The 72,089-nt window shown below is 45.0% G+C and overlaps 1 long non-coding RNA gene across 4 annotated transcripts; it reads right to left on the bottom strand.

The window, feature by feature from the left end:
• Nucleotides 1-40,685: 40,685 nt before the first annotated feature.
• Nucleotides 40,686-55,848, bottom strand: LOC143839554 (uncharacterized). Of its 4 annotated transcripts, none has more exons than XR_013231766.1 (5): nucleotides 55,629-55,848; nucleotides 45,811-45,940; nucleotides 43,861-44,059; nucleotides 42,357-42,530; nucleotides 40,686-41,200 (listed from the first exon to the last, which is right to left on the bottom strand). It is a non-coding gene; the product is annotated as an uncharacterized LOC143839554 (long non-coding RNA). The 4 variants fall into 4 exon arrangements; XR_013231790.1 differs by having other exon boundaries at nucleotides 43,893-44,059; XR_013231803.1 differs by having other exon boundaries at nucleotides 43,936-44,059; nucleotides 55,629-55,846.
• Between the last annotated feature and the right edge of the window lie 16,241 nt (nucleotides 55,849-72,089).

Here is a 72,089-nt window from a genome sequence, read left to right as displayed (position 1 = left end):
CATATGTTTAATTAGCATGCCAGATAGCCTTCCCAGTGTCATGTTTAAATCAAAATTCCCTGAGAGTCAAATATCTACAATACAGATGTTAAAACCTGTTTGACCCTCAGATTTCTAAAATAGTTTTGCTCATGTTTGGAACATCTACTGTTTTTCTGATTCAGGTCAGATCATGAATAGTCAATATCTGACAGCACATTGCTAGCTTTCATGGATCATCATTTAGACCTCTTAAGAACAAGAACTTGGCTATATTGTGTTATTTTTAAAATCAGAAATATAAAGCCCAGTAATACTTGGCTTTTCCCGGTATAACCTCAACCATTCTGATACATGTTTTTTGAAAGCTATAATTTTTCTGTCATACTCAGGTAAAGATAATTTTACAATTTAAAAAGTTGTACTAACTAAGAGCATTTTTGATGTGGAAACACATCTACTGGAATGCTCCCTGAAACAGAAATGGACACGATGTCCATTTGTCTCACACCTCCCGTGACAGACAGATAGGTGATGGGGAAATAGGGGGTGCACCAGTAGATGGAAAGGATGGCAGGCGGTGGAGGCAGTAGCTGGCCTGGTGCTGAGCCCCACTTGCTCTGCTGCCACTGCCCCTGCACCAGGGTCTACCCGAGGCCAACAGCCCCAAAGGAGGCAGCCATGGGGCAGGCTGCTGAGGCAGCAGCAGTCAAGGACCAAAGAATACACCTGACAATGATGCAAATGGGGCTCAGTGCCATGCCTGGCCAACTGCCACACCCATTCCTCACTATGGCCATCTTGAAGCAAGAGGGAAGGAGGGACAATGGAGGGGGAAATGGGGGGAAGCTGTCACTGTGTTTGTATATGTAAGTGTGTCTGTGTGTCTGAGAGAGATACAGAGAGGAGGGGAAGGAGCTAAAAATACAAACTCTGTTAAATTCTTAACTTGTCTTGCTGACAGCTTCACTTCCCGGAAAGTAGAGAGGGGAACCAGGGGCTCTGCTATTTTAGATTTGATTCTCATCAATAGGGAAGAACTGGTAGATGAGGTGGAAGTAGTGGGCACACTTGGTAGTAGTGACCATGTGATTTTGGAATTTTCAATCATGGGAAAGAGAAAACCTTTACGTAGTCAGACATATAGACTGGACTTCATGAAAGCAAATTTTAACAGCCTTAAAGGTATGTTGGGTAGAGTCCCATGGTCAGAAAGACTTAAAGAGATGGGATCCCAAGAGGGCTGGGAGTTTCTTAAAAATGAAATACAGAAGGCTCAGTCACAAACAATTCCCTTGAGAAGAAAAGATGGAAGGAGCCTAAGGAAGCCAAAGTGGCTCCCATAAGCAGATTTGAGGAATAAAAAAGAGTCATTTAGGAAATGGAAGGCCTTATTACCAAGGATGAGTATAAACAAATAACCAGTTATTGTAGGGAGAGTGTTAGAAAAGCTAAAGCTCAATATGAGCTTAGGCTAACAAGAAATGCTAAATATAACAAAAAAGTCTTTAGTTATATTTCAAGCAAGTAAAACAGAGGGACACCACAGAATCACTGTAAGGACAAGAAAGTGAAATTATAACAGATGATGAAGAGATCTGCTTAACTCCTATTTCTCCTCAGTCTTCTTCTAGTGAGGGAAATCGTGCTAAATGCGGCAAAAACATAACACAACAGGAGGGATGGGAATGGTGGCCTAGGATGACTGTGGGGGCAGTCCATAAACACCTAGTTTCTTTAAATGAAACAAAGTCTTCTGGGCCAGATGAATTGCATCCAAAGTTACGAAAAGAACTTGCAGATGTAATCTCTGAACCTCTGTCCATTATTTATGACACTTCTTGGAGAACAGGTGATGTGCCAGATGATTTGAGGAGGGCAAATGTTGTCCCCGTCTTCAAGAAAGGGAAAAAGGAGGATCTGGGTAACTATCGACCCGTCAGCTTGGCATCTGTAGCTAGCAACATTTTGGAACATATCATCAAATGGCCGGTCTTTGAGCAGCTGGAACAGAGAGCTGTGATTTCTAAGACTCAGCATGAGTTTTGCAAGACCAAGTCATGTCAGACCAACCTTCTCTGTTTTTTGAGAAAGTAACTACCTGGCAGGAACAGGGGAATGCTGTGGACATAGTTTATCTGGATTTCAGTAAAGCTTTTGATAAGATTCCACATGATATTCTTGTTGACAAGCTGGTAAAATGCGATATGGAACCTAATTCTGTCAGGTATATCGATAACTGGTTGACTGATCATACCCAAATGGTACTTGTTAATGATTTAGCATCCTCTTGGAGAAGACTGATAAGTGGATTGCCCCAGGGATCTGTCTTGGGGCCTATGTTGTTCAACATATGTATACATGATTTTGATGAGCATGTCCAAAGGAGGGCAACAACGATGGTGAGAGGTTTGGAGACCAAGACGCATGAAGAAAGGTTGGGGGAGCTTGGTCTGTTTAGCCTGGAGAGGAGACGACTGGATCTGATAGCCATCTTCAAGTATTTAAAAGGGTGCCATATAGAGGATGGAGCAGACTTGTTCTCTCTTGCCCCGGGGGGACAGACCAGATCCAATTGGATGAAATTAATTCAAACATCTGTCTAAACATCTGGAAGAAGCTCCTGACATAGCAGTTTCTCAGTGGAACAGGCTTCCTCTGGAGGTGGTGGGTTCTCCATCTTTGGAAATTTTTAAACAGAGGCTGGATAGCCATCTGAGGGAGAGGCTGATTCTGTGAAGATTCAAGGGGATGGCAGGTTACAGTGGATGAGCGATTGGGTTTTGAGCGTCTTGCATAGTGCAGGGGGTTGGAGTAGATGACCCATGAGATCCCTTCCAACTCTATTATTCTATGATTAAGAAGGAGGTGGGGAAGTAAGAAGGAAAGAAGGAGAAGGGAGGGAGAAGTGGAGGGGTCTTTGCATGCATTCATGTCAGTGTTTTTGTGTGTCTGACAGAAAGACAGCAGGAAGGGGGAAGGAAGCAAGGAGGAGATAGGGGAAGCCTTCAGGCCAGGATGAAGGAGTGGGGGCATGAAATGGGAACCCTGTTGCAGGTATGTGTTTCCACATAACCTGAAATTATCAGATTTTCACTATTTTTGTTATTTATTTATGTTTTTTGTTATTTAGCAAACTCATATCTCTGAGCACACCTCTATATGCATTCATCAGGTATACATTGTGGCTCACTAATGTAATGACAAGCCCATCAGTTTTGCAGCCCAAGCAGGTTAAACAAAAGGGAAGGGCAATTTTACTTTTCTAACCAGAGCAACTAGTTGTCATACTTATTACAGTTTAGAAACTGTACAACTGTACAGCTGACAGGCCTGCTTCATTTAGAACATGTATTGACAAGATAAAAATGAAGTTAAAAAAAAACACAGAGTATCTGGCATATTTGAAAGTATATGGTATATTCTGTTATATTATCTCCTGTGAGAAATTAAAGGAGGCACAGGCTGAATGGACCGCAAGCCATCACTGAACCAAGGGAAGCAATGAATTTATCCTTGTCACACTTTGTGGGCAGACACAAATAACCAAAGCCCCACAGCATGCCCACCATAGGCAGCAATCATGATTCACTTCAGTAACTGTTTGAAGAAAAATGTACAGGCTGAAAAAAAAAGATCACAACAGCTTTAAAAGCAAATAACCAAACATTGCCAGAAATATTTGAGATAAGCTAGTATTAGACTCTATAGCTGAAGCTATAAAAGGGTTAGTGTACTTTTTTTGTTTCCAATGATTCACTTTCTTGCAAAAAGTTCCTCCACCAGGGAAATGCTATGCTTTCATCGTTCTGCTGAGCAATCTGACAGCATGAATATAGAGACATGAAAAGAACTCCGCAGAAGCACAATAGACCCCCAAATTCACAGCATAAGTGCTTTCACCTCCTTCTCTTGAGCAGGACTGTTTTTAAAACTCAAAGTTCTCACCTTCCTTCAAGCTGTGGATGTGGCCAACGTGGCTGTAATGCCATCTTAGTGTTGGGTTTGATCCATGAGGCTGTTTCCAGAGATTTAAAAAAATAATTGAGAAACAATGAAGAAGATTAGGTGGGCTTGGCAGAGATTAAATATAACTACATGCTCATAATCTTCATTTAAAGCATACTTGAGCAAATGTTCCCTAGTTCGATTCTTTTTATACTTTGTTACATTTTGTCAATTGTATATGTATTTTGAACAGCATATGTATAACATACTAATGTTTACAATGTCAAATGCTATTTTATAGACAAATAGCACTGAAAATTGCATACATTTTATGGAGAAAATTTGTTATGAGGAAACAGAAAATGGCACTACAAACAAATTTTGTCTGTACAAGACCTGAAATAGAAAGTGGGGTTTTCAGGCTAAGCAACTGAAATGAGAAAGTAGAAATCACTCCTGCTTGTTGGAATGCTAAATGCTACTATAGCTTTCATTTAAAAAGTCTGACTACACATAGATGTTCATATACAGTTACAGTAGTTATATCAATTAGTCTGACCCAGTATGACATATTTTACATATCATATTGCATACTATATGAAGAATACTATAACTTTATTCTGAGCCTACATGGAACCAAGTAATGGCGTGACCTGCAGCTTATCCAATCCAAGGGGATCCCTCTAGAGGCCAGTCTGCACATATTGGATAAGGGCAGCCTTGCCATGACTGCTGACTGTTCCATTGCAGCCATAGGAGGCAGGAAGAAGAGTTGGTTCTTGTGTGCCACCCAAAGGAGTCTCAAAGTGGCTTACATTTGCCTTCCCTTTCCTCTCCCCACAATAGACACCCTGTCAGGTAGGTGAGGCTGAGAGAGCTTATATTACTGCTCAGTCAGAACAGCCTTATCAGTGCTGTGGCAAATCCAAGATCACCCAGCTGGTTGCATGTGGGGGAACGCGGAATCAAACCCACCTTGCCAGATTAGAAGTCTGAACTCCCAACCACTACACAAAGATGGCTCAGGGGCAGGAAGAGCATGAGACCAGCTGCACAAGGGTCCAATGTGGACAGGGGCAGACCAGGGACTGCATGTCCAGAACTCTATAGCTTTCCCTTAGCTCAGTGGTTCTCAACCTGGGGGTTGGGACCCCTTTGGGGGTCAAACGACCCTTTCACAGGGGTCATGGCAGGATGAACAGCTTGGCTGGGGGGGCATGCTACTGTTGCCGCACCTCCTGAAGGCGCCCGCCAATTTATATACAATTTATATACAATCATGAACAATGGATCTTCATGCCATTGGTCATTTTCAGTTTAATTTCTGTGAAAGAACACTTGCATAATTTTATGGTTGGGGGTCACCACAGCATGAGGAACTGTATTAAAGGGCCGTGGCATTAGGAAGGTTGAGAACCACGTAAGTTAAAATGTGTTAAGACAGATTCTGAATGCTTCCCACTGATTTTCTTCTCAGATTAATTTTTCCCTTAGGCCTCAACTACGATTACAAATCAAATCTCATCTATGATTACACATCAAGCAATGTATTTTAACTTTAGGAAGTTTGACTCAGGTTAAAGAATAGGAAGAGGGGGACATCTCATTTCCCCCTATATCCCCCTTCCCCCACTATTTTCTCTTTCTCTTCACTGGCACATACCATTAATAATCAATTGTAGTGTCATTGACAGCTTATTTGGATGAATATGATTAAAATGATCAGTCATACAATAGAGAAACCACACATCTAAGGTTCAGGCTACGGTTGCCAGCTCTGGGATGGGAAATGCCTGAAGACTTTGGGGGTAGAACCAGGAATGGGTGGGATTTGGGGCAGGGAGGGCCCTCAGTGGAATATAATGCTATGGAGTGCGCCCTCCAAAGCATTTAGGAACCCAAAGGTTGAGCTACAAAAATTATGTTTTAATTCTTACAATTTTTTACATAAAGTGCACTAATTCAACATATTAAAAACATAGTCCTCATAATTTAAAAACATCACATTTCTCACTATACATGGATTAGATTGTTATTGTTATTGTTATTATTATTAATTAGATTTATTTCCCGCCACTCCCCGTAGGCTCGTGGTGGGTCACAACAATCCTATCTCCATTAAAATACCCATTAAAAGACTTTAAAACAATCCCAACATGGTGGAAGTTCTTATTATTCCCACCCGTGCTATCAGAGCGGCAGGGAGGGTGGGGAGGAAATCTAACTTACTAGGTCCGGGGGGGGGGGGGAATGTTGGCACTCACTCGCTGACCCTGGCCTCAACCAAAAACCTGGTGGAAGAGCTCCATCTTGCAGGCCCTGCGGAAAGCTGGTAAATCCTGCAGGGCCTGCAGCTCACCTGGGAGCTCATTCCACCAGGTAGGGGCCTGGACCAAAAAGGCCCTGGCCCTGGTCGAGGCCAGGCGCGCTTCTCTAGGGCCAGGAACGATCAGGAGATTCTCCCCCGCTGAGCGTAAAGCTCTGCGGGGGATATAGAGCGGTAGGCGGTCCCTCAGGTATGTGGGTCCCTACCCACGTATAGCCTTAAAGGTCAAAACCAGAACCTTGAACCTGATCCGGGCAGCAATTGGCAACCAATGCAGCTGCCTCAGCACAGGCTGGATATGGGCCCTCCAAGGTGTAGCAGTGAGGACCCGAGCAGCTGCGTTTTGCACTAGCTGGAGTTTCTGGATCAGAGACAAGGGTAGGCAGGCGTAGAGCGAGGTACAGAAATCTATTCTGGAGGTGACTGTCGCATGGATCACTGTAGCCAAGTGGTCAGGGGACAGGTAGTCGGGCCTGTAGTCGGGCCTGGCGAAGATAGAAAACGCCTGACCCGTTACTCTCTTGACCTGAGCCTCCATAGTCAGGGATTCCTGGCCTGGGGCGCGATAGTAAGTTGTGCTCCTGCCAGGGTGGGTAAGCGTGCTGCCTGGTCCTGCCCTCTGCCTCCCAGCCACAGGACCTCTGTCTTGGAGGGGTTGAGTTTCAGGCAACTCTGCTCGAACCATTCAGTCACTGCTTCCAAACATCTAGCGAATGGTTCCGGGGGGGGGGGGAGTCTGGGCGGCCGTCCATGAGAAGATAGAGCTGGGTGTCATCAGCATATTGGTGGCAACCCAGCCCAAAACTCCGTACCAGTTGGGCCAGAGGGCGCATAAAGATATTGAATAACGTGGGGGAGAGGACTGTGCCCTGCTGTACCCCGCAGGGGAGTCCGTAGGGTCACAAGACTAACATAAAATAGACCAAAAGTGTTTTGACCCTGAGGAGTCTTCCTCAGTGGTCAAATTATTGTGAGGAATGCACTCATGTATAAAATCAAAAGTCTTGCTGGGTGGCAAAGAAAAATCTGTTAGGTGGTCACCTCTAGACTGGACTTCTAAAACTCGCTCTACACAGGCCTGCCCTTATCCTTGATCCAGAAAATGCAATTGGTCCAGAACTCAGTGGCCAGGATTCTCACCAATACACTGTGGAGATCTCACATGCAACAACTCAACTGACTTCCAACTGAATTCTGGATCAGGCTTAAGGTTTTGGTTCTTACTTTCAAGGCCATACATGGTCTGGGCCCAATGTAACTAAGAGACCGTCTCTCCGCTTATACCCCCAAAAGAGCATTATGTTCTGCCAATGCCAACTGGCTAGTGATCCCTGGTCCCACAGAAGCATGTCAGTTTTCAACGAGGGGCAGAACTTTTTCTGTCCTGGGTCCCACCTGGTGGAATGAGCTCCCTGAAGAGACCAGGGCCCTGTCCGAACTCCCAAAATTCCGCAGGGCCTGAAAAAGGGAGCTCCTCGACCAGGCATTTGCCTAAGACCATCAACAGGTCCCCCCCCTCAGACATCCCTCCATGGCCTGAACCAGTCTGTCCTCTCTGGAGGCCTTGGCTGAGTTCCGTTCCTGTTGTATTGTTTATGATCACTGAAATTGTGTTATTGGATTGTTGTTGTTGTTGTATCTGTTTACATTATGTATTAATTCGTTCCATGTATCCCCCATGTTGTATGTAAACCGCCCTGAGGCATATGGAAGGGTGGCATAAAAATTCAATAAATAAATAAATAAATAAATAATAAATAGGTGCTGCTCCAACTAGTCTTTCTGATGTAAAGGTATCTGATTTGGAGCCTCCCTTTTAAAATAGGCACTTCCAGAGGCCACCACTCTCTGCTTTTGCTCAGCTTTCTATCACCAGAAATGGAGAAGGGTGGGCAGGAGCGAGGGCGGGACAAAGCTGTCAAAATGATTGTGCATTTCCCCCTCCATACAGTCTTGACCCTGGTTGCTCACTGGTTGCTCACCAGGGTACTGGCATCCCTAGCTAAGGCTCAGGCCAAGTTAATCTGACTAGTATAGTGTGCTGCTGAAGTGAACTTTGAGTAAGAATTTCAGACTCTGTTGGTGTCATTGGGAGCATAATGTGGCTCTATGTTCCAACTCATTTCAAGTGGTTTTATTTGAGCTTGGTTCAACATGAGTTATGGGGCAATTTTTGACACTTTGATTGATTTCTGATAGGGGCTTCACTCATTGCCACTTCAAGCTCACTATAGTTTTCTGTGATCAGTTGAGATATCAGACTGGTTGGCCCTCAAGAATGGCAAGAATATTTGCCCAACCAGGTAATAAGGCATTACAGTATGCAGTAATTGATCTTTATAATTGTGTCTGGAATTTCTAAACTTCAAAGACCTAATATTCAGCAGACCCAGCCATTGAAATACATTCCATATTCTTTGTCATTCAAAAGCCACATTGGTTGTCTAATTAACCAAATTATTCTTGGTGAATGTTTCATTTCTAAGCAAATAATTCAGTCCCAAGGCTAATTGAACAGCAGTTCACCTTTTTTTTTGTCTTATTTTTCTGTTTGTTCATCTACCCTCTCATTGTTTCCCAAATCACAGAAAGGCAAAAAATGCTTGCCTCACAGTTCCTGTGAGTATACCAAATGGCTTTCAAGTAAAACACCCATTATTGCAAGTGGTAGTCTGTTGCAAAATGGGTTAGCAACTGTTAAGTCTCATGAGACAAAGAGATCTTTCATCTTAAAGCACACTGTGACACATTAGGTGACCATATCCTATGGCAAGGGACTAGTCAACCTTTGTAAGCACAAGGAGAGCAGGTAGCTCTGCTGAGAGATCAGTGAAATAAAGTCAAAGAAATCTTCAAGCAGTTCTAAAGCGCTTTGCTGATCAATGTAGCCACTTAAGGGAGGTCATGAAAGACTTGCTAGAAACAAAACAAATTGGCATTCCAACCACTGCATCATCAAGCAGAAATGTTCTTTTATTTTACTGCCTGTCATCATGGGATTTCTAGAATATAAAGCCTCTAAAGGAATATCTATCATACAGGTGACAATTTTTGTTTTAAAGTATTTCAGTAGTGACACAGTTTTCCTGTTTTACTACACCATATAAAGACATACACTTGACATCAAAATCTGCGTACCTTTCTTTGAATCGCTTTCTTTTGTCTTAATGATATTCATGGAGTGTACCCAATTGATTTAGCCATTACAAATGAGAAATAAATGGATGCAAGCTATTACTGAACAATGTGGACTGGGATTAAAGAAGCATGCTTCAATAAGCAAATGGTTTCTGATATGATACTTAGGTTTTAAGGAGGATCTCAGGAGAAAAATGCAGTTTTGTATTGCCTGAATTATGATGATCAAATGCAATTTGCAGCACAGGGTAGTAAGGCAAATGTGTTTGATCATTTCTACAGCATGAGGTAGAAAAAATTAATGATATTCTAACAGTTACAAGTTTTTATGAATTAATGCTCACATTGTGGAAGAGATAAGGTACAGCATACTTTCTAGACAGAAGCAAATAGTATCCATCCGGTTCTCTTATTCTGAAATTTCATAATCCACTTATTATTGGCTCAGCAGCTACAGCCATCCGCAGAGTTCTTCCACTCTATCCCCCAGGGGGTAGTGCTGGTAGGGATTCCCTCCTTCCCTCCCTCCAATGCAGGCAGAGTCGCCAAGGCCTAGAGAGGCTGCGGCAGGCCTTTTCAAGGCAGGGGGAGTGCTGGTGAGGCCTTCCCTGCTCCCCATATGCCAGTGAGGCTTGTCCCCCTTCCCTCCCAGGCCCTGGTTGCCAACTGGGCAACCTTCTGGAGGCCACCAACCATGATCTTAGGCCCCCCCTCCCTCCCAGCTCCTGCTCTCTGGCTGTCTTACCTCTCTCAGACAGTTGAGTAGAGGGGTCTGGCACTGGAGGGGGATGTGGCCAGGGATGGGACAGCTTACCTGATTCGTAGTTCATTGGATGGATGGCCAATCAAGTACACAATGAGTCCCAACTCCTCCCACTACCCTTGTTATAGATACGCTAAAAATGGAAAAGTTTGCTCTATGCAGGACACTCACAACCCTATCGCTTATCCACTGTAATATGCCACCCTCTTGAAGCATCACAGGATCTCTTATTTTATTATCCTGTATTATCTATTTTAATAGTTTATTTTGCATAGTTTATTCATGTCATGCTTTAAAAATGAATCCCAACGTTTTTGGGGAAAACCTTCTTCAACCCATCCCTCACTTCCACCCCTTAAGGTATCCCTAATTTTCTGTACCCCTAAATCTTCCTAGTGTCTTGAGATGCAGTGGAATGTGCAAATACTTAAACAAGTCGAAGTGACGAGGCAAGTGGGTAAGTTGGTTAAGAGTTCAGCGCAGAGGTCCTGCATGAAAAAAATAATATGCATCAGCATACAATTAAAATTATTGCAGACTACATAAGAAATTAACCAAGAATAGAAAAGATGCCTTAACCCAGAAGAGAAAAGATATCCTGAGCATGATGATCCCCAAAGAACAACACAGAACCATAAAATTGGAAGGGGTCCTACAGGCCATCTAGTCCAATCCCCATGATCAATTCAGGATCAGCTTGTGTATGGTTGCAGGAAATTTATGGTTATGAAGTGTCAGGAAATTTGATAAAGGATGCTCTGCAGCATAAACCCCTGTCTCTGTTCTCTTTCTGCAAACAAACAGTCACTTTCTGTACTTTCTTTCAAAAACGGATTTGAGTCTCTGATCTAGAGACAATTCATTGACATTTGTTGAACTTTGTTAATGTCTTTGTAGTTTGATTTATTGCCAATTTCCCCAACAGCTGACAGTAACTTGAAGCCAGCTCTGCATGATGATGATGTTCATGATTATCATCTTCATTTATAGCCTGCCTTTCTCACTGAGATTTAAATTGGATTACAAAATATGAATATCAATTTAATCAGACAGCAAAGATCTCTAATACACAAAGCAGTAGGACTAGGATTACAGAACTGGAAAGCAATGCAAACACTTTCTAAGGGAACAAAAACAGTCTAAGGCAAAACATACCTTAATGGAAAAAGGGGTTTACAAAGAGAGGATATTACAGAAGAAAAAAAGAGGAGGTAATGTTGTGCAACATACATTATTTGTCCCTCTTAATAAAACAGTAAGAAGGGTTGGGGTGGGCTGAGTCTTGGATCAAAACTCCTGGATTGGCCCCTTGGTCCTGGACTGACAAGTGGAGGGGCCAATTGGAAGGTGCTTCGCCCCTTCTGATTGGGCCCTTACCAGGAAAGACGAGAATTCCAGGGCAATCAGGAGACATGGCTGCCAGTCTGCTCCGGACCACCGCAGGGAGATGTGGTCAGTAGGGCTGCCAGGGGGAATGAGAACAGAGGGTTGGACAGGCTGCACCAGCCCTTTTTGCCCCAAGGCTGTCCTAACTGTCAAGTCCAACTGCAAATTGCCTCAGAACCCTGACAGAGCTGGCAGGAGGCTGCTGTGTGCTCCCTCCCCCTCTCTTCAGGCCTGCTATGAAGGAGCCTCTGATGGGCCCTGACTGAGGTGAGGGAGGTATTTCCAAGAGCAATGCAAGGGAGCCTGAAGGCATTCATTTTGAGGGTGGGGAACTTTCCCCTTCTGCCAAACAGTTGGCTGACAGGGAGGCCACAGAAAAGCCCCTTCTCACTTAAAATACTGCTTTGGGCGGGGGTTAGACACAGCCAAGCCATGTGTCTTTCTTCTTTGCAACTCTGCAGATTTGAGGCACAGTGTTATTCTGCAGACGAAACTGGATGCTGTTGCAGAGATTATTTTGTCTCCTGTTTCATCTGCACAACAACCACCTGTGTGGGAGGCCTTAAATGTTTCTTCTCTACCACAACCCTGTCCAAAGTAGCGCTTTCTGCCTGGGGAACTGTTATTTATATTTGGCAGGTGAGCTGTAATTCCCAGAGCTCTCCAGGCCCCACCTGGAGGTTGGCAACCCCTGGGTTGGAAATATTCCTGGAGGTTTGGAGGTGGGACTTCAAAATCGTACAATTCCTCAGAGTCCAGCATTCAAAGGAGCCATTTTTGCCTGCAGTTGGGAGGGAGTGGTGCAGGTGTGTCCCTCCTGGGCTATGCACTATGGCCGGCCCTTACCAGCAACTGTTTGTATTCTGGGGCACAGACAGGCAGACCAGCATCAGTCCTGTGAGTCTGGAAAGTGCAGGAATATCTAAATAAATATTTACAGACTGAAACGGTAAATAGTGAACAAGTAAATGGCTGGAGAGACATGGGAACTGAAATAACTTTTCAAACTTGGCCTGGCAAATTAAAAAAAAAACAGTATAAAAAACCTTACTAAGGTCAAGACTCCTCCTTCAAGGATTGCTGCCTTGTTGTGGGAAGGGGGCTTGGGTATGTTGGATTTTCATAGGGCAAACTTTAATAAACTCAGAGACATGATGAGGGTCATACCATGGACGAGAATGCTGGAAGGGAAGGGAGCATGTTATAGGTGGGCGCTACTCAAACAAGAGCTATTGCATGCTCAATCAATGACTATCCCAGAGATGAAAACACTGCAGGAGCTTTAAGAAGCCTATTTCGATGAACAGAGAACTTCAAGAGGAACTAAGAAAGAAAAGGGAAATGTTCAGGAAATGGAGGGAAGGACAGAGCTCTAAAGAAGAGTACTTACAGGTTACTAGGCACTGTAGATCAATCACCAGAAAGGCCAAAGCTGAGAGTGAGCTAAGATTGACCAGGGAAGCCCACTGTAACAAGAAAAGATTTTTCAGTTATGTGAGGACCAAACGTAAAGTAAAGCAGGCAATAGGCCCACTGTTGGGTGCGGATGGACAAACTCTAACGGAAGATGCAGAGAAAGCACAAAGGCTTAGTGCGTATTTTACAACTGTTTTTTCCCACAGGTGAAAGGGTTTAGGCACATCTGGAGATGGCAGTAGCCAAGAGATAGTGGCTGGGTGGCAGGTTGACATGGACAGAGAGGTTGTCGAGAGGCATTTAGCCACACTGGATGAGTCCAGATCCCTTGGACCGCATGAAATGCACCCGAGAGTGGCCAAAGAACTTTCCGGAGAACATGCAGAACTTGCAGAACCCTTGTCCATCATCTTCGGGACCTCTTTAATGTCCCAGAGGACTGGAAGATGTCCCGGAGGACTGGAAGAGAGCAAACATTATCCCGATCTTCAAAAAAGGGAGGAAGGATGACCCGGGAAACTACAGACCAGTGAGTCTGACCTTGTGGTGGGTAAGATAATGGAGCAGATATTAAAGGGAATGATCTGCAAACATCTGGAGGACAATTTGGTGATCCAAGGAAGTCACCATGGATTTGTCTCCAACAGGTCCTGTCAGACCAACCTGGTTTCCTTTTTTGACCAAGTAACAGGTTTGCTGGATTGTGGAAATTCGGTAGATGTTGTTTACTTGGATTTTAGTAAAGCTTTTGATAAGGTTCCCCATGATGTTCTGATAGATAAATTGAAGGACTGCAATCTGGATTTTCAGATCGTTAGGTGGATAGGGAATTGGTTAGAGAACCGCACTCAAAGAGTTGTTGTCAATGGTGTTTCATCAGACTGGAGAGAGGTGAGTAGCGGGGTACCTCAGGGCTCGGTGCTCGGTCCGGTACTTTTTAACATATTTAGTAATGATCTATATGAGTGGGTGGAGGGACTACTCATCAAGTTTGCAGATGACACCAAATTGGGAGGACTGGCAAATACTCCAGAAGATAGAGACAGAGTTCAACGAGATCTGAAAACCATGGAAAAATGGGCAAATGAGAACAAGATGCAATTTAATAAAGATAAGTGTAAAGTTCTGCATCTGGGTCATAAAAATGGAAAGCATGCCTACTGGATGGGGGATACGCTTCTAGGTAATACTATGTGTGAACGAGACCTTGGGGTACTTGTGGATTGTAAGCTAAACATGAGCAGGCACTGTGATGCAGCGGTAAAAAAGGCAAATGCCATTTTGGGCTGTATCAAAAGGAGCATCACATCAAAATCACAAGATGTCATAGTCCCATTGTATACGGTACTGGTCAGATAACACATGGAGTACTGTTCTGGAGGCCTCACTTCAAGAAGGACGTAGATAAAATTGAAAGGGTACAGAGGAATGCGACGAGGTTGATCTGGGGCCAAGGGACCAAGCCCTATGAAGATAGGTTGAGGGATTTGGGAATGTTCAGCTTGGAGAAAAGGAGGTTGAGAGGGGACATGATAGCCCTCTTTAAGTATTTGAAAGTTTGTCACTTGGAGGAGGGCAGGATGCTGTTCCCATTGGCTGCAGAGGAAAGGACACACAGTAATGAGTTTAAACTACAAGTACAACTATATAGGCTAGATATCAGGGGAAAAAATTTCACGGTCAGAGCAGTTCAGCAGTGGAATAGGCTGCCTAAGGAGGTGGTGAGCTCCCCCTCACTGGCAGTCTTCAAGCAAGGGTTGGATACACACTTTTCTTGGATGCTTTAGGATGCTTTCTGCTAATCCTGCATTGAGCAGGGGGTTGGACTAGATGGCCTGTATGGCCCCTTCCAACTCTATGATTCTGTGATTCTGTAGTAGCCTGCCTCTCACTAAATCTACATTTAAATTGGTACTGTAATTTCCTTTACAAATCTGGAGGCCTCCAATTTGGGTAACAGATTTCTGTGCCACCCCACAGGCCAATGTTGTATGCTGTTCTTTGGTCAAACCATAGTGTTCAGCAAATGTGAGACACGGTAACTTCCCTTCCAGGCCAGAATTGGTATAATTGCACCTGGGATGTTGATCACCTCCCCTCCCCCCCAAACTCCATTTCCCACTGGTTGTCTGCCAACCCTTTATGCATTCCAAAAAAGCATTTTGATACTCACAGTCATCTTGTTGTTGTTGTTATGTGCGAAGTCGTGTCCGACCCATCGCGACCCCATGGACAATGATCCTCCAGGCCTTCCTGTCCTCTACCATTCCCCGGAGTCCATTTAAGTTTGCACCTACTGCTTCAGTGACTCCATCCAGCCACCTCATTCTCTGTCCCCTTCTTCTTTTGCCCTCGATCGATCCCAGCATTAGGCTCTTCTCCAGGGAATCCTTGCTTCTCATGAGGTGGCCAAAGTATTTGAATTTCATCTTCATGATCTGGCCTTCTAAAGACCAGTCAGGGTTGATCTCCTCTAGGACTGACTGGTTTGTTCGCCTTGCAATCCAAGGGACTCGCAAGAGTCTTCTCCAGCACCAGAGTTCAAAAGCCTCAATTCTTTGACGCTCAGCCTTCCTTATGGTCCAACTCTCGCAGCCATACATTGCAACTGGGAATACCATAGCCTCGACTAAACGCACTTTTGTTGGCAGGGTGATGTCTCTGCTTTTTAGGATAATGTCTAGATTTGCCATAGCTTTCCTCCCCAGGAGCAAGCGTCTTTTAATTTCTTTGCTGCAGTCCCCATCTGCAGTGATCTTGGAGCCCAGGAAAATAAAATCTGTCACTATCTCCATTTCTTCCCCATCTATTTGCCAGGAATTGAGAGGGCCGGATGCCATGATCTTTGTTTTCTTGATGTTGAGTTTCAAGCCAACTTTTGCACTCTCCTCCTTCACCCGCATCAACAGGCTCTTTAGTTCCTCTTCACTTTCTGCCATTAGAGTGGTATCATCTGCATATCTGAGGTTGTTGATATTTCTCCCTGCAATCTTGATCCCAATTTGTGACTCCTCTAATCCCGCATTTCTCATGATGTGCTCTGCATACAAGTTAAATAGGCAAGGCGACAGTATACAGCCTTGCCGAACTCCTTTCTCAATTTTGAACCAGTCAGTGATTCCATGTTCAGTTCTCACTGTTGCTTCTTGACCTGCATATAAATTTCTCAAGAGACAAATAAGATGCTCTGGTATTCCCATCTCTTTAAGAACTTGCCACAATTTGTTGTGCTCCACACAATTAAAGGCTTTAGCATAGTCAATGAAGCAGGAGTAGACGTTCTTCTGGTACTCCCTAGCTTTCTCCATGATCCAGCGTATGTTGGCAATTTGATCTCTAGTTCCTCTGCCTCTTCGAAATCCTGCCTGTACTTCTGGAAGTTCTCGGTCCACATATTGCTGGAGCCTAGCTTGTAGGATTTTGAGCATAACTTTTCTAGCATGAGAAATGAGTGCAATGGTGCGGTAGTTTGAACATTCTTTGGCATTGCCCTTCTTTGGGATTGGAATGTAAACTGACCTTTTCCAATCCTGTGGCCATTGTTGAGTTTTCCAAATTTGCTGGCATATTGAGTGTAGCACTTTTACTGCATTGTCCTTTAAGATTTTGAATAGTTCAACTGGAATGCTGTCACCACCACTAGCTTTATTGTTGCTCAGACTTCCTAAGGCCCATTTGACTTCACATTCCAGGATGTCTGGCTCCAGGTCAGTAACTACCCCACTGTGGTCATCAGGGATGTTAAGCTCGCTCTTGTATAGTTGTTCTGTATAATTTTGCCACCTTTGTTTAATCTCTTCTGCTTCTGTGAGGTCCCTACCATTTTGGTCCCTTATCATACCCAATTTTGCATGAAACGTTCTCTTCATATCTCCAATTTTCTTGAAAAGATCTCTGGTCCTCCCCATTCTATTGTTTTCTTCTATTTGTTTGCACTGTTCATTTAAGAATCGAACAGTCTTGACTTCGAATGTTATAGTGTACAGAGCTATTTCCAATTAAAGCTTTCTTTCTATAGAAGTTAGTTTGTGAGTTTTGTCTGCGCTTGACAGTAAGTCAAGACTGTTCGATACTAGGACAGCAAGCAGTTATCAATACATTTCTCAGGGCCTGAGAAGAACTGGGCGATTTGGGAGAAGGAGGCGGCAGCCGTTAAGCTAGCCTTAGCCACTTGGAGGCATTGGCTGGAGGGGGCCACGCACCCATTCATAGTTTGAACAGATCACAAAAACTTGCAAGCGCTTAAGCAGCCCCGCTCCTTATCAGCCAAGCAAATGCTCTGGGTGGAGTTTTTCTCTGGCTTCCACTTCACCCTCAAGCATCTGCCGGGTAAAATGAATTTTCTGGCCGATGCACTTTTGCGCCTCCCCAGTATGAATGCAAACGAGACCGATTGGTTGACAGTGTTCACCCCCTCCCAACTGTGCCTGATGGTCATGACACATAGCAAAGCAAAAGGCGGTGAGCCTTACCCAGGGGGCTGGGTCCAAAAAGACCCCAGACTGGACCCTGAGTTTGAGCGCCTCTGCCCGTCGTTGGTGGAAAAGGAGGGGTTGTTTTTTTTAAGGAGGATCGGTTGTTTGTGCCCCTGGTTGCGCGCAAGGATGTGCTAAAACTTTGCCATCACTCTAAGCTAGCGGGGCACTTTGGCTTCATTAAGATTCTGCATCTTGTACGGAGGCACTATTGGTGGCCCTCCTTGCGGAGAGCTCTATGTGCAAGGCTGCCCAGTGTGCCTTACCGCCAAGCCCATGGGGGATAAAAAGAAGGGCCCCTTGCAACCTTTGCCAACCCCTTCCCACCCATGGAAGGATGTCATCATGGACTTCATTACTGATCTCCCGCTCAGCCAAGGAAAAAGCGTGATTTGGGTTGTGGTGGACGCTTTCTCTAAGCAAGCCCACTTTGTCCCCTGCACGGGCATGCTGTCCACCCTGAAGCTAGCTTCTTTGTTCATCACACACATATACCATCTGCACGGGATTCCAGGGAGGGTGCTCATGGATTGGGGGCCCCAGTTTGTTGCCAAGTTCTGGCGGGAGCTTTTGAGACTTCTGGGGGTGGAGCAGGTGCTCACCTCTGGTTACCATCCAGAAACCAATGGACAAACCAAGAGGGTGAACCAAATTCTGGAGCAGTATTTGCGTTGCTTCATAAATCACCAGCAGGACGATTGGGTCTCCCTCCTCCCCTTGGCGGAGTTTGCTTACAACAACGGGGTTCACGCATCCATTGGGGTGTCCCCATTTAAGGTGGTTTATGGGGCCAATTTGACTGCAGTGCCCACTTGGGACATTTCCTCCTCAGACGCTCCGGACATTCAGAAGTGGGCGGGGGAAATTTCCAAAGCTTGGCCCTCCATTGTGTCCTGCCTGAAAGAGGCTAAACACTCTTACAAAGTACAGGCAGACAAAAAGTGGGCCGCAGCTCCTGGGCAGTGGGGGATCTGGCCTACTTGTCTACTAAGAATCTCCGGTGTCAACAACCTTCACGCAAGCTTGGGGCAAAGTTTGTGGAGCCGTTTGTGATGAAACGCCTGATCAATGCCGTGACTGTAAAACTCTCTTTGTCTAAGACTTACCGAAATGTACATCCCGTTTTTCATTCCAGCCTGCTGAAATGTGCCCCATCCCCTGATGATTGGCACCGGCCTTCTGCTGTCCCTATTCCTGTGTTCTTGGACAAGGACATGCACTACGAAGTCAACAAAGTCCTGGACTCTCGCTGGCATAAGGGGAAGCTGCAATACCTAGTGGACTGGAAAGAATTCCCTATGGGGGACCGGGAGTGGGTGGAGGCTGGAAATATTCGGGCCCCGAAGCTGTTGCGTGAATTTCACAGGGAATTCCCGCTTTGCCCGTGGCCGAAGGACGCTGGGTGAGGGGAGGTTGTTTTTGGACCGGAGGAATGTCAGGATCATTCCCTGCTCTCTGCCATGCTTGAGTTTCCAGTGAACCTAAGAGACTCCATCTTGGAGTGCTGTGCCTTTACAGAAACGTTCCCATGTAACCTTTGCCTGTAGTTTTCCTTTGATCCCCCCCTCCTTTGATCCTTGCATTTTTACACTGCATAGTCTCCCCGCTGTGAAACAATGTTGCCCAGTTCCTGTAAACATCTGATCTGCTAGACCGAAGCGCCGGTCTGACCAAGGCCGTGCTAACTTCAACACCTTGGCAGGAATCCTGGGATGGCACCTGGGTGAGGGGTTTTCCTCCTCCCTTGGGAACGCTTTGGTTTAGGCAGGAGAAATGTATTGATAACTGCTTGCTGTCCTAGTATCGAACAGTCTTGACTTCGAATGTTATAGTGTACAGAGCTACTTCCAATAAAATATTTATTTCTATAGAAGTTTGTGAGTTTTGTCTGAGCTTGACAATGGGCAGAGAATCATGTCTAGGTAAGGGTATTTCCAGAAACATTATTTTTTCGTACTTTTATTAATGTGTGTGTATAACTATAACTATAGTTATAGTTATTATATATTATTTATATATATAATACCTGTTTTGAATTTTTAAAATTTCTTTTCATTTTCATCTGTAACCTTTTGGGTTTTTTCCCCAGCTGGATTATTCTTACTATTTATTTTAAAAATGTATTAGCAGCCTAAATACCCTGTTGAACCCATAAGCTTACAATATACATAAAATAACAGTAATAAAAAAGCACAATTTAAAACCTCAATTAAGTCTGCTAATAAATGTAAACTAAATTATTCAAATGCAGTCCTAAATAAAATGGTCTTCAACTGCCTGCGAAGGTTAAAAAGTGATAGGGGTGGACATTCCCAATTATTATCTCCCTAAACCATGTGTGAGAAAATGTGTGAAATTTCAGTAAAAAATTTCGGTGAGAAATTTCAGAGAGATTAAATTTTGAATTTTATATAAATGTAGTTTTAAGAATTCCTGGTTTCAGACTCCATTCTTGCACTTACAATTCTATAACATTATTTGTACATTAATATCATATTGCATGAGATATAGATGTATCAAAGTTTTAGTTTACATAGAAATAACAGCTCAGTTACTGAGATCTTTAGGTCTAAATCTATTATATTGTGTTTGTGACCCGTGGGGGAAGGGGATGTCACCTACTTATTAATATGACAATTGAAAAACATTTTGGATAATTTTGCATAAATGCTTGAAAGAAAGTTGAATATTAAATGTCACATTTTTAAAGGGTTCTGAATCTTTTTTCGTGTGTGTGCTGATGACGAAAACAAACTTCATAATACATACCTAGACATTTTGGGCTGTATCAACAGGGGCATCACATCAAAACTACAAGATGTCATAGTCCCATTGCATACGGCACTGGTCAGACCACACCTGGAGTACTGTGTGCAGAGGAGAGTGACGAATATGATCTGGGGCCAAGGGACCAAGCCCTATGAAGATAGGTTGAGGGCCTTGGGAATGTTCAGCCTGGAGAAAGGGAGGTTGAGAGGGGACATGATAGCCCTCTTTAAGTATTTGAAAGGTTGTCATTTGGAGGAGGGTAGGAAGCTGTTCCCGTTGGCTGCAGAGGAAAGGACATGCAGTAATGGGTTTAAACTACAAATATAACAATATAGGCTAGATATCAGGAAAAAAATTTCACAGTCAGAGTAGTTCAGCAGTGGAATAGGCTGCCCAAGGAGGTGGTGAGCTCCCCCTCACTGGCAGTCTTCAAGCAAAGGTTGGATACACACTTTTCTTAGATGCTTTAAGATGCTTTGGGCTGATCCTGCGTTGAGCAGGGGGTTGGACTAGATGGCCTGTATGGCCCCTTCCAACTCTATGATTCTATGATTCCATGAGTTGGGCTGGGGGCAGTGCCAATAGGACCAGCTTCACATCAGCAATTTCTGGGAGTGGGGGGGGGCATTTCTACAAGGACAACAGAACCACTGTGATGTACTAGAGCAGAACTCTATGCCACCTTAATACTGCCCTGTCGCACATTTTAGAACCAAGTCAACCCACCATTACTTGTCCAACAGCTGACGTGGACAGAAACAGAAACTCATCATGGGAAAATCCATATCACAGAACCAAAATTAATAAAAAGGAGAGCTGATGGTTGTTCTTTTTCAAATCCCTTTCATGCATAATCAGGTAGCATAAAAGCGAGGACAAAGCTTTGGCATGTTCACTTCTACTCAATACTACCTGATCTTGCTGGCTGAGAGTCCCTGGGCAATTTGTCTTAGACGTGGCTGAAAAGTATCTGAATCAGCATATTCAGATACTTTTTGGCTTATCAGAACAGAATTGCTGATTTAAGGAGGCCTTCACTGATGTGGGCTGGATTTGCTTTCACTTTTGTGTATCCATTTAATCATTGTCTTTATATTATACTTTTTGGATATAGTACTTTTTTTGGCAACATTTAAGTGCTCTTCTCATGCCACTGGATGACCTTCTAGTTACTAAAGTTTACATTTCAAACTGAGTTGTTTCTGAAAATCTGTCACAGCTGTGGTCTGAGAAAATTATTACTTTTGTTTTGTTAACAGTGAGGGCAAAACCAACATTCCCCTGCTCTGTATTTTTACTATTTATATTCTCCATGGATTTGAGAGGAAATATTTCAGTCATCATGTGAGCCATGCACCCGTTTCAATGAACATTTCTGTCACGTTCTGGTTTGCCACTTGACATCAAAGCTTCCTTTGCTGTAGGTGACAATCTGTCAGGATTTTTTTGTGTACTGTTCTGTCAGGTTTTCCCCGTTTTAAGTATCGAAGGTTAGGGCTAGGAGTATTTTGGATTTAATCTGAGTTTAATCACATGTTTAGGCAGGCAAGTGGTTTAGGCTTCCATATGCCATTTCAAAATACTCATGGGAAATAGACGTTTTGAAAGAACTGACACATCAAAATCTCTTTATATCTGCAAAGATATATATCAGGCAAAATATCTGAGATGTGGTGTTAGGTTTCAGCTCTTTGTCCTTACTTCTCTATATAGTTTGAATACTGTTCCAAATACATTTAAAAGAAATATGAGGCACTAATTGAAAAATAAGCATGAGGGCATTTCTGCACCCATTAAATGTAGTGAAATGCATACCTAATGTAGTCGTTGCATTCCAGCCCCTCCATATGACATCACCAACATCCAGCATCTGGGCAGTAACCTACTTGCTCCATCCTCCATTTTAAAGCACGAGTTGGGGAATCACATAAAGTGGATTCAACAACCTATTTAGTGCAAGCTACCAGAGTGCAACCAGCAGGCAACCAGCAGAGGGAAGATATGGAGGCTCAAATGCACTAAAGGAGCCTGCCTCATTCTGCCCTCGCATCTGCCTCCCTCTCCCTTGTTCCCAGAGATGGGAATTTCTTATTTTAAATGGCTAACTTACTGGAACAATGAATAGATGGACAAGCATGCAAGTGATGCCAGAAATAATAAAAGCATATGTGCAGGTCCATTCTTGGGAATGCTGACCTACATATACACAAAGTCTACCACATACAGGTATAACTCGCAGTGATATCTGCATAATTGGGAACTTGGAAAAAGTCAGGAGGGCATTGTGTATACACAAATAGATTCTACTCATTCATTCCAATGAATATGATAACTATATGATAACTATACTTTCTATATATAATTTTGAAGCCCATCTGTAATCTATCCCACCAGACAGCAAACAAAATGATTGCAATTTCAAACAGCATTCAGCCTTAATCCACTATGTTTGTTTACTATATTGATGGTCTTGCCAATCTGTCATGTTTCTTAAAAACAGTAAATAGGTATTTGGAAATCCAATTATTGATTTTACAGGACAATTCTAAACAGATTTATGCATTTCTAAATTCATTTAATTTAGCTTTTAAGCACATTTGTAGTGAAATTCCTTTCACCCCAGGATTAATGCTGAGGTTTGCAGGATAATTCTGGGTCTGGCACTCAGTATGCACTCTTTGGGCGATTCCGCTCGACTTAAATGTAGCCGAAGTCTTACCTTTTGTAAACGCTATTAATTTAACGTTCTGCATGACATCATAAACAAACTGCAAAACTCTCGGCAAACTCCAGCCATAATCTGAATTTTATTGCGCTTGGGGGGAAATCCAGAAAAGTGGATTCCCCCTGAAAAAAACACTATGCTTCTGAGCACAAGCCACAACACATCAGCGAAAGACATGTGCATTCTCAAAATAGCGATAGAAAGAATGTCCCTCCCTAGCTCTCACCCCCAAGCTTCTGGAGGTGCGATCACCATTTTTTCCCCTTAAATCAGCGAAAACAACGACTAAGCAAGGCTTCTTTGGCTGAAATCCCTCCACAGAAGTGCTTAACAGTAAAACAAAGCTCCCTTCTGCAATTGTCTTTAAAGTTTCCGAGCACAATACAGCCCCCTGTTCAACACTGCCCCTAATTTCGGCCACAAATCATGCCTATCGGGGGGGGGGGATTTTTTTTTAACTTGAAGAGCGTATAAACAATTAAGTGCCAGGTCCTACGCCAGTGAAAAAGGTGTTTCTGAGACAATGAATGAACAAATATTCGTTGCTACTGGTGTTTTGGGGTTTAAAAATAGTTTTTAAAGGGAAAGGGGCTTTTTGGGATCACGAACACAACAGTTCATTGGCTGTTCTGTTTGATTGATGGCCAGGGGCGGGAAGAAGCACGGAAAAATATTGCCTCCTTTGTTGTGATTCCGGTGAGACTGGAAACCTGTGGGGAATGAATAGACTGCCACTGGGACTTCAGTATTCCACTAGAATTGAAGGTATGCGGAATGACGAAATTCCACTATTAAATATAGAGTTTCTGCATACTGAAAACATTTAGCAACATTGGTCCTTGTGCGGAATGGCTCTAAGATTATAAGGGCGGTTTTGCTGGTCAGTAGGGGGAAAGATAAGCAGCCTGTTCCCCACTGCTCAGCTGTTTTGAACTGTCTGTGCAGTCCTTCTAAAGTTTAAAGGGATTGCACAAGGCAACTCTCCCCCCCCCCAAAAAAAAAAACAGGCTGTTTCCCCACTACTCTGCTGTTTTGGGGTTTTTTTTGTTTTTTGTTTTGTTTCTCTACAAACCTCCTTGATGGGGACTGCAGTTCCTTTCAACGTTTGCAGGGGCATAAACCAGTTCAGTTTGGTTTGTGGTTCAGCTATGAACTATGACGCCACACAAACCACAATTTTGATGTGGAACACATCGACTGGTATGGTCCCTGTAACAGAAATGACAATGGACGTGACATCCATTTTCCTGCCTCAGAAATCATACCAGTAGATGGCCTGCAGTGGCAGCACCAGAGCAGCGAGGCCCAGCACTGAGTCCCCCTTACTGCTCTGGGGCCATTGCCACAACCTGTCTTCTGAGGCTGGCTCCAGCCTCCAGACAGCAAGACCGGCATCAGAGCATGCTTGGTAGCTGCAGTGGCACCAGAGCAATGAGTAGGGTTCAGTGCTGGGTCTTGCTGCTCTGGCATTTCCCCAGTAGTCATCTGAGACCAGTCCCACCCTCCAAAGACTGGCCTCAGAAGGCAGGAGGTGAGCCAGCAGCTGTAGAGCAGTGAGGCCCAGCACTGAGCCTTGCTTGGTACTCTGCTGTTGTGCCATCATCACAGGCTGGACCTGCCTTCAGGAGAGCAGGACCTGCCTTGGAAGAGGGAACCACAGCCAGCAGCAGCAGAGCAGCTCTGAGCCTTGCTGGGTGCTCTGCCATGCCACCACTGGAGCCATGAAGGAGCCCTGCAGCTGCCAGCCATGGGCACAGGAAATTGAAAGGCTGATAAATAAATGCCTCAAAATCCCAAATGTTCTCTCTAAGATTTATTCCAATATAGAGTAATCAAAATGGTGTCCTAGGTAATAAACCTGTTTTTCAGGAGCTTCCTCAGTGATTACTCCTCGGTATATGGATGGTTTTTCACATTAATAATTATGTGATTTCCTTAGTTTCTTTGTTGGATCTTCGTGAGGAATCATTGGTTCTTCTTTTAGCCATGGGCTCAGGGCAACAGAACATGGCAGCCCTCTTGTTGAAAGAAATAAGGAGGAGGAAAGGAAGTGGAGGTGGGGGGGGGTGAGTCTGTGCATGCCTGAGAGGAAGCGGGGAAGGACCAGGAAGGAAAGGTAATGGGGAGAAGTACAAGGGGAGTGGGGGAAAGAAGTCTGTGTGTGCATATATGTGCATGGGTGAGTGACAGAGAGTGAGAGGGTGAGGACCATGGAGTCCGAGAGCAGGCATGTGTTCCACATGCCCTGTGATTGTTGGACTCTCACTAGCTAATTTCTGGTTCTTGCCCATCCCTACTAGTTTGCTATTACCTCCAAGGAAAAAAAATATGGCTATTAAAAATGCATATTCATAGAATCATAGAGTTGGAAGGGGCCATACAGGCCATCTAGTCCAACCCCCCTGCTCAACGCAAGATCAGCCCTAACCATACTAAAGCATCCAAGAAAAGTGTGTATCCAGCCTTTGCTTGAAGACTGCCAGTGAGGGGGAGTTCACCACCTCCTTAGGCAGCCTATTCCACTGCTGAACTACTCTGACTGTGAAAAAATTTTTCCCTGATATCTAGCCTATATAGTTGTACTTAAATTTTAAACCCATTACTGCGTGTCCTCTCCTCTGCATCCTGCCCTCCTCCAAGAAACAGCATCCTGCCCTCCTCCAAGTGACAACCTTTCAAATACTTAAAGAGGGCTATCATGTCCCCTCTCAACCTCCTTTTCTTCAGGCTGAACATTCCCAAGTCCCTCAACCTATCTTCATAGGGCTTGGTCCCTTGGTCCCAGATCATCTTCGTCGCTCTCCTCTGTACCCTTTCAATTTTATCGATGTCCTTCTTGAAGTGAGGCCTCCAGAACTGCACACAGTACTCCAGATGTGGTCTGACCAGTGCCGTATACAATGGGACTCTGACATCTTGTGATTTTGATGTGATGCCCCTGTTGATACAGCCCAAAATGGCATTCACCTTTTTTACCGCTGCATCACACTGCCTGCTCATGTTTAGTTTACAATCCACAAGTACTCCAAGGTCTCGTTCACACACAGTGTTACCTAGAAGCGTATTCCCCATCCAGTAGGCATGCTTTTCATTTTTCTGGCCCAGATGCAGAACTTATCTTTATTAAATTGCATCATGTTCTCATTTGCCCATTTTTCCATTGTGTTCAGATCTCGTTGAACTCTGTCTCTATCTTCCGGAGTATTTGCCAGTCCTCCCAATTTGGTGTCATCTGCAAACTTGATGAGTAGTCCCTCCACCCCCTCATCTAGATCATTACTAAATATGTTAAAAAGTCCCGGGCTGAGCACCGAGCCCTGCGGTACCCCGCTACTCACCTCCCTCCAGTCTGATGAAACACCATTGACAACAACTCTTTGAGTGCGGTTCTCTAACCAATTCCCTATCCACCTAACTATCTGAAAATCCAGATTGCAGTCCTTCAACTTATCCATCAGAACATCATGGGGAACCTTATCAAAAGCTTTACTAAAATCCAAGTAAACAACATCTACCGAATTTCCACGATCCAGCAAACCTGTTACTTGGTCAAAAAAGGAAACTAGGTTGGTCTGGCAAGACCTGTTGGAGACAAATCCATGCTGATGTCCTTGGATCACCTAATTGTCCTCCTGATGTTTGCAGATTGCTCCCTTTAATATCTGCTCCATTATCTTCCCCACAACAGAGGTCAGACTCACTGGTCTGTAGTTTCCCGGGTCATCCTTCCTCCCTTTTTTGAAGATCGGAATAACGTTTGCTCTCTTCCAGTCCTCCAGGACATCTCCAGTCCTTAAAGATGTCCCGAAGATAATGGACAAGGGCTGTGCAAGTTCTCCGGAAAGTTCTTTGAGCACTCTCGGGTGCATTTCATCCAGCCCAGGGGATTTGAACTCATCCAGTGCAGCTAAATTCCTCTCGACAACCTCTCTATCCATGTTAACCTGCCACCCAGTCACTATCTCTTGGCTACTGCCATCTCTAGATGTGCCTAAACCTTTGACCTATGGGAACAAACAGATGTAAAATAGGCACTAAGCCGTTCTGCTTTCTCTGCATCTTCCGTTAGAGTTTGTCCATCCACACCCAACAGTGGGTCTATTGCCTCCTTTACTTTACGTTTGCTCCTCACATAACTGAAAAATCTTTTCTTGTTACAATGGGCTTTCCTGGCCAATCTTAGCTCACTCTCAGTTTTGGCCTTTCTGATGATTGATCTACAGTGCCTAGCAACCTGTAGGTACTCTTCTTTAGAGCTCTGTCCTTCCCTCCATTTCCCTCCATTTCCCTTTTCTTTCTTAGTTCCTCTTGAAGTTCTCTGTTCATCCAAATAGGCTTCTTAGAGCTCCTGCAGTGTTTTCGTCTTTCTGGGATAGTCATTGATTGAGCATGCAATAGCTCTTGTTTGAGTAGCGCCCACCCTTCACACGCTCCCTTCCCTTCCAGCATTCTCGTCCATGGTATGACACTCATGTCTCTGAGTTTATTAAAGTTTGCCCTACGAAAATCCAACATCCGCGTCTGGCTACAAGCTTCCTTGGCTCCCCATCTCAAAAGGAATTCTATGAGGACATGGTCACTTCTCCCAAGGGTCCCCGCCTCCTTCACCTCATCCACCAACTCTTGCCTGTTGGTCATTATTAAGTCCAGTATGGCTGAACCTCTTGTGGGTTCATCTACCATTTGATAAATGAAATTGTCAGCCAGGCAGGTTAGAAAGTTCCATGATTGAGAGACGCTTCGCAGAGTTTGTTTCCCAGCACATATCTGGGAAACTGAAGTCACCCATGATGACAAGGTCCTGCCACTTGGATATTTTCTCAAGCTGCTCACAAAGTGCAGCATCCACATCCTCTCGTTGGTCAGGCGGTCGGTAGCAGACACCAACCACCACATTGTTTGTTTTCCCCTCACTTATTTTCACCCAGATGCTTTCCACTGTAGATATGCTCTCCTTCACTAGAATTTCCTGACAGGTAAGCCCTTTCCTCACATACAGTGCCACTCCTCCTCCTCTTCCATCTATTCTATTTTTTCTGAACAGTTCATATCCATCCACCATTACATTCCAGTCATGAGAATCATTCCACCAAGTTTCTTTGATGCCTACTTGATCATACCTTTCCATCAGCATGAGAAGTTCCAGCTCTTTCTTCTTATTGCCCATGCTTCGGGCGTTAGTATAAAGCCATCTGAATCCTTTTACTTTTGGTTCCCTATGAGCTGGCCTTGCCAGTTGGGCTGCCCCCAATCGTTCTCCTTCCTTACACTCCCTATGTTGATCGTCTCCTTCCCCTTGTGGCTTCAGTTTAAAGCTCTCCTGATGAATCTCCCCAGGTTCCTGCCAAACACATTCTTCCCCAGCTTCGATAAGTGCAGTCCATCAGTTATTAGCACAGTTGTAAAGCCAGGTGATCATTTTGTTAGAAGCTAGCAAGCAGATTGCTGTGAGATCAATGAACTGTAGTAGGAGGGAGTAAGGAAAGTTATGCTGATAGAATGGCTTTAATTAGCATAAATGTAATTGGGATCCATCAAATTATCTTTGATTCATTGCCTATATGTGAGACCTTCTGGGAATCACTGTTAGAGAAGAAATGTGGTATACAAATGCAATAATAAATATATAAATTTGACCTACCATTATGAAATTGGAAAGAACGTAAAAACAGTATTAGTTTCATTATTTACACAAAGAGATTAAGCTATAATCATGACCATGATTTTTTAAAAAGTAAAGCCTGGTTTTCTTTCAGTGAGTTTGTATTGTTTCACTTAGGGTAGTTTCTAGGTCTTTTCAAAGCATCTCCAAAAGAGAAAAATAAACTATTGGTTATGTTCCAGCATTCGTGCTCTAACTAGTAGGCTAAGAGACTGTAAAGTTTGTAATGTACAGTAGCGATCCCCAACCTGTGGGCGGAGGACCACATGTGGTCCATCGACTAATTGGAGGTGGGCCCCGAAGGACACCTCCCCCCCGGCCCTTTACAACACACTTCGGGTGTCATTGTCTCCATCACTCCCAGATGGGACTGTCTCGTTGCAGAGAAACAAGCTCAGGGTTCCCATTGATTTGTCATTGTCATGAGTTAAAATTTCCATGAAAATAAAATGTTCCTTATGTTCATTGTTGTGGCGTGTCTGTATCTTATTTTGAAGGGATGTTTAAACATTACCATAGCGATCAGAGAGCGTTAGGGCAGTGGTTGAGAGTAGAGGAGTAAACTACCCCCCCCACCGGGCCTCAGTAAAAGTGGTCCCGGTGAGTGGTCCCCGGTGTTGAGTTGTCCCCGGTGATAAAAAGGTTGGGGACCACTGATGTACAGCACAGATCACCATGAAGAGCTGGTATTTCAACATGTGCACAGTCTATATATTCATCAGGGAACTTTGGAAAACTTTTTCTTGAGATGTAATTCATTGCCTTACAGTATGCAGTCTTGTGAATAGATATCTCCAACTACATTCAGCAAAGTTAGAAAGCTGATTGAAACGATGAGTTATTCAACTCCAAGCAGGCAACACCATTCAAACTGCAATTGTTCACCCGCCTTTCAGAGTGCCAGCCTCAGCTGAAAAGTCATTGTACCAGAACACATCATAAAAGAAAACAACAATGTTGCAAAGGCATCCCAGTAGCCACATTCTGACATCTAAGCTTCCTTCCATGCCATTCAATTTCTTTGGGCAACCGATGGATAAACCAACTGAGCAATTTGAGTTGTTTCTCTTGCAAAAAATATATATTTGCCAGAGATTCAGTTAAATAATCTCTCCCCCACCCCACTTCCTGGGAAGTCATGTCATTTAAGTAACTCTTCTCACCTTGACTCTATTAGCTGTTTCGTCCAAAAGATCTCGGGTTTTAATCACAAATTTCCTGCTACATTCTAATCTAGAAAATTTAAATATGGTTCCTCATTGGTTCCTATGGCAGCACTTATTTCTGCGTCAATCATCTTATCAGTCATTATGGGACCCTTTTTGCATGACAACTTAACAATTGCTAAAGAATAGGTAAATTTGTTGACTGCTGATGGTAGACATCTCTTTCATTCATAATGTACACAGAGTGGTAGGGGGAAACAAACACATACTTATTACATATAGTAATGAGTAAAACTTTTCTTTCAGCTCTTGGAAGTTTATGCCCCCCCCAACAATTTAAATGTGGGCCAGACAGTCACAGCTATGGGGGTCGTTTGTACAACAGTATGCAAAGAGTTACCAACTAGCACTACTCAGCATTGTTGAATGGGAAAAGAGATCCAGTATTTTACCAGAGGGCATCAGATTTTTCTTCTCCACTTAGCAGCACTCAGCAGTGGTAGCTGGTAGTCCTCCAGCAAACCACAACATAACCTATTCACTTAGAGAAGCTGTTCGTATATTTAAAGAATTTATAGTTCTCTTTTCTCTTGCAATATGGCAAAGCAAATACATCATGTATAAAATATAAACATTCCACTGTACTATCAAAACTCAATGCTACAGCACACAATGAGTGCAGCCCAAGCTATGCATGCCAAATATAGGCATTCCTTACCAGTAATAAACCTTATAAAATCAAAACTGACTGCTCACCCACTACCTGATTTGCCCTCTTCTGGGAATGCCTCTCCCAGTCAGCCCTCAGCCAAGAAGGACTTAATAAGCTCTCCATTTCCAGATAAGCTCTGCCAGTTTCAGAAGTTTGCTGGGAGGAAGAGGAGGCAGCCTCAAAGCTGCCAGTAGGTTGCACTGGCCTCCTGGCCTCTTTCAGCTTAGAGGACATGGGGGGGGGGGAGCTGGGTCAGCCTCTGTGCACCTTCTGGAGGGGGGGGGGGCAGAAGGCCTATAAACAGCCCCCTGCTGGCCCTCTGGGATCCAGGGTGCCAAGAAAATGTCACTGCCCTGGGAATGTTTATACATGAGTAAATGATGGTCCTCATCCAGGAATGGCCTGCCCTTGTAGCTTAGCCCCAGCCTTCATCCTCCTTCATCCAGGAAGGGCTTAACAAGGAGTCAACTCTCTACTTCCAACTTCCTATCAGTTTCATAAGTTTGCTGGGTAGAAGAGGAGCCAGCCTCAAAGCATGTCCTGTTTCCAGTAAGTTGCCCTGGCTTCCTGGCCTATCATCTTGGAGGACATAGGTGTGGAGCTGGGGCAGCCTCTGTATGCCTTTTGAAGGTAGGGGGCTGCAAGAGGCCCAGAAATGCCCCCCTGCTAGCCCTCTGGGACCCAGGGAGCCCAGGAAAAGCCTATGCCCTGGAAATGTTTACTCATGAGTAAGTTATGTGAGGTTTGTGACTTGCAATCTAAGAAGAGAGGAATGCTTTGGGGGTGGCCATCCCATGCAATTACAGAAGGAACCATAATGCTGGTGTGGGTGGGACTGGGAAGATGTAGACTTTACATTTCCATATGGCTTTTACATTGGTTTTGCTGCAGTCTTTGACCAATGACTTGGAAGATGGGGAAACTGTAGAGTGGGCACAGAAGCACCATGAGGCCATGGGGATATGTGGAGAGAAGAAACACTGTTTCCCAGTAGCAATTTCCTGGTAGTACCTTCCCAGTAGTTGGGTTTTATACTGTTAGTGCTTTTGCATCATATATCCTTGCTGCTACTTCCTGGTGAGCTTCTCTGTTGTTTGCACTGTGGTTGCTCAATAAACAGTTTGTGAGTCCTGGTTAAGGTTGGGGACAGTTCTGGTAATGAGGGTGGGCTTGCTCCAGGACAATTATGATATAGAATTAAAGCAATAATTTTACTAGTGCACATCCCTATCCTTTAAGTCAAAAATCACCCATTACCTGTACATTATTATTGAAAAGCTTTAGTTTAAAAGTAAAATGTATTTGAATGACTAACTTCTGGTTCTTAACAATATATCATTAACATAATGACATTTAAGTTTTTGTACAGGTTTTGTACAGCAGAATAATACAATAAAAGAACAGTACAATATGAAGCCTATTAATTGGTGCTGTTAACAGTTGGTAGAAGGGATGCTTTAATACATTATTTAGAAATTAAGATCAATATAGCATAGTGACTGAACATTCAGTACTTACAAATGGGAACCACAAAAGACTTGCAGAGGGCATTTCATTTCCCCCTCCCCCACCAGTTTATATTTCCCTTCCCTGAAATCTCCCATAGTCTCTCCCCTTTTCTGGTTCCTTCTCTCTTTTTCACCCAAAGCTACATACCTATATCTGCTCTTTTGTGTTCAGCTCTCACCCAGCCCAGCCAGCCCAGCCCAGCCCACAACTTCTACCTAGGAAAACTGTGGCTCAGGTGTGTGATGGCTGCTGCTGGGGTGAGGCCCACTTATGGTAGGAAACTCACAAGGATATATAAGGGGGCACATCACTTTTGCCTTCATCTCTCTCCCCACATACTTTTCTCTTTTCCTTCTCCTGGCAACTCCTACATGACGTCATAAAAATCTAATCTCAGCTACTATCGCACATTCTTATGCTTCTCTACTCTAGGTAGCCTTTTCTGGCAATTAACAGCCCTACCACCACCTATATGCAATTGTGGAGGATATTCTCTTTCACTGTATTTGATGAAGTGTGCATGCACATTAAAGTGTATATAGCTTGAATAAAACTTGTTGCTTTTCAAGGTGTCACTAGACTCAAACTTTGTACCACACTTTATATAACATTCAAAATGTAAAAGAAATGAGGAAATGGAAGATCCCTAAAGCATTCACTTCCCTTTGAAAATAAGACTAGACTTTAGAACTTCAAAACCAGACAGAAATTCAGATGAGAATTCATTTCTTAAACTTTTAAATCAGATAAATAATTGAAAATATTAACATAAAACCATCTATTAGAAGACAGCATGACCATAAATCTTTAATCAGAAAACTACAGATCAGATTAATCAAATAAGACCTTTGAGGTAGCCAGAAAAAGACTAGAAAGTTATATTCTAGCAGGATTATGCATTGAGCAGAGCACTGGCTCCTTGCCATGGCATTTCCCTCTGCAGACCTGATGGAAGTCTATAGAGAAATTCATTCAGGGACTAACAGAGCTTGAAGCTGCATACAGGGCTTCTGGGCCATCTCCACAGAGATTATTAAACAGCTGTTGTGGGAAATCGAGCCAATGACAGTGATGCTTATGGCAAAAGACATGCTTTCGTAGAGGAGATTAGATGGGCTGTGATTAAGTAAATGGACAGTTACTCATGAAAATAACTCAAGCTGCCTATGAACAGGGATGTAACACAGCTTCATAGATCAGAACAGAGGTAGTCAACCTGTGGTCCTCCAGATATTCATGGACTACAATTCCCATGAGCATTTGCTGGCAGGGGCTCATGGGAAATGTAGTCCATCGACATCAGGAGGACCACAGGTTGACCACCCCTGGATCAGAAAACCTCACCCTCTTCATCACTAAGCAGTCTTTCATTCTCTCTAGTAATAAATATCAATAGGACCTTATCAACTGTAAAGGTTCTATACGTGACTGATTGCTGTGTTTTTGACTTTGGTCTTTAGATTTCACAGACTACTTAAGCATAGGAAAATCAACATTCTTGCATCAACTTGTCAGAGTTCAAAGCTCTTTGACTTGGTTAAATGTAGGGATGAGGAGAGCTCCACTATGATGGTGTTTGCCTGATAAACATACCATTTTCTACTGCCATGACTGATGTCAGACAAATTCTAGAGCTCTCTGCCTTGGCACTGCACACCCTGAGTAGTTGCTGAACAACTTTACAAGTGCCATGTGTTCTGGGGAGAAGATCAGATGAATCTCAGCTGATCAGGGGAATCAGATGAGAGCAGACTTCTGTTTTGATTCCTTCCCAGAAAACTTGGCTGCTCCCTAGAAAGTCTAAGATGCAGCAGTGCTTCTGGCAGTGAGCAGTCACTGAGCAGTTTAGAATACAATCTGAGAGAGGAACTTGATGCTGGAATTACTGCAAGTCTATCATGGGGTGTCACAGCATGGATCCCTTGTTGGAATGACTTTTAATATTTCCATAGGGACCCTAATTAGCTTTTATGATGCCCCCCCCCAGCCACTTCCCTCTCTCAGAGGCAAGATTTCCCTTTTTTTTTCTTTCCCTTTGGTGACTGGGCCATCTTAGTAATGTATTTTCCTCTTCACTGAAGAACTGTGGTTGGCCCACTCTGTCATAGTTAAGAATGTACAAACAAACAAAAAACCCACATGGTATTTTTTGGGTTCAGGTACACTGAACCCCTCCCCCCAAATTGGTATTTTCCAATATTCCTATATTATTATTATTATTATTATTATTATTATTATTATTATTATTAATTATTATTATTATTATTATTATTATTTCAATTTATTTCCTGCCACTCCTAAATGGCTCGTGGCAGGTTACAGTGTCTTAAAACCCTATTAAAACTCCCATTAAAAGACTTAAAAACCATCACAGCATGGCGGCACAATAATAAAATCCCCTTCATACCCCCTTCCTAAAAAGGGGGGGTGGAGGAGAAGGAGGTCAACGGTGTTCAAGAAGAAGCCCGGGGGAGAGCAGTCGATGTACCACTGCAGCCCCAGCCTAAACCATACACCTGGCGGAAGAGCTCCATTTTTCAGACCCTGCGGAACACTGAAAGGTCCCGCAGGGCCCACAGCTCTCTCGAGAGCTCGTTCCACCAGGTGGGGGCCAGGACCAAAAAGGTTCTGGCCCTGGTTGAGGCTAGGCGTGCTTCCCTAGGGCCGGGAACGACCAGAAGATTCTCACTCGTAGAGCGCAGAGTCCTGCAGGGGGCATAGGGCGGTAGGCGGTCCCTCAGGTATGTGGGTCCCAGCCCGCGTAAAGCCTTAAAGGTTAGAACCAAAACCTTGAACCGGATCCGGACGGCAATTGGTAACCAGTGCAGCTGCCTCAGCTCAGGCTGGATGTGGGCCCTCCAAGGTGTGCCGGTGAGGACCCTAGCAGCTCCCATTTGCACTAGATGGCGTTTCCGGATCAAGGACAAGGGTAGGCCCGCGTAGAGCGAGTTACAGAAATCTAATCTGGAGGTGACCGTTGCATGGATCACAGTGGCCAGGTGTTCGGGGGACTGGTAGCGTGCTAGTAGCCAAGCTTGGCGAAGATGGGAAAATCCCTGGCTGGCTACTTTCCTGACCTATGCCTCCCTAGTCAGGGAGGTATCAATGGTCACACCCAAGTTTCTGGCCTGGGACGCGATGGTAAGATGCGCCCTGCCAGGGTGGGTAAATGCGCTTCCTGTTCCTGCCCCCTACTTCCCAGCCACAGGACCTCCGTCTTGAAGGGGTTGAATTTCAGGTGACTCTGCTCAAACCATTCTGTCACCACTTACAAACATCTGGTGAATGGTTCCGGCGGAGAGTCCGGGTGGCTGTCCATGAGGAGATAGAGCTCAATACTAGTATGGTATTTGAATTCAGTAAATATTTATAAATCTTGATTTTTTTTGTGTGTGGAGGGGGTTCTATTAATGCCTATGGGGATAATTATAGTCAATGTTCCCCATAGGCTATAATAGAAACTTGGTGTGGGGATATCTGGGGCTTTGGGGGAGGCTGTTTTTTTTTTTAAGGTAGAACACCAGATTTACAGCATAGCTGTTGGTGCTTCTTCTCATGTCTCTAAGTTTGGAAAATATTAGACTAGGGGGTAGAATTCTATGGGCCTTGAAAGAAGGTGCTCCATCCTCCATTGTCTCCAATGAAAGAAAAAGAAAAGGCATTTAAACTTTAAAGAGAATGAAGTTTTCTTTAAAATTGAAATGCCTTTTGCAAGTGCTGGTGGTGATGTGAGAGAACTCTGAAGGTAATTAAAGGGTTTTCAGTCTTTAATTGCTTTCTCCAAGCTGAGAGTTCACAGTTGAAGTGACTGGGAGCCTTTTAAATACACTTCAATTGTAGCTATGCAGTGGACTTGAAAATCTGGAATATTTCTGAGATTGTTTTGGCTTGGCCATTTTGGATAGCTGAAAAATTGCAGCAGCAACAGCAAAAAATCTGGTTGAATGAATATCTCCAAAATACAGATAAGGTATTTTTGGATACTATTTAAATTCTGATTAGCTAAATCCATACCTCTAGTCATAGTATGATATTTTGGTTGTTGGCTCAGCCCAGGAACCGTAGGTAAGGATCAGGACTCCACTTTAACTTAAACAAATTAAATGACACTCAAGGTGTTTGGAAAATAAAATACTTTATTTAACATAGAGGGGAAAGGTCAGGTGAAATCAAGGGTGGAAAATTTATGAGGTAAAATCAGTACATGCACAGTCTTTAGTGCTTATGCTTCAGGCTAATGAGAGATGCAGTTGCTAAAGTCTTTAAGACTTTGGTTCCAGTGTTTTCTGACTCTTTTGGTTTCCAGAAGGCTGTTAAAGTCATTCTAGTACCCAAACCACTTCTCTTGAAACACCAATACTTTTCTTGAGTTTTTAACTGATTCTTAACACCTCCAAAGGTATTTCTAACCACATCAGACCAAGGATATCTGCACTATTATTAATATTATTATTATTATCCACCACTCCCAGACAACTGGCTTGTGACAAGTTACAATAAAATATCCCCAACAATAAAAACATAGAAACCCCAATCCTTAAAATATAGGGCATGAAAACAGATGGCAGAAATCCCATCCCCCAAACCCTCCCTAATCCCAGACTCCTGGAACTCCCTTTAAAATCTGTGCCTTGGGGAAAGTAAGTAGGGAGATGTTGGGGCTGTTCCGCATTCGTCCAAAATAGCACAATGGTTACTAATTGAAATCACTACAGTTTTGCCGTTATTCACAACGTCGTTGACAATCTGCAACACTCCTGAAACCGATCCGCAAAAAGCGCTTCGTTGTAGCGCTTTCAGGGAAATCCCAAAAAGTGGATTCACCCTCCGGAAAGCGCTACACTCCTGCAACCAATCTGCAACACTAGCGGGAAAGTTCTGTGCGTTACCATTGTTGCGGTTTCTGCAAAGTCCCTCCCCCTGGCTCTCTCCTCTGATCTTCTGGCGAAGCGATCACCATTTTTTTTTCTCTGAGCGAGTGGAGTTCAACGCACCGGCAAGCCTTTGTTAACCCAGTGAGGCTTCCCCGGCTGCAGTCCCTCTGTTTAAAGTCACCAAGCACAAGCATCATAGAGGCCCGTTTGCTGGTTTATTTTCCCTTTATTTTTCACACTGTTTTCGGCCTAAAATCGCGCCCGTGAGGAGGGGGGATTTTTTTTTCCACTCAGAGGGAGCGTGGCAACGATGAAATGGCAGCTCAAACATCACCTGCTAGCTGGATGGGTCTCTCCATTGCAACGAATCAATGCATATTCGTTGCAACGTGTGTGTGTGTGTGTGTGTGTTTAAACCTTCCTTAAAGGAAAAGGGGCTGTTTGGGAGCATGCTAACGGCCGCCCATTGGCTGCTTGACAGCCAGGGGTGGGACACAGCTCAGCAATAGCGCTTCCTTTCTAGCGATTTTTGCCGAGATCGGAACCCTGTGGGAAACGATAGAAACGCAACTGGATTCCACTACAAAGGCAGGTATGCATAATGACGAATTCCACTATTTAAAATGGCGATTTTTCGTTCAGCAAACAATTTGCTACATGGATCCCGGTGCGGAATGGCCCTTATAATTGCATGGTGTTGTAGTTATGCCAAGGAGGGCCCAGCTCTTAATCACTCTGGCCTCAACCAAATATCTGATGGAAGACCTCCATCTTGTGAACTGAGAAAGTTCCTGCAGGGCCCTCAGCTCTTCCAGGAGCTCATTCCACCAGGTTGGGGCCAGGACCAAGAAGGCCCTGGCCCTGGTCAAGGCCAGACACACCTGTCCTCAGGCCAGGGACCACTTACCAATTTATACCCACAGAGTTAAGGGCTAACCTCCTGTTTGACTGGGTAGGGAGATTCTCTTTTTACTATAGTCCTTTTCTTTTTCCAAAACAAGTGTCTTCTCCTACTTCCAAAATTTCCTTGTCAACATACTCCCAGTTCTCTGTCTGTGTTAAACTGCTCTCAATTAAGACTGAAATCAGACACAGTTCTCCTCAGTGTCCAGTTCAGAAGCCATTCTCTGCTTGGCTGATGATAACCAGTCAATGCTTTTAGAACAGCCTGTCACTCAAGGTTCCCTGGTTTTGTGAATACTTAACCCTTTACAGTCCTTTATCTGTAGACATAACACTTCAAGGCTTTTAAAAGTGCAGTCTATCACAGCCTAGGATCATAGAATGGAAGGCAAAAAGTATGGTTACCCCTCAGGCAAAAATGATGGCTGCTGCCAATAAAGACTATAGTTAAACTAACTAGCTGGTGGCATAGGCTGGGAAGGAAGCCCATGGAGGAAGACTGCACTGTCTGCCAAAGAGACAGGGGACACAAAAAATGAAATTACTATAAACTTATGAGCACACCCCCAACAGGGACACATCTACCCCCACTAAGCGCACACATAATCCCTCTTCAAAAAGGCAGATAGGGAAAAGTAAAGTAATGGTAAGAAATGCACACCCCATTCAGGGAGGTCTCCACCCCTACTAGACTCCCACAAATCCCTGTAGCTGCTAGGGCCTGCCATTGTAGCACCCTAAAAAGTATCAGCTCTGAAAATTTTCTTAACAACAAAAAACAGCCAAAAAGTAATAACAATGAGAGAATCAACAGGGTGTGATGTTAACCCAGACAAAATTAAATATTTGGGAATATATTTAGACATGGACCTTAAGAAAATAATTCAGAATAACTTTTCAAAAACTTGGAGCTTAATCAAACAGGAATTGGAAAGATGGTCCAAACAAAAGCTAACATGGTCAGCAACAACTGCCATGATAAAAATGACAGTGCTACCTAAAATGAACTTTTAGTTCCCGTCCCTCCCTTTGGTCATTAAGGAATAAAAAACAATGCAAAATTGGCAAAACAATATAAACAAATCTATTTTGAACAACAAGAGGCCCAAAATAGCCTTTAAGATTCTGCAGGATGATAAGTCGAGGGGCGGGCTAGAAGTACCCAATCTTAAATTATATTACCATGCCGCAGCCTTGACCTGGCTTTCAGACTAGATCAACAACCCATTAAAGAGAGACCTTTCACTGGAGAAAATTAACTTAGAACAGGGCCTGCATAAGTTGCTTTGGCTGCAAGACCAAGGAAAACTAAGAAAGGATACTCACCTTATAAGGGCAAGTCTCCTGAAGATATGGAGGAAATATTAAGAAAGAGTTAACTTCAAACGTCCCCTTATTGAAGTCCCTGCTGGAGGCTTATGCAACATGTGGCCAACAACAGAAATTAGGATAGATACAAATGGGTAGCCGTGTTGGTGTGAAGTAGCACAACAAAATCAGAGTCCAGTAGCACCTTTAAGACCAACAAAGATTTATTCAGGGCGTGAGCTTTCGAGTGCAAGCACTCTTTGTCAGACTATGATCTTCTTACATGACAGGGAATATATAGCAAGAATCAATTCTGTTACATCAGTAGACTGTGTCACAACCAAATACAGCCAATGATAATCCTTTGTCAAAATAGCCAATCAATCCCCTAGAATTCAGTGTACTTTACAAAGAGAAACCAAAATGCTGTTATCAGAGATCAAAGGCTATCACCTCCCCATATGTTGCTTGCTCCAAAGGTGATAGCCTTTGATCTCTGATAACAACATTTTGGTTTCTCTTTGTAAAGTACACTGAATTCTAGGGGATTGATTGGCTATTTTGACAAAGGATTATCATTGGCTGTATTTGGTTGTGACACAGTCTACTGATGTAACAGAATTGATTCTTGCTATATATTCCCTGTCATGTAAGAAGATCATAGTCTGACAAAGAGTGCTTGCACTCGAAAGCTCATGTCCTGAATAAATCTTTGTTGGTCTTAAAGGTGCTACTGGACCCTGATTTTATTGTGTAACAGAAATTAGGAACACTGAAATATCTGGACTTGATAATGATGCAAGGGAAAATAAAAACCTACTCCCAAATGATACAAGAACATAAAAATTTGGATTGGCTCACACATCAACAATTAGTCTCAAGATTAAAGTTGGAAATGGGAAGTTTAAAAAAATCTATCCAGTGCCTACACTGAATTTGAAATGATAATCAAAATCCATAAACCTCATGTTAGGCCAAATTTATAAATATTCTAAATGGGAAAAAAGTGAACAAATAAAAAGCTGCATGATCAAATGTATGCAGAGCTTTGGCAAAAACATAATGCTAGAAGAATGGGAAAAAACTCTAAAAAAACAAACAAACCTTAAGCTAACAAAATGCCAATCTTTAAGGGAGGGTTGGTTCAAAATTTTTATACATGGCTCATCACTCCTAAAGTGCTAGGGAAAATATCCCCAAAAGCTGATAATAGATGTTACAGGTGTCAAAAGACAATAGGGTCATATTATTATATATGGTGAAGGTGTGAAATTGTTCAAAAATTCTGGGTAAAGATACATGGATTGATACAAAAAATTATTAAATGCATGTTTCCAATGAATCCCAAATATATGTTATGTTTTTCCCTCCTAACCTACCAAAGCAGCAAAGAGAAGTACTTTTCTATGCTACAGCTGCCGCCAGACTAATAATTGTGACAAGATGGAAGCAATCTTCCTTAACAGGGGCAGATGAATGGATAAACAAAATGGACGAACTTGCATCAACAGTGAAACTGACAAGCATCTTAAATTAAGAATCACTGGAGACATTTTTGCAATGTTGAATTGTTTATTAGAATGTCAAATTATATAATGATTTATCAACATTAGTGTACTATGTGCCGAAGACAAGACCGTAAATTGAAAAACATGCACCTTCCTCACCCCCACCGCTCTATCTGACACCCCTTCTCCTTATTCCTGTAAAGCAAAATAAAATATTGTGTGTGTTTTGTTTAAGTATCAGCTCAGCCAGCCACTCTGCAGCCCATGCCAGAAATGGTGAGGCAATTTGCACATGATGCCTGGAGTAAGCAACAGATCATAACAGTAAACTGAGATCCAGGAGGTGGAGAGATGTATGTCGAAGAAACTGAGAAGCCATTGGAGTGCTGTCAAAGCTGTCACAGGAGGAGAAGACAAGGTCGCGATGGTGCAGAACAACCCTGAACCTTGGCCCAGTGTCCAATCATGCCAAATGAAGGGTTCATGCAGTGGGTAAACCAGAGAGTGGGATCCTTGCCCCTGCCCTCCTTGAGGTGGGAAACAAAGTGCTGCCAGCTGAAACCAACCAGCCTGATGACTCCTTTGCCCCATTGTTCCTGTGGTGCCACAATCTGCTGTCTTGGTGCGTTGCGTCTGTATTTGGAATAAGAGAATTGATAATTTCATTCTTGCCTTCACAATTCCATTCCTGGTGCTGTTTAATAAACGTGTGCGTTTATTAGGTATCCTACCTATTGTTCTGTTTTGATGAGATTTGATAGACAGGGATCAGGCCCACCCCCTGCTTATAACTAACCATGGATGTTTTCAGCATGGGTCTTATGTTGGGAGGGGCCTTAACATGTCAGGTACTGTACATGTCATGTACAAGCAAGAGGGAGAAGCAGGTTCACATCCTGAGTTCACAACTCACTGATCATTAATCATGTGTGATGAACCACACAGGGAAGGGAGTTGGAAAAGAAAGGTTGATGGGATGAATAGGGACTGGCAGGTGTAACAGCCTCAAATAATTCACTGGAAAGTCAGCTACATGAGAAGCTGCAAACAAAAATATCAGAGACTGTGGCAGCCATTCCAAATGACTAGCATTATCTAAGACTTTAGTTATGCCTGGAACTCTTAGGAAACTTGTTGCCAGAATTTTGACATATGGAAATCTAACATGCTTCCAAAAACTTTGATCAGATGTTTTTAATTGGTGCCCTGCTTTCATCAATCAGCATGCCAGTCTTTGCTATCTGAATTTAAATGGGTGGTAACCTGGAAAAGGGCCTTTTCATTTATGGAACCAAAATTACAGAACTCTCTCCCCAAGGAAATTTTCCTTGATGTTCCCCCTGGCATTTCCTCATTGACTATATTTCCTACATGTGTATTAATTATTTTTATCTTTTGGTTTTAAATGTATTTAGAATTTTTAAAATACTTTTGAATGTTTGCTGCCTTGAATATCCTAGATTGGGTGCAAAGGTGACATAAAAGTGATCGACATATATAAAACATTTTTAAAAACATTTCCACATAACAATGACAGAGAATAAATAAACAAGTTAAAAAATGTCAGAATTGTTTATCTGGATTTTGGGGCATTGTTTCTTAGTGTGATTTTTGGCACTGTTTTTCAGTGTTTCTTGGTATTTCATTTTTTAAAAAAATTATTGTGCTGCCCTTCACCCTTTTAAACTGCCAGAATTTGGGACCATTATTTTTTCAACTCCTCTGGCAGAAGGAGTTAGGGAGGGAGGGAGGGAGGGAGGGAAAGACAGGAAGCCAGCCCCAGGCTTACAAGGCTAGCATGCTTTTCCCTGAAGGTTTCTCCTTGCTGCTCATATCTCAGGCAACAGAGCCTTCCCCACTCCCATAAAACGGCAGGTGGTCTGGCAAGGCCCCAGACTTCCACAAGACCTGGTGGTTGCAGCATCAATTTTCTCCCCCATCACAGTTTTCTCCCCCATCTCCCCTAAAAAAAGAAAGAAAAAAGAGAGAAAAACTGGCACTTGAACAGTATTGTCATAACCTACCTTGCTTTTGATTCAGATAAAACTTGGTGCAGTGGTTAGGAACACAGACTTCTAATCCGGTTAGCCTGGTTTGATTCCCCACTCCTCCTCCACATGCACCCAGCTGGGTAATAAAGCTGTTCTGAGCGAGCAGTGATATCAGGGCTCTTTCAGCCCCACCTACCTCACAGGGTGTCTGTTGTGGGGAGAGGAAAGGGAAGGTGACTGTAAGTCGCTTTGAGACTCTTCTGGTACAGGAAAGCAGCATATAAGATCCAGGTCTTTTTCTATATACCTGGATCATCTCCATGAGCAGATATAAGCTACTTCCATCTGAATCTGCAAATACAGGGCTCCTAATTATTAGAAATTGTATTCCTCCAGCATCTTTTGCATATTGGTATACATTGGAGATCCATAGTTCTAATATAGTCTATGTTTAGAAATTGTGGAGTCAGACATTGCTGCTCAGATACTAACACAGAAGAAACAGTTGCTAAATATGTCTTCCTTTTCTGCGACTCTTTCTGACTTCCAGACATTACATGGGAGCTCTGGAGATTTCAAGTTGTAAACACTTGAAGTGACTGCTTGCTTATAGGCCTGGTTGTTCTTATAAACTTGTAAGGGAGCCAAATGACTCCTGCTGCTGCAGTATCAAAAGAAATGTCGGCTTGATTCAAAACAGTATTAAAATAGTTGACATAAAGGGTACAAAACATTCCCATCTCTATAATATGTTAATCTTACAGGGATCCACAAGAATGCCTTAGCACATGCAACTACCAAAGACACTCAATGGTGATGAAGTATCCTATGTAAACATGTATTTTATTCAGAAATTCAGGAAACCATTAAATCTGTAGCTGGAATGAGCATCTCAAGCATGTGCTTCATTCCTTCGGTTCTTAAAACTGTCCCGAAATGTAAGATGGAAATAATCATCTTACATTTCATTCAGATGGTTTCTGATTTAAAAGTGCAAACTTCGTTCAATTACTGTGCACTGACAGTACTGATACCCTGCTCTATATGTCATTAGCTGAACATTCAGGAGTAGCCATCTCTGGTTTAAATCCGTTTGGGGCCATACAGGGAAAGTGACCAGTGGACTCAAGCAATTTTATCCAGCCCCTGACAGAGCAAGACATTTACATCAAGTATAACTTTAAAACATTGCCTACAGCTCTACTCATGGTGTGAGTGTGTGTGTGTGTGTGTGGGGGGGGAATCTAAGAATACCACAAATTATTGTTACATCCTTTCTTGGATTTGGAATTCCCTGAGTACCTGTGAAGCCCTCATTGCTAGATAGTACTAACTCTCTGACATGACTTGTGAATAGGTCAGCTTGTGCAGCAATACATTTTGCCAAAATCTAGCCCACTGGATGGAAAATAGCCTGGCTGCCAAGAATGCGGAAGGTGACACTCCCTTGTTCCATGGATGATGTCTCAAAAGATGAAGCTGAATCCATAAAGGCCAGCTCCTGTAACACACAAAAATATGGCAGAGTAAGCTTCCTAGGAATGCAGATAAAATAGAATCATAGAATCAGAGTTGGAAGGGGCCATACAGGCCATCTAGTCCAACCCCCTGCTCAACGCAGGATCAGCCCAAAGCATCCTAAAGCATCCAAGGAAAGTTTGTATCCAACCTTTGCTTGAAGACTGCCAGTGAGGGGGAGCTCACCACCTCCTTAGGCAGCCTATTCCACTGCTGAACTACTCTGACTGTGGAAATGTTTTTCCTGATATCTAGCCTATATTGTTGTACTTGTAGTTTAAACCCATTACTACGTGTCCTTTCCTCTGCAGCCAATGGGAATAGCATCCTGCCCTGCTCCAAATGACAACCTTTCAAATACTTAAAGAGGGCTATCATGTCCCCTCTCAACCTCCTTTTCTGCAGGCTGAACATTCCCAAGCCCCTCAAGCTATCTTCATAGGGCTTGGTCCCTTGGCCCCAGATCATCCTCGTCACTCTCCTCTGTACCCTTTCAATTTTATCTACGTCCTTCTTGAAGTGAGGCCTCCAGAACTGCACACAGTACTCCAGGTGTGGTCTGACTAGTGCTGTATACAATGGGACTATGACATCTTGTGATTTTGATGTGATGCCCCTGTTGATACAGTCCAAAACGGCATTTGCCTTTCTTACCGCTGCATCACACTGCCTGCTCATGTTTAGTTTACAATCCACAAGTACCCCAAGGTCTCGTTCACACACAGTGTTACCTAGAAGTGTATCCCCCATCCAGTAGGTATGCTTTTCATTTTTCTGACCCAAATGCAGAACTTTACACTTATCTTTATTAAATTGCATTTTGTTCTCATTTGCCCATTTTTCCATTGTGTTCAGATTTTGTTGAACTCTGTCTCTATCTTCTGGAATATTTTCCAATCCTCCCAGTTTGGTGTCATTTGCAAACTTGATGAGTAGTCCTTCCACCCCCTCATCTAGATCATTAATAAATATGTTAAAAAGTACCAGACCGAGCCCTGAGGTACCTGAGCCCTGAGGTACTCACCTCCCTCCAGTCTGATGAAACACCATTGACAACAATTCTTTGAGTGCGGTTCTCTAACCAATTCCCTATCCACCTAACTATCTTAAAATCCAGATTTCAGTCCTTCAATTTATCCGTCAGATAAATGATGGGGATAGTCACCACTTCTGTTGGAGATCATTTGTAAAGGCATAGGAACAGGAACAATAAACTTATTGGCTGTCCTATGCTTAGTCACTGTAGGTTTTAGTACTAAATGTACAAGATGAGATTCCAGAGAACTAGTGGACTGGTTAATAAGGGATTCCAGCTTCCATGTTGGCCCTGGGGATCTACCAGAATTACAGCCCATCTCCTGAGTACAGAGATCAGTTTCCCTGGAGAAAATGGATGCTTTGGAAGGAAGATTCTATGACATTGTATCCCACTGAGGTCACTGTCTCCAGGCTTCACCTCCAAACCTACAGGAGTTTCCCAGCCTGGAGGGAGCAACCTTATCCCCCCAGCCCCACTGGTGGCCGGGGGGACCTGGCAACCCCTACTACTTATATATTTTTTAAGTAACATTGCTAAGAGAAGTTCTCTTAATTTCTCTTTTTCTAGTTTCTCTTGAAAACCCAACGATCTATTTCTTGTCTTCGTTTCAGGAATTTGGAGTCAGTTTTTAATAAATTCTGGTTTTAACCAGAAATTCAAAGAGAGGAGATGCAGAAAGTTCTGCAAAGTTTCACCTTATAGACACTCAGAGGTAGGCAATGTGTTCCCAGGTCTTCCTGTTTTCCTGCTTCAGCTCCATCCCATGGTGTGTAATGTAAAACTGCAGCAAGGGTTGAAGTTCCAATAGGGTTAGGGTTTATTTCTCTACAAAGAGAAATGAAAGAGAAAGTCCACTTTAAAAAGAGAAAAAGAGAGAGAATAAGAGGAACCAATATATGTATCCTAAAAGTGCATTTTAGAACAAGAAAATCTCCTTCCTGTATTAATGCTATTAAAAAGCCATATTTCAACCTTGAGATCATTTGCATCCAAACTGTATTTTCCTAAGCAGACTGTTGTTCCCTTGCATTGCCACATTAGGAGAAAAAAGTTCACTTTCATTGCACTTTGGCTGAAACTTAGCCTATTAGATGTGTCACTTTACTGCCTTCTCATCTCATCAAAATCCACTGCCTTCCCTTCTTCATGTCAAGCAACAATGACGACCAAAGGGCCAGCTAAGTACTCTCGGCTGCCTGACTGGCACACTGTCACTTTGCTGTCAAAGTAATCCACCTGACAAGGCTTGTCACTCAGAGACAGAAGTAATTATGAAATGAAAACAACACGCAAAACCAGACTGGCAACAAAATAATCGATGTCTCTAAGGCTCTAAATTAGTGTGAGACAAGTGAAAAACTTCAAAGGTGGGTTTTTTCATGACTGAAAGGGCATCCAATGAATTCTTCCTAGCTTGCAAGACTGTTATGGGGCAATGAAATACGGCTTAGGATCAAAGAATCATGGACTTAAAAGGGACCACCAGGGTAATCTAATCCAACCCCCTGCCGAAAGCAGGAAATTCACAACTACCTGCCCACCCACAGTGACCCAGTTCTATGCCCAGAATTCCTGGACAGTCTGGCCTCGAGGAAATTTGCCTTCCACCCCAAAATGGTAATTGGCATTTCCCTGGGTATGCAAAAAAGGGTCACAAGAGCCAAGCATCAATAAAATCCTTTCTACCCACCCACTTACAATCTGCCTAGGTTCACAAAACCAGCATTTCTGTCAGATGGCTTTCTAGCCTCTGCCTAAAAACTTCCAAAGAAGGTGGACCACCTCCTCCTGTGGAAGCCTAAGGAACTGCTCTGTTAGAAACTACTTCTGGACGTTTACCCAAAATTCTTTTGAATTAATTTCACCCTATGGGTTTTGCCCCTTAGGGCAACAGCGAACAACTCCATTCCATCCTCTATGTCGGGGTAGTCAACCTGTGGTCCTCCAGATGTCCATGGACTACAATTCCCATGTCTCTATTCTCATGGGAATTGTAGTCCATGGACTTCTGGAGGACCACAGGTTGACTACTCCTGCTCTATGTGACAGCCCTTTAAGTACCAAGATGGTGATAGAGTGGGATTGGAAACCATGTCTGAACACTCTGAGATTATTCACAATAGTTTGAAATCAGAGAAAACCGGCAGTACAACAAAATATCCAGGATTAATTTTCAGATGGTGGTCTGAAATGTCCTGAGCACAACTCCTTCCTGTAAAGAAAAAGCACTGGGCAACAGGAATGTTGTTGTGTAATTAAAAAGCTTTAGTGGTCCAATGATAATTTGCACAGCACACTCTATAGTCTTCAGGCAAAGGTTGGATACACACTTTTCTTGGATGCTTTAGGATGCTTAGGGCTAATCCTGCGTTGAGCAGGGGGTTGGTCTAGATGGCCTGTATGGCCCCTTCCAACTCTATGATTCTATGATTCTATAGTGTGCCACTTCAGCAAATCAATGCATTCATACATCACTGAATATAGTTGGGCACAATCCAATTCACAAGCCATAATTTGGTACAAACCTGTCCTGGTTTGGAGCCTCTAAACAGATATTTGGGGAAGGCAACTTCCACAAACTTTTACAGGACTTTTGTCCAGTTTAGCTTTTCAGGCCACTTAAACCTAACATATGAACAGCATAGGTTGGCAGTTAACCTATTAGGTTTAAACAACTGCAAGCCATTCCATTGGCTAGTTTCATTTCCCCCTGCTTCAAAGTGAAATGGATCAGTGAAATGGCACACCCACTCCACTGTTAGACTGAGTTGGCTGCAAATCATTTTACTAATCAGTTTTGTTCCCCCCCCCCTTCCCAAGGAAATGGTGGGAAGCAAAGCCAACTGATAAAATGGCTATCAGTCACAGTTAGGTTTAACAGGGGTGGATCCACCCTTCATTTGTTAGGTTTAAATGGCTGCTTTAAACCCACCCCTCAGTTTGAAATGAGGGAGTGAAATTAATGGGTTATATAACTGCCAGCCATTTACCTTTTTCCATGTAATCCCCTCCTTTCTCTCAGATGCCGAAAGCCATGTCTGGGGAAAAAGGGGGTCCAAACTGACTGGTTCAGGGCATTTAGGGCTTGGTACAGTTCAGGGGCCAGCCTAAACTGAACAAGACTTTTATGTTCATGACCATCCCTATCACTGAATATTGCACTAAATCAATCAATATGAACAGGTTTGTCCTGGTAGAGGTAAATGATTGCTTGTAGTGCAACGATTGAACAATATCCAATGATGGGTGGATGCAGCCGGTGTCTGTAGTAATTAGAGGCCAAGCTAGGGCATGAGAGATCGTTAATCAAATTCCTTTTCAACCCAAAAGTTCATTGGAATGATTTCCGCGTGAGTCATTTTCCTCATTTCATCCTCGGCTTGTTCACGGGGTTTCTTCGGGCTTCCTCATGACATCGCTTCCCTCCCGGGACTTTCCTGGGGGTGGCCTGGCCATTGCCCTGTGATAAGGGTATGCTGACAAATCAGCATTCCTTTTTTATCACATGAAACAATGAGCAGCAAGTTGCAGCAGGGACGTGAGGAAGGGAAAACTCGGGCTGTCCTTTCCCCTGCCCTCCCAACTACCCACCCACCCCTGTGAGTCACTTCCATCCTCCTCTCCCTGCCTATTTTTCAAAGGACTTTACTTCATGCATGCATTGCTTGACTCATGCTTAAGGGAGCCGAGGGGGAGAGACTTTTTTTTTAAGGAACTGTAGCCTGACCATGTTGGAGTGAGCCAAGGGAGAGTGCCGGATCACTTTGCTGCTTTTTCCTTCACCCTGCTGCACTCTTCTGTTTGGAGCTATGCTTCAGGTACAAGGAAAAGTGGCTTCTTTCTCCTTTGCTACTTCATGCTGCTCACAAATCAAGCTCTCCTGAAAAGGGTGGGGGGAGGATGTAAAAACACCGCTGCACTAATTTTAAATTATTACATGATATTTTAAAAAATAAAACATTATTTTGTTTATGTTTGATGGGGTTGGGGGGGCTGCAAGAATACAGTACTGAAAGGTGATTGGTGGCTGTTGCTGTGTTACAGTAATTGACAAGCCAAAGTGTGTGTGTGTGTGGGGGGGGAAGCAGATTGTTATGACTTCCTCTCAACCACCTGAATTGTCAGGAAGCAAAAACCCAGGACAAGGCATTTGGCAAATGGGGGAGAGTGCTCCCATCTGGAAATGAGCAACTGTGCATTAGCAGAGCATGGATTTCAAAACGGGAAGCGGCACGCCTTAGATGCCTCCATGCAGAAATGGTCTGGGTGACATTGTGACCTGTTCACGGGGTTGAGTATAAAATCAAATGGATAAAGTCAGTAATGATGCCTTTGGACAGGATTAAAGTTCTAGACAAATTTAATTCACTGATAAAATACTTAACAGGATCATGTTCAGGACCAACTCTTCAGAGCCTTTATTGGAATTATATACATACATACATGTGTGTTTGTGCACGCCTATCTCTTTGTCTGTCTATCTGAAGTTCATGTGCTTGAGCTATTTCCATTCAAGTTATGAAGAGGACCTGAACGCTGACTCATAGGATCAACAATTTTATTATCCATCCAGAGCAACTTTCAATCATATACATGTCCATAATCAAATTGTAGGTGTACCAGGTAGCCTCACCACTCAAATATACAAGTGTATTGACCTGGCAGCTGTTCTGTTTTCAGAGCTATGCTTTTTCAAGTCATTGCATTTATAAGAGTCCTAGCTGGATTACTGCAGAAAGCTCACATATTACTTTCTTCACATTAATTCAACCTGATGGTGGCTAGAGTGTATTATGCACTGGACGATCGTGCTACATGAGTCAGCCTTAAGGTATTGAATTCACAGAATGGTTTTCATGTTGTTCAATCCAGAAGGAAATTATTGCCTGATCCTATCATCATAAACTATGCAAGATAATAGAATATTGTTTTTCTGAGTTAAGGAAATGAGGGATGTGTGCAAGATTTTTTTTCATTTTTGGTTTCTTTTCTTTCTGCAGTGTCGATTCAATTCCTTTCCATTCATTGATAAAGTCATTTGTTTTTCATTTCTACTGCTGTTGTTGCAAAATGTGTTTTTGGCTGTATGTGTTCCATTTATCAAACTCCGATGACATTCTCAGGGATTCTATCACTTCGAAAAAGGATCCTTCCTGCCAAATTTCATATTTAGTGGGGGAAATGCCTCAAAACCTGCTACCTGGCCTTTCTCTACACTTGCTACTTGTAACATTATAGCCATACCTGTCAGCTAGCATATCAGAGAGATGGTTAGAAAACAACCTCTCATTTATTCCTTTGATGCAATTTCACATTGCTTTGCAATTAGATTATCTCTAAGTTCTGTTAAATAAGGTTGCCTTTAATAGCTTCTTGAAGATATTCCAATGAAGAATCTTCTGCCTTAGTATAAAACAATTGTTCAAACTAGATCCTTTGTAGAGATCTGAGTTGAGCCGCACTTTTCTTTTTATCCTCTCCCAGCCCAAATAAACCCCTCTCCTCTACACTGTATTTGATTTACATTTTGATTTTGGGTGCTTTACATTTTCCCTCTGCAACATCTATGATTGATCTACAGTGACCATATCTTTCTCCCGCTATATCCAGGAGCAGATATAAGTTGATATATTTGAAGAACCAGCTTTGAAAGCCCCCAGTAGGAGTGTAGATCTTCTGAGTTTTGCTGAATTAACTTCCTGCCCTGTATCTCCAATGCTGATGTAGCAAAGCAATCTGTCCTGATTGCTCAGGGTGTCAGTTCAAAGACTGCCTGGTTCCTGGTTGCAATAAGACTTATTTTTACCCTCATTTTGGGATCTGTTTTAAGTGACTGCACTCCAGAAGCCCACACTTCTCTCAGCAGAGATTTGCCTTTTGGATTTATTTTCCCCTCCTCGTTCTATTTGAAGCTGCTCTCTCCAACCCCCCCCCTTATTTATGAAAAGAAAGAGAAACAAACAGCCTCATATTGTACTTGGCTCCTCCCCCGGGTTGCTCTGGCTTGGCAAAGACAGAAATAAAGCACTCTCCTTTAATGCTGATTGGACTTTACCCGACCCCCTCCTCGCTCATTCAGGAAAAGAAAAATAAACAAGAAGCTTTGCGACCACTACTCCCATCCCTACCACTCCCCTCCCCGCTCTGAGCTTCCCCAATCAAGTGCAGAACACTTTCTTTTTCAATTTGGGTTCAGATTGATCTGAATTCAGCAGTATCGACCACAGAAAAAAACAAAGTAACTGCAGAACCAGCCCAAGTTGCCTTCAGAACTGAAATACCTTTATTTGTGCACAGATATTGAAATTTATGAGAAGAGAATCTCTGCCCAACACTGTCTGCAATATATGTCCTTGAGAGAACTTAAGTAAGTCTATTCAGAATCCTACTCATGTATCTTCATTAGAATGCACTTATTTTATATTTCAATTTATATACTGCCCCCTCTTGACCTTGTGGCCTCAGGGCAGTGTACAACAAGATTTAGTTCACAGTTCAGCCATAATTTAACAATAAAATTATAAAATCAATTAAAACTAAAATTATGCATTAACGTTAAACATTTGAAGCATCCAATGCTGATATGGCCTTGAAGGTTAAAACCAAAACCTTGAAACAGATTCGGGCAGCAATTGGCAGCCAATGCAGCTGCCTCAACACCGGCTGGATGTGGGCCCTCCAAGATGTTCCAGTGAGGACCCTGGCAGCTGCATTTTGCACCAGCTGTAGTTTCTGGGTCAGGGACAAGGGTAGGCCTGCGTAGAGCGAGTTACAGAAATCTATTCTGGAGGTGACTGTCGCATGGATCACTGTGGCCAAGTGGTCAGGGGACAGGTAGGGTGCTAGTAGCCGGGCCTGGCGAAGATAGAAAAATGCCTGGCCCGCTACTCTCTTGACCTGAGCCTCCATAGTCAGGGAGGCATCAATGGTCACACCCAAATTCCTAGCTTGGGGCACGATGGTAAGTTGCACCCCTGCTAAGGTGGGTAAATGCGCTGCCTGTTCCTGGCCCCTTTCCCCCAGCCACAAGACCTCCGTCTTGGAGGGGTTGAGTTTCAGGCGACTCTGCTCAAACCATTCAGACACTGCTTCCAAACATCTGGCAAATGGTTCCGGGGGGGAATTCAGGTGACCGTCCATTAGGAGATAGAGCTGGGTGTCATCAGCGTACTGATGGCAACCCAGACCAAAGCTTTGTAACAGCTAGGCCAGAGGGCGCATAAAGATGTTAAACAATGTGGGGGAGAGGACCACACCCTAAGGAACCCCGCAAGGAAGTCTATAGGGCCGCGAGAGCTCTTTCCCCATAGCAACTCTCTGGGACTGGTTCTGGAGGAAGGAGCATATCCAGCACAAGGCTGTGCCCCGTATCCCCGTACCGGCCAGGTGATGGACCAACAGTTCGTGGTTCACAATGTCAAAGGTCGCCGATAGGTCAAAAAGGACCAACACGGCTGACCCGCCTCTATCCAGCTGGCGGGAACTCATTCCACAAAGCTGGGGCCTGGTCCTCTCAGCTTGTTGACATTTGCTGACTTAAACGTTCTCTAGGGAACATATTCTGGAGGACATATTTAGATTGGCTGTCCCTTAGATATGCCAGACAGCATATGGTCTTGAAAGTTAAACCAAAATCTGGACTGAATTACAGAAATCCACTGGAAGCCAGTGCATTGTCACATCCACACCAGCTGTGCTACCAGAGGTCTTGCTCAACCAGCTCATGGAGCCATTGGGAGACTCAGCCAGTGGACAAGCAGCCTGGGCTCAGCCATGTTCAAATACAGCTCTTTGTACCAGCTTATGTGAAGCCTTGGGACAAGACCTCTCCAAGCTCTGGAGATTTGCCAGAGGAGAAGCATCGCTGACATCAGTCCAAGAACCCCTACAAGCCCTGGGCATTTTCCTGAGTGGCAGCGACATTAAAGGTGATAAAGTTAATCACCTTTATCACAGCTGAAGTAGATCAGCATGCTTGGGAGCTTGCTGTCAAGGTAGATTGGGTCCACCTGCAGTTTCTTCCTCTGACAAGGATTAGTTCCAGGTGCAGGCCCTTTGTTAATTAATATCTGATATTAATTGTGGGCAATAAAATTAGCAAAGAGCTTCAGTTGCTACAGAGCCTGCTACTGAGCATGTTCAGTAGCAAAGGGGTGGCAGGTTACAGTAGATGAGCAATAGGGTTGTGAGTGTCCTGCATACTGCAGGGGGTTGGACTAGATGATCCATGAGGTCCCTTCCAACTCTATTATTCTATGATTCTATGATTTGTCTGTGGGCTGCTCCACCAGCTCTGACTATTTCAGAAGGGCCTTGAGGCAAGGTTCTTCATGGAGAGAATGCATGTATTATTCTGCCCATCTTCTGAGATGACTCTTGTTCTGGTTTACTACAGCGAAGCTCTGTTCCTGTGACTCCCAGCTTTTTGGTCCTTGATTTGTGTTCTGACCGTGCTCTGGCTCTTCAACCCTTGGCTTGTCTTCTGACCACGCTCCTGCTTTGTAACCATTGGCTCATCTTACAACCATGCTCTGGCTCTTTAACCTTCTGCCTGGGTCCTGAATCCAGTCTGTGTCTTGTCTCTCACCCTGGCTTACAACTCCAGTTCAATTTGACTTTGCTTCCCTCCCTGATTGCCGAGAACTCTGTACCCTCTGAATCCCAACTTCCTGGACTGGACTCTGACTGTTTAGACTTTGGCACAACCAACCAGCCAAATAGGGGCAGCCCAGTAGGGCAGCACAGTGCAACTGCTGAAGAACTGGTCTTATGTGGGCCCTCCACGGTCTCTGGGACCAGATTGGAAACTAGTAGCTTTGCTTGGTGAAGATGGAAGAACACCTGTTATGCTGCCCTTGTGACCTGAGCCTCAGTGGATAAGGAGGCACTGAACATCACACCCAGGTTACTGGCCATATATGCAATTACAAGCTGTTGGAAGGAGTTCTTATTATGATACTGATAATAGAATGCAAGAAATAATAAAAAGCTAATCCTTGCAGATTTATTTGTGAGATTTTATTTGCATCCAAATATCACTGGTTTAATACAACTAAATTTATTAAGGTGTAGGCTTGAAGTCAGTCAGTCCATTTGGAATAGCATCTTCTGATTCAAATCTACTATACATTTTAAATATTTATCACCATTTATTAATTATTAAGGCTAGCATGTCATGAATTTTTATCAAGAATTCTTGGTCATTTCAACTTTATTTTTAATCTCTCTTATGACTGAGTGAAATTTAATCTCCTGTAATATTAGATGACTGTGTGTAGATAGTTTTGTTTGCATTGGAATGTGGTAATGGAAATCATCCCCAGGGAGAAGTTATGAATATTAAAAGTGCATATTAAGAATTGAAATTTTATCTTATAAAATACACACCAAAATACCAACTTGTAAGAATGTCTAGGTTCCTTATAACTCAATTATTCCCTCTATAAAATACTGATTCATAAGAAGACCACACATAAGACTAGTGGTATTTGAATCAGGGATTTTTTTGTATGTTTGGAAATTCTGAATTCAACAGACTCAAGATGAAAAAGAAAGATTAGACCAAAGCCTACCTGGGTTGGAGGTTGCATGAGTAGAAAGAACTCACACAAGAACTACAGTCGCATGTGTAGAAAGAACTCACACAAGACAATCTTCTCTACTCGTCAAGTTATATACAGATTAGACTTGAGGGGGGCATCTGAGTTATGGCACCCCCCAAAAAGATGGCCACAGGAAAGTCCTTTAGGGGAAATATCAGGTACCGGTTTAAAAGTGAAAACTGCACACATCAAATACACAGGGAATCCAAGGCTAGAGAATCCCACCCCTGTTGCCTTGAAGTTTCTTTGAAGTTTCATAAGCCTTTTGTTTGAGTGAAAGCAGTCTGCCTAGAAATGTAACCCTTCACAAACTACCATGGAGCACTACAAACTGCTTAAAAGCTCATGCTGGTTGACCTGTCATAAAGTTCAGCTCTCAAACCACAAAATGGCCAAAATTAGTCACAAACTTTAGTTTGTGAGCCTGGTCAAAACCATCCCTATTCCCTACCATCCTATTCCTCCTGAACCCTACCCCCAACTGTCAGATTTGAGGCAATGAGCTCTCTGGAATCAAAGCTCTTGTTGGTCTCTAAGGTACTGCAAGACTCAAATCTAATTATTCTTCTGCAGACCAACATGGCTACCTTCTGACACTGCCTCCCCCCCCAGTTCCCCCCCCAAAAAAACTCTTGCTGAGGTTCTGGGATCTTCAAAAGCAGAATGCATTGTGGCATGTAAGGTGCTTTGTGGAAAGAGAATAGGCAAAATTCAGTATTGTGCAAATTTCAAAGTCTAGATAAACTTACTTTCAAGGTTCAGGAAGGTAGCTAAGGCAGGAGGCCATTATCATGGGCCAAACATAAATATTCAGAAGACCAAGTATCAAGACAGATCCAGAGGATCAAGCACACTGAGGCCTACAACAGGAGGCACATAAAGATTGTGGATGAGCTCCCATGCTGACTCACCCCTTTCTGGCTGCTTGTATCAGGAAAACCTTCATGAGTCATTCAGGGACAGGTATAACTCATCATCATCCCAGGGCAGGTGCAACTTATCCATGTCTAAACAACCTACAGAGTTGTCAAGGCTGATCCTGTGGTGACTCAAGCTCACAGGCAAAGGTTGGCTGATGCTGGACTGCCACTGCACACCATCATCTCAATCCTGTGCCTTCCTCCAGGTTCATCTTGTTCAGCATTGTAAGGCAGCCTTTTTCAACCTTTTGACCATGGAGGTGCCCTTGAAATAATTTTTGAAGCTTCATGGAGCCCAGGAAGTGATGTCAGCTAGCCACACCTTCTTTCCATCCCTCCCTTGACATCACCACTCATGTTAACAGATAGGCTCAAGGAGGACTGAGGGGAGAGTGACAGGAAGTGGTTTAAAGTGAGTGTAGGCATGCAGGCTCTCCCCCTCCCACATGCAGAAACCATGGCACTTAGAAGGGGGAAATGAGAGCAATGGAAGCAGCTGGTTCTCTAGCTTGTGGTCAAGTCTGTTATGGCAGGAGGGGAAAGGTCACAGACCCCCTCCAGAGTGCCCACAGATCCCCAGGGTCCATGGAATCCGTGTTCTGGTGATCCTGGTTGTGTAGCTTCTACTTTAGCTTTGGATCCTGAACTGCAGGACTGAGGGTGTAGTATGCTGATTTTGACCTGAGACTCCCCCTCTGCATCTAATGGAGTCTGTACCTTGTCTGATGGGTCTTCATACAGCATCCTAGGCAGGCAAACATGTGAAACATACATGGGAGAGAGTTATCCATGTGTTTGTGACACAGCTGCACATCATGGTATGGTTTCCTTATACTGAATGTCCTCAGAAAACCTTAACGTTAATTTGAGAAATGGTTCTCAGCTTATTATTGTATGTAAAAAGAATAGAGTCTCTCTCTTTCCCTCTCTATGTTGGCTCACCAATTCAGGTCAGCAGACAATTATCATCTGGTAGCATCACCAGTCCAGCAAGTTCAACTGACTTGATTTACTGTAATGGCTCCTACACTGTGGAACAGTCTTCTGGGATAAATCTGGTTTGGTTTTGGTCAAGCAACTTAGAATTTCTTAAGGGTAGTGTGTTTTAATTCTGCATATAGTTAATCATATTTAACTAACCTAGATAAGAGGGCTACGTTAAAAATAAACAAAGCATGTATAAGTCATGTAAACTTTCTGTTTTCCCAGATGATTTTTAAAATTCACTTTTTCTGTCAGAATTAGATTTTGAAGGTGCTGGACAAGGTAGCTATGTTTACAAACACTAATGTGGAGAAACAAGACTGTGCCAGGAAAAGCATAACATTTGTGCTGACCTGAAAATTATTGCTTCCTTGTTGCATTATTCTCAGGCACATAGCTATTTTATATGTAGTATATGTTCCCTACTAGAATATGCCATAGCTGTTCCATGCATTTTGGTTTCCTGATGAGTGAATAATGACTGCATTCTGAGAAAATGACAATTGTGCAAAGAAAAGGCAACCATCTGAGATTCAAATAAAAAAGCTCAGGATGCCAAACAATTATATTAAACAAATCCTTTTTCAGTGTTTAACAGAATTCTAGTTAAACATGAAGGGAAAGTACAACGGCTTTCTCCTTGCCCTGCATAGAGCTCAGAGCTTGAACAGGTGATACAGATGATACAAGTCAGGTTGGGGCTGTACATCTTGAGAGTGGGGCCAACAGGGCCACTGCAGCTGTTTCAGAAGAAAATGATGAGTAGAGTTGGTTCCTGAAGGAGTCTCAAAGTGGCTTACATTTGCCTTCCGTTTCCTCTCCCCACAACAGACACCCTGTGATGTGGGTGAGCCTGAGAGAGCCCTGATATTCCTGCTCGGTCAGAACAGCTTTATCAGCATCATGGCAAGGCCAAGGTCACCCAGCTGGCTGCATGTGGGGGAAGGCGGAATCAAACCTGGCTCTCCAGATCAGAAGTCCGCACTCCTAACCATTACACCAAACTGGCTCTCTTCAGGTATGAAAACGGGCAGGAGGGAAGGCTGAAGCTCCCCCCCCCCGGCCTTCCTGCTAAGTGGATTTGGGCACTGTAGCACTTGGGGACTTTAGCTCTTTGAAGTCTAGTGATGCCAGACCCCCCAGTGCTGCTGGTCATCAGGACAGTGTGTGTGTGTGTGTGTGGGGACTTTACAAGCTAATTCTACCAAAGTGTTTTTGCCCCCCAACTAGAGTATCACCCTGATGACCCCAATGTTCCTATGTCACTTCAAGGTCACATTGGAAGTCACATGGGCATGTCACTAAAATGTCAGATGAAATTCCCAGCTCCCAGTAAGCCCACTCCTCATCCACTGCTTGTTGTCAGTAGGGACCAGGCAACCCTATTGATGTTACACGTCACTGTGAATTGTATCAGGGGACCCCTGACATTACTCCTGTCATATGTAATGTCTAGTTGAGTCCCCACTTTCAGAGTATAGAACAGCTGTAAAGCACATGTATGTCACTTTCTGCGATGCATAAAATGAAATGCTATCAACTAGCAATCGAGATCTTTTTTTAGACTAAAAAAAATTAATTCAGCTAGGTGGGCTGCATGCTGGTAATATAGGTGCAAGGGTTATTTATGTCTCTGCTCTTCTTCTAGTTTCAAAAGTGCTTTTGGAAAACCATTAGACTTTGATGAACCTTTGAAGACAGGAAACTGCAGTTAATGAGAAGCCACTAAGAATGCTTTTCTAAGTGTTCAAGGTACAATAGGCTTTATTGGTGAGAATCTGCACATTCAATGGTATACTGAGAAGCCCTTTGGCTTCTAATGTGTAGTGTGTGTGTGTTATGAGTCAGGCCTACAGGCCTACTATGTGTCAGTTGGAAAATTTGAAGGCAGTTTGATGAGCAGAAGCTGAACAATGATAAGGAGGGAGAAACTGTATGTGCTTTCCATAGCCCAGCTCTCTATGCTAGTTAAGCAATGACCGGTGTGCTTCCATGCCATCAGGACTGACAACAAGGACAATATAGAATCTATGGGACATATCCACTTCTCTGATCAAAGCCTGCTTCATGTTCCACTGTGCAGGCAAATTGGAACTGTTTCTACCTACTCTGCAGCATTCTCTCTTGTAGCTCCCACTCTTGGAATGTGCAGCTGGCCTCTACATTGTTATTCTGAAAATACTACAAGGGTAAATTGTTCAAAACAGTTTTTCCCATAGCTGGACAGCCAGTTTTGAAGAATGGATGATTTTCTATGGGGAAGGGGGCCGGGGTTGGGTTTAGTAGTGTGTTGTGCTCTCAGAAAGGACACAATATTCTCAAACCTGGATTTGATGACACATCATTAGAATATGGTATTTCACAGCCATAATCAGGGTCAGGAAGAAAAAGAGATCAATCACTCCTTTTCTGTTGGGGCTTCTATAACCTTTGTTCCTTTCTTCCCCCCACCCCATGCCTCCATTGCCCCTGCCACCCTCTTCTGTACTTCCACCTACTGTCTCATAGCAAGAGCACAAGTGTGGCATTAAGCACAGGAAACCAATGTTTCTTGAGACAGCATATAGTCTTACCCAGATAGTCCATCTTTTCTGAATTTCACTTCATTCAACTACACATGAGCCACTCTGCCACAGCCTCCAAACATTTGGCCAAAGAGTCTGGCGGTATAGGGGGTATAGGCCACCCATCAACACACACAGGGGGGTGTCATCTGTTTACTGATGGCAACTCAGCCTGAACCTCTGGATCAGTTGGGTGAGGGAGTGCATATAGATGATGAACAACATCAGGGAGATAATAGCTCCCTGTGGGACCCCACATATTAGGGCATGCCGCTGAGAGGTTCTCTCCCCTAGCACCACCCTCTGTCAGACATTTAAGAATGTGTTATTTTAAAGGATTAGTTCTTTTTTTGGAGGGTCCAGGTTGTTTCTGTTTAGAAAAGTTCATCTGGCTGACCATGCTCCAGGTGGAGGTGACCATGGATCAATGTGGCTAGGCTGGTTTTTGACAGAGAGTTCTTGTTGCCACAGCTGGAAAAGATGGAGGGAAGATGAAAAGAAGCTTCATCTGGTCCATAATGTGTCTGCATAGATCCTTACTGGGACCCAGTGGAGAACCAATATGACTCATTATGGATGGAAATCAAAGGCTGGGCCAGCACTTGCATGACGTTGACACTAGTCTGGCCCCCACCCAGCCATGGCCCATCAAAAGGGAATGCTGATTTTCCAGCGTTCCCTTTTTTTCCACTGCTGCCATCGGTGGCCAGGCTAGGCCAGGCCCGTGCACAGAGGAAGAGCTGGGCCTGGCCCAGCTTCTCCCCATGCTAAAGTGGCCAGAAGGAGACTGAGAATGCCCCACTTGGCTCCAGGGCACTTTGTAGTGCCATGGGGTCCAATTTTGTTGTTGTTGTTATTTTGCAGGGTAGGATTGCTTTCTCATGCCATCTCACCTTCCTGTAAAAAACAAATATCCACCCCTTGGTGAGGCGGAACCTTTCAGCCATGGCAGTGTTTCCTGGCGCGAGGGGGGGGGATGCAGTGGAGCTGTTCTATCACCCAAAGGTGTTCTCTACAGCAGTGGTCCCCTACCCCTGGTCCAGAGACCGGTACCGGTCCATGGATCAGTCACTACCGGGCTGCGGCTCCTCCTCATCCTCCTCCCTGGCTGCTGCCTCGGGGGCTGCTCTGCCGCCGGCTCACCTTTGGTGCTTTCTGGCAGCCGCCATGGCTGGGGCTCCCCTTCAGCATGGCATTGCACAGCTGCTGCTGGCAGTGCCTCCCAGTGGGTGGTGGGAAGTCAGGGGTACCAGTGGGAAAGCAAGTGGAGCAGGGGCTCAGACGGTGACAACGTCTCTCAGCAAAAGACTACCCCCTCCTGGGCCTCAGTAAAAATGTCAAGCGTTGACTGGTTCCTGGTGATAAAAAGGTTGGGGACCACTGCTGTACATGGATGCAGAAAGCAAAAGACCACCTCTGCAGCTGAAGTGCATCCCCCATGGGGACACAAGAAGTGGAGTGTGTGGCTGTGCTGCAATGCATTGGTAGCAGCCTGGCACAGCCGCTGCCATGCATAATCAGCCTATATGAGCTTTCTTTTGGTTCTGGTTTTAAAGTTCTTCTATAGCTGCTTTGAAGATCTTTCCATATTTGGGGGGGTGGTAGTAGTTTTTTAAAGTTTCAAGGTGCTTGTATAGGTTTTGTAAAAATTTAAATGTTGCAAATAATTTAGAAGAAAATTTCTGGTTAGATTTTAATAGTGGGTGAAGGTTTTTTTAAGAAACAAGAGGATTCTTTGGCTTGGATTCTCATTTGATGTTTCTCCCGTTGAATGTCTCATATTGATCATGGATTCTGATTGGCTTCTGTGGTTTGACATTAGTCCTGTTGCACTTCCTACTTTGTCCTTTGATTAAATTGGATTATCTCATTTGATATTGATTTGTTGGGCTTGGTTCTATTTGCATTTGTAGGCTTTTGGGCCAGTGATCGTTCTTGTCTGTGTGGTTTTTGGCTTCTCTGAATTTTTTCCCATAGCATACAGTGAGGTCAATTTGGATGGCTGGAGGCACCATATTCAGAGGCCTATAGAACTAGACCCCTTGGTCCAATTTACTTGAAACTTTACAAGTCTTTAATTGATAGGCAGCACTAGTGTCCCTGAAAGTTTAATGTAACTTTGTTGAAAAGCAGCCACTGTAGTTTTCCTCCAAAAGTCCCCCAGGGGAATAATAGATTCTAAATAATTCTGGAATTCCTCCCTACCTCCTAAACCCAAAACCAAATCACAAAAATGGTACCCAAAAAAAGCAGCCTCATTGGAATTGCTTCCCAACTGAAATAGTGTGTGATGAGCACCTTGCTATATAAGCTCAATCACAAAAACAGATCATGTGAAAACAATACCACTGTTTAATTAACCCAAATAAAACCAAATAGGGTTTTTTAAGGAGTTGGTAACATTTACAAATCTTGGCACATTAATTACAAAAGGACGGGTTCAGAAGTGCAAATCCTATCAAAATCTAATATCCCATTAGCTTCTCCATGATTAAAATTGGTTTTGTAGTCTACCACAGAGAATGTTAATTAAAGAGACTTATAAACACACACCTCTGTACCTCTTTCCCAGTGCTGCCTACAATCTAATGAAGCTAGGCTGATGAAGGCTTTGTCTTTTGTTTTCTTGATGAAGTATGATCTCTAAGTATCAAACTACTAGACAGATTTAAATAGACAGACCAGAAAACAATGTTAAGGTGAATTTAACTTTAAATATGCTAGACTTTCCACATGCAGAGTCTAATAGTATTCCACAGAAAACTTTATATTTGCTTCAACTGCCTTTTGACATTTAAAAACAAATGTTCTGGCTGTCCTTTTAAAAAATTGTGATGGAGTTAGGATGGTCTTTTATGGAAGAGTTCTGTAATTGCTGGCCACATATTTCCTACAAGGGAGTAGGGCCTGCTTCCTTGTTCTATCACACATGAAATTGCTCTATATATGTCAGTATTGCCTGCTCTGACTGGCAACAGCTTTCTATGGTAATGGCCTTTCACATTACCCACAATGTGATTCATTTAACTAGAGAAGCTGGGGATTGAACTTGGCTATCATGACACTGGGCCCCTCTGCATACAAAGCAAATGTTTTACTTCAAAATCATGACTCCTCCCTGATGTCACTGGGTGACTCCATACAGACTTAGCCATCATCCAATTACCTGACATCCTGCTATGAAGGAAAGTCCTATCCATCCCACTCATGTGGTTTCAATATTAGCATACGTATTAACATCGTAAGATCATACCTCAGGGAATGGGTGGACATCAGTGCATGAAGATGCCTTTAATTTCACAATGCTGAATATAGTGGAGAGCCTCACTTGTGGAACTCATCATGTTGGGAGATGCATAGATAGAAGTTTTTCTTTTTTCTTTTTTATGGCTTTGAAGTTGAGAATGTCAGCTCCTCAAAATGCATCTGGAAATTTAAGTTGGCTTCAAAATGTAGCAAATCTGTGATGAAGCCATATACTATTCAATATTGTACACTGCCCAGAGAACTAGCTGACCCAGGAGGTCCCTTCCAACTCTGTTATTCTATGTCTACCCTTGGACAGAAAAATTGATTTCCAAGAACGTGCAACCTGTCACTAACCAGAGATTAAATCTGGGACATTTTGGACAAAAGATATGTGCTCTGCACATAGCCCCTCCCCATTAATTGTTGTCTGTATTCTGTTGCTTGCATCTATGCTGGCTATTATATTTTTTGCACTAGCTGAAGTTCCAAGCAGCCTTGAAAGGCATCCCAATGTAGTGAATATAGTAGGACATGGGCTCTAGCAAATAACCTGGAAAGGGGTGAGGTGGGCAAAGGTACAGCAGCTACTGCCAATGTTGTAATCAATTGCCTGTACTTCTCTTAGTGCTCAAGATCAAAATAGGATATAAAGTGGGCCTGATTAAGATCAACTCAAATAACAAATCTCAGCTAATTCCTGCTAATTTAAAAGCATGTGAATATGTGCAAAAGTATATTTACCAATTATAATTTAGAAAGGAATGAAATCTAGAGTGACCTACCCAAGAGAATATAGAGGGTCCCTTCATTCATTGTTTGACATGCAGAAGAGTCTAGCTTCCTTACCCCAGCATTCCAGCAATGGGAAAAATCCTTCTCCGTCTTAGACCCTGCCCTGAAACTTGTTGTCAGTCAGAGTAGACAATATTAAACCAGATGGACTGATGTTCTGCTAACAGAATATGGCACATCTATGCATTCTGGTTAATAATTCCTCATTAAAAAAGAGGAATATCAATGAGGGACTTTCAATTCATCCCATTCCCCACCTTTCAATTACATTCCCAATAAAAAAAAATTACTAGTGTCTTCATTCTTTTGGGGCTCTAGGTTCTCTGTAGACTGACTTTATCCACACGGTTTGTTGCCTACTGGCCTAGCTTGGTGTAGTGGTTAGGAGCCCCAACTTCTAATCTGGTGAGCAGGTTTGATTCCATGCTCTTCCACATGCAGCATGCTGGGTGACCTTGGGATCATCACAACTGTGATAGGCTGTTCTGATCAAGCTGTAATATCAGGGCTCTCTCAGCCTCATCTGCCTCACAGGGAATTTGTTGTGGGGAGAGAATCATAGAATCATAGAACCATAGAGTTGGAAGGGGCCATACAGGCCATCTAGTCCAACCCCCTGCTCAACGCAGGATCAGCCCAAAGCATCCCAAAGCATCCAAGAAAAGTGTGTATCCCACCTTTGCTTGAAGACTGCCAGTGAGGGGGAGCTCACCACCTCCTTAGGCAGCCTATTCCACTGCTGAACTACTCTGACTGTGAAAAACATTTTTCCTGATATCTAGCCTATATCATTGTACTTGTAGTTTAAACCCATTACTGCGTGTCCTCTCCTCTGCAGCCAACGGAAACAGCATCCTGCCCTCCTCCAAGTGACAAACTTTCAAATACTTAAAGAGGGCTATCATGTCCCCTCTCAACCTCCTTAACTCCAGGCTGAACATTCTCAAGTCACTCACCCTATCTTCATAGTGCTTGGTCCCTTGGCCCCAGATCATCTTCGTTGCTCTTCTCTGTACCCTTTCAATTTTATCTACGTCCTTCTTGAAGTGAGGCCTCCGGAGCTGCACACAGTACTCCAGGTGTGGTCTGACCAGTGCCGTATACAATGGGACTATGACATCTTGTGATTTTGATGTGATGCCCCTGTTGATACAGCCCAAAATGGCATTCGCCTTTTTTACCACTGTACCACACTGCCTGCTCATGTTTAGTTTACAATCCACAAGTACCCCAAGGTCTCGTTCACACACAGTGTTACCTAGAAGCGTATCCCCCATCCAATAGGCATGCTTTTCATTTTTCTGACCCAGATGTAGAACTTTACACTTATCTTTATTAAACTGCATTTTGTTCTCATTTGCCCATTTTTCCATTGTGTTCAGATTTCATTGAACTCTGTCTCTATCTTCAGGAGTATTTGCCAGTCCTCCCAATTTGGTGTCGTCTGCAAACTTGATGAGTAGTCCCTCCTCCCCCTCATCTAGATGATTAATAAATATGTTAAAAAGTACCGGGCCGAGCACCGAGCCCTGAGGTACCCCGCTACTCACCTCCCTCCAGTCTGATGAAACACCATTGACAACAACTCTTTGAGTGCGGTTCTCTAACCAATTCCCTATCCACCTATCTGAAAATCCAGATTGCAGTCCTTCAATTTATCCATCAGAACATCATGGGGAACCTTATCAAAAGCTTTACTAAAATCCAAGTAAACAACATCTACCGAATTTCCACGATCCAGCAAACCTGTTACTTGGTCAAAAAAGGAAACCAGGTTGGTCTGACAGGACCTGTTGGAGACAAATCCATGGTGACTTCCTTGGATCACCAAATTGTCCTCCAGATGTTTGCAGATCGCTCCCTTTAATATCTGCTCCATTATCTTCCCCACAACAGAGGTCAGACTCATTGGTCTGTAGTTTCCTGGGTCATCCTTCCTCCCTTTTTTGAAGATCGGAATAACATTTGCTCTCTTCCAGTACTCCGGGACATCTCCAGTCCTTAAAGAGGTCCCAAAGATGTTGGACAAGGGTTCTGCAAGTTCTCTGGAAAGTTCTTTGAGCACTCTTGGGTGCATTTCATCCGGCCCAGGGGATTTGAACTCATCCAGTGCAGCTAAATGCCTCTCGACAACCTCTCTATCCATGTCCACCTGCCACCCAGACACTATCCTTTGGCTACTGCCATCTCTAGATGTGCCTAAACACTTTGACCTGTGGAGAAAAAAACAGATGTAAAATAGGCGCTAAGTCTTTCTGCTTTCTCTCCATTAGAGTTTGTCCATCCGCACCCAACAGTGGGGCTATTGCCTCCTTTACTTTACGTTTGCTCCTCACATAACTGAAACGTCTTTTCTTGTTACAATGGGCTTCCCTGGCCAGTCTTAGTTCACTCTCAGTTTTGGCCTTTCTGATGATTGATCTACAGTGCCTAGTAACCTGTAGGTACTCTTCTTTAGAGCTCTGTCCTTCCCTCCATTTCCTGAACATTTTCCTTTTCTTTCTTAGTTCCTCTTGAAGTTCTCTGTTCATCCAAATAGGCCCATGCTTCGGGCGTTAGTATAAAGGTAAAGGAATTGTAAGTCGCTTTGAGACTCCTTCTGGTAGAGAAAAGTGGCATATAAGAACCAACTCTTCTTCGTCTAATGCCCAGTAGCCTTTGTTTCCATTCTATTAATCCAACATGGTCCTCTCATTAGCTGTAAATTGCAGAAACATAACTTTTGGAAGCAAGCTGCACTTTCTAGCCTTTTGATTAATGAGCCTTACTTTACCAAATGACCTTCACTTTTTCTTAATTATGTTAATGGCTATAAAAGCATCCGAGTTACGTTTTCCCCTTACCAAAAGGTTGCTTTCCCACTAGTTTAGATGAAAAATCAGAGGCTGGAGACCAGATAAATTTTCATATAATTAGGACATCTGAGACAGAAAGGAGAGTTGAGGTGGAGGTTGCTGTAGACCTTCATAGTGATGTGTTGGGTCATACCCAAGAGCACATATATCACTCCAGGCTGGCAGGCATTTCACAGCCTGCACAACAGTTACTGGGCTCAGTTTAAGGTACTGACTACCCCAAACAAAACCTTTCATGGCCTTAGAGTCTCATATCTGTGATATTGCCTCTCTACTATGCTTTGCCATGATAATCATGTGTACCTGAATAGAGCCTTCTGCAGGTGCCAAATACACAGCTGTCCATACAATTGCCTTCTCTGGTGTGGCCCCTAAAATGCAGAATGATCTGCCTGAGGTCAGGAAGGCTCCAACTCTCCTGACTTTCTGCAAACTATGCAACACCCAATTGCCTGGCAGTGTAATGGCGGTCAATGAATACGCAACACCTTTCATTGGCGTGAAAGGCCACAACTTTATTGAACATAACCAAGGGTTGGCATGGCACGAGGTGAGGAGTAATCCCCATGCAGCCGTCCGGCTGCTGACGTGGGCTCAAGGGGCGCCCTGGGTCCTCCTTCCTCCCCGCCGGGAGGAAGGCTCCCTTGCCCCTTGAATGCCCTCTCCTGGGAAGAGGCCAGTTAATGGTTGCCGGGCGTCCACCGCGTACAACCATCCCTGCCTCCTGACCCCGAGCCCCTGACCTTCCCAGCCGGGTAAGGCCGCACTCGGTATCGGCCGGTCTCTTATTGAGACCCCCAACCCCAGGGACCAGTACGCAAACTGGTCCCTGGCCAAACTACTCCGCCTCGTGCCCCCATTCTGCCACTAACGGGAGGAATCTCCTCCCGTTGCCGCCAACCCTTCCGAACTCGCACTGCACAACGGCAATGCAGCCTTTAAACCGTGTAACCACAACTCGTTGCCCCGGGCTGACAGATGAACCCCGTCCCTGCGAAAGACGGTAGCCGCCTCATGCGTGATTTCGGCATGCCTAATCACCGCCCCACCCAACTCGGCCATCAACTTCCGGACCTCCCGGTTAACCTTCTCCTTGGCCCGGTGCACCTTTTCCGGCCTCTTAGCAAGTCGCCAAGCCCTCCGGTCTAACAGCTCAGACCATATCAGGTAGGTCCGAGGCAAACGCTGCCGGAGCAGTCTCAGGTCATCGAACACCATGCGGCGAAGCTGAAGTCCCGTTTGTTCTGGAAGGTCATTCTCCCCCAGCTGAATAACCAGCATCGCCGGGGGTCCGGATTCATGTACCTCCCGGGACACCACATCTAGCAGAGCAGACCACTTCAGGCCTCGATGCCCGGACCACTTGACGCTGATCCTCTCCTCCAGTCCCAGCTGGGACCCCCATCCAGACGCTCCAGCGTAGCGACTTGCCCAAAAGACAATGCTGTGACCCACGATCATGGCCACTGGCTTTGCAACGTTGGGCCCTGCAATAAGTAACGATTCACACGTGAGCCTTACCGAATATACGCAGCGTAGGCCTTCGAATGCCACCTCCCCTTGCGCATTATCTCCTCAGGCTCAGCCCCCTCCCTGAACGCCTGCGTGGCTGCTCCTATCCTGAAAGAATGTGTGCCATACCACTCTGGGCGCAAACCCGTTTCCCGCAAGCATTTCTTCAGCACCGCTGCCAGTTGATACCTGGACAGGTACGACCCGTCCCTGTGGACCAGCAATAATCCCGGGCGGCCAGGCCGAACCAAAAGGAACTCGCAAAGGTTGCTGACTGGGTAAGCAGCCCCGTGGGCCGCGCGGTGGAGGAAAACCGCGGTGCCCTTGCCGCCCTGATCAGTCTTGGACCTCCTGACCCAGAGCTCGACCCCGCCCGCTGTAAATCTGACGTCCTCCCACCGGAGAGCGGGCGACCGGGCCGCCCACCGACTCGCTGCTACCAGCTCCGAACAACGGAACGCCCCGTGAAAAGCCAACGTGAACGCGGCCCGAAACAGTTTCACCTCGAACCTAGAGGTGCACACTTCTGTAAGGCTGCTTATAATCCGCAGCAGTATGTCCATCGTGATCGGCCGCCTGGCGTCTGTCACCGCTGCGGTTGCCCTCCCCCATCCTTTCAGTGCTTTTCCTGCCAAGAAGGAAGTGCTGGGATCCCACGACCCCCAAGCCTTGCTGAAAAACTTTAGACCTGCCATGGCAACCCTGATGGACCGGTGAGACAGCCCCCTGCCCTTCAGGTGGGCCAAATAGGCGAGGAGCAACCGCTCATTCATGGGCCAGGGGCCCCTGCTCCCCTCCCCGCGGGCGAAAGACACAAAGTCCATGGCAGCCCTTTCGTAGCTCCGCCGCGTGGACAGGGCAATGGACCCCATCACGCCGTCCCATATCACTCGGCTCCAAGGTCCCACAGGTCTTCCGGAAAGGCGTCCGGCTCCCTCCGGGCTTGGGGGGCGAGCAAATGGAATTTCTCGACCTGCAACCGAGATAAACTGTCAGCGGCTGCATTCTGCACCCCCGCGACGTGTCGGGCCCTGAAAGAAATATTACCTTCCAAGCAAACCAAGACCAACCGCCTTACCAGGCGCATTACCCGGTCAGTCTTGGCCGACTGCTTGTTCAAAATGTGCACTGCGGCCTGATTGTCGCACCAGAACTCAACCTTCTTGTTCCGGAAATCCTCCTGCCACAGGACCACGGCCACCAGCAGCGGGAAAAACTCCAAGAACGTGAGGTCCCTGCGTATGGACTCGGACCACCATTCCGGCCATGCCCTGGCACACCACCTGTCCCGGAACATGACGCCGAACCCCGCTCCACCGGCGGCGTCAGAGTGTACCTGCAGCTCCTCCCCCAACCGGAGTGTGTCCTGCCAAATGGCAACCCCGTTGAAGTGGGACAAGAACGCGTCCCATACCCCAAGGTCCGCCTTAATACCCTTGGTGATGCGTAAGTGCTGATGAGGCCGTGTCAAGCCTCTGGACGCGTGGGCTAAGCGGGCACAGAACGCCCGCCCTGGGGACACCACCTTGCAAGCAAAGTTCAAGTGCCCCAGCAGCACCTGCATGTCCCTCAATGTGCACTTATGCCTCCTGCGCATTGAAGCTATCAATGTCCTCAGCGTATCCACCTTGTCCCCGGGCAAGCTGGAAGTGCCAGCCTCCGAATCCAACAGGATTCCCAAATAAGTGAGTTTTGTGGCCGGCCCTTCCGTCTTGTCGTGAGCCAACGGAACCCCTAACTCCTCGGCCAAGTCTTGGAAGACCTTCAGGCGGTCCGCACAGTCATCAGACCCCCCGGGGGCGGCAAACAAAAAAATCATCCAAATAATGGGTGACTTCGCGAAACCGCCCCTTGCGTTTCACTGCCCATTCTAAAAACGTGCTGAACCGCTCGAAGGCCGCGCAAGCCACCGAACAGCCCATTGGCATGGTCCTGTCAACGTACCACTGTCCACCAAACCGGATTCCCAGGAGGTTGAAGTCCTCAGGGTGAATGGGCAGCAGCCGAAATGCCGACTGTATGTCGCTCTTGGCAAGGAGAGCACCGGGCCCACAGGCCCGCACCATGGCCACGGCATCGTCGAACGAAGCATAGCGCACCGTGCACTCCTCCTCCGGTATGGCGTCGTTGACGGACCCACCATACGGATAGGATAAATGGTGGATAAGCCGGAACTGCCCAGCAGCTTTCTTCGGCACTATCCCCAACGGTGATACCCTTAGGTCAGGTAGTGGTGGGCTACCAAAGGGGCCCGCCATGCGCCCTGCTAGGCATTCCTTCCTCAACTTGTCCAATACTGTATCCGGCAGTTCCCGCGCCGAACGAAGGTTCTCACAGTCAGTGGGTCTCCGTTCCCCCGTGTAGGGGATCCGGAACCCCTCCGTGAATCCTTTTGCTAAATACAACGCATCCCTCTTTCTGGGATACTTCCGCAGCCATTCCACCAGTGGCCTCAATCTGATGGGGGTAGCCGCCACCTGCAATAACTCAAGGGGTGTATTAATTGGTCTTGCCTGCAGAAGAAGGTCCTGCTCCACCCGACCCTCCGTCCTTCTTGCCGGAGAGCCGGGTCCCACGAAAGGGCCCGCTGCCCGCCCCTTGGGTGCACCCTGACAAGCTGTGGGCACCCCCGCAACCCTCGCACTTGTGCTCGAATTTGCACCGTTTGCGTTTGCACCCCGTGCGATTGAAATCCCAGCATACGCAACCAGCGAGTTTCTTGCTGGGACCCCCCGCTTTCACCTTTTCCTTGTGCTGGCGCACGCTGGGACCAACCTGAACAATCCACGTGTCGTGGTGTTTCAAATCCCAGCGTGCCAGAGGATTGTGAGAGGCCAGCTCCCGGAATTCCCTGTCATATTCCAGGGCGGCCTCATCCCCAGCCAGGTCCCTGGCTTCCAAAACATGCGAGGCATATTTGCAGAGATGCCAACCCCTTTCGGGGTATGCTGCCACGATCAAGGCCATGTACTCAATGAAACCCCGCATCCAGTTGTCAAAGGACCGGTCTACCGGCACCTTGTCTTTCTTGCGGGGCTCCTTGCGCTTTCCCGTGTCTCCCTCTTTCCCTTGCCCCCGCAACATGGCAAAAACATCCACGAAAAAACCCTCGAGGGCCCTCTCCCGGATTTTCGGGGGCAAATGGATGCCAGGTGGGGAATCTTGGTCACTGAACCATACGGGGGGGGTGCCTGTCCCCCACGGCAATACCCTCCCCGTCCAGCAACCGCACCGCATCATCCCTCCGTTTGAGTAGCCATCTGGGCAGCCCAGGGATGTAGGCTCCTTCAAGCCAATACCATCCTTCCCTTAAATCCTCCTCCCCGTCCCAGGAGGAGGTCTCACCAGACGAGGGACTGAGCTGGCACCTGCTCTTGCGCTCCCTGCGGCGAGGACGGTCCGTCCTGGAATCCGAAGCGAGGGTCGTCCTCCCTTCTGCGGAAGAGCTGGAACCTGAAAACGCTCTGGAAACAGATGTGTCAGAAACCTCACTGTCCCCTGACGCTCTGCCCTGTCGCCCAGCCGACATCTGGGCAAGGGCCGCAGAAAAACCTTCCCAATAGGCATCGTCCTTCCGCGGGGTGTGGGCCGAATGGGCCCTGCGCGCCACCCTGGGCCGCCTGGATCCACTACGTGTGCTGGTGGAAGGCCTGCTCCTGTTGCCGGCCCCCGCATCCGCCTGCTGTCCCGAGGTGGCTGTCTCCCCCGCCCCTCTGCTCGCCCGTTGGGCGCGTCCCCCGTCGGCCGCGCCCATGGGGGCCTGCCTGCGGCTCCCCCGGGGGGAAGGGGACCCCCGCCGCCCCCCGGCTGGGCTGCCCCGCCCCCCTGGGGACGCCCCGCTCTGCCTGGAAGCCCGTGACGCAGCAGCGGCCCGCCGTGCGGGCCCCGCCTCCCTGCTGGGCCCCGGCGGATCCCCGCCCCCAGACCTGCTGCGGGAGCTCCGCAAGCCTGACCTGGACCGTCGGGGGGGTTCCGGGCTCTGAGCGGCCCGCCTACTGCGAGGCCGCGATCCACCCGATTCCCCCCTGGCAGCTGACCTCCGCGTACGCGGGACCGCCGCGGACCAGGCTTCCCTGGCCCGCAACGCGCTGGCCCGGCTCCTGCCCCGCCCGGCCGCCGCGGTCCCGGCCTCCTGGTGGGCTCCCCGTCCTGCCTCAGCCGCGCTCTGCCGAGCGCGAGATCGACGCCCCGCCATTGAGGCGGTCCCCGTCCTCGATGGTCCGCTGGCCGGCGGTTCTTCACGGCCGATCGCCTGCCGCCGGGCAACCCACTCTGGACGGGCAAGCCACGTCCCGATCCCGCCCCCGCGTGCGGCAAGGCCTGCACAGAGAGCTCCGGACAGCACGCTGTCCTCCGGCTCTCGACGAGGCAAAGGGGCGAGTTCCCAGCCTCGTGGCGCTTATATACAGCGCCTGGGACCCGCCCCTTGCCTTCGTCATCGGGACGCGCCGGACGGCGCGTCCCGACGCACGGCGAGCAGACGCCTTTGCATCTCC

Source organism: Paroedura picta, chromosome 1, assembly GCF_049243985.1.
Source record: "Paroedura picta isolate Pp20150507F chromosome 1, Ppicta_v3.0, whole genome shotgun sequence".
Lineage (NCBI taxonomy): Eukaryota > Metazoa > Chordata > Lepidosauria > Squamata > Gekkonidae > Paroedura > Paroedura picta.
Note: the sequence above shows the minus strand (reverse complement) of the source record. Positions and strands in the feature narration are given on the sequence as shown.